The following is a 72,089-nucleotide window of genomic DNA, read 5'->3' as shown; positions in this document are numbered from 1 at the left end:
TCACGATCTATCTTAAATAGACAATAAAATTTGCTATATTTGTAAATATTTTTGTTCATTTTATTATATTTGAAAATAACTCTAGTTTTAAATTGCATAACAAAGATAAATGATAATATCTAATTTTTTTTAATACAATAAGGGTGAGACAACTCGAATCACAGACATCTTAGTCTCTAACATATACTACATGTGAACTATACTTTGATAGTACGAATAGTTTTTAAAACAAAAGATAAAGTTTAGGAGCATTTTTAATCTATAATTTTGGTCGCAAAGAGAAATGGGTTCACAAGAGAGTTTTACAATAAAATGAAATTCTTAATGCTAAAATGAACATAATTGAAGTATCATAGTGTTTTACTAGCGATCTTAAAGTCATATCGCTAAAAAAATATTAATAATAAATAAAACTCTTTGATTAGAGATAATAAAAGGTGTCACAAAGTCGTAAAGAAGGCACCATAAATAATGCAACAATAACGGGCTAAAAAGATGGTTTTAATTTGCTAAGCTATGTTGCTAATTTCTTTCAATTAACATAATATAATAATAATATGGCCATTTGTGTGTTGTTTCTGCCCTATTTTCAACGTCAACTTTAACTGCAAAGAGAGTGATTTTCGCCGTGAATTTTTCATGATTTTCAAACTTTTTATTTGATTGGACATCATAATTTCGGTGGTAATTATGGTGTTAATTATTATTTCATTATCATAATTAATTTTTATATTTGGTTGCAAATTTGACTCTTTTTTTTTTCATGTAAATTTACAATTATTGTTGGAAGTTTTATATGCAAGTTGGATTAGATTCATTTGGAGAAATAATCAAAATTTTATTTTGATAGATGTAGATGCGTATAATTATATTTTAAGCTATGAATTTTTTTAAGATATCACATATCTATCTTACTCTTGCCCTTGATAATACAAATGAGAGTTGGATTGAGTTTAATTAAATTTTAAGAGTAAAATTAAAATTTTTAAAAGATATGAAAATGAAATTGACAGAAAAAACCAAAATGAGTATAGTTCAATTATACTATTCACCTCGAGATTAAAGGTTTGATTTTCCCACTCCACATATTTAATTCAATACTTTTATTAAAAAAAAAAAAGAAAAAAGAAAAAAGAAATTGGCACACATGGGTATAAAAATATACCATTTAATAATAATTAAACTATTAATTTAAATTATGGGTATGTAGATTAGATACCCAAATTTTGTGAAAGGGAAGAGAACCTAGAGAATGGTGGGTTCATCTCACACATGTATGTGCTCCCCATGCATCTAATTGATATGACTAAAAGTATATATTATAAATTCTCTTGCATACTTGTATTTATTAATTATTATTTTTCTTGTCTAATGATGTTATTGTCCCGACCATTCGTTAATATTTTTATAATATATGTTGTTTTAATATATATTGAAAAGAAACAACATTAAGAATTAACATTCATTGATTATAGACGTGACATATCATGGTCTATAGTTGATTGGTTTTTTTTTTTTTTCTTTTGTATCGTACTTATTTTAGATGAGGAATATAACATTAGATGGCATTTATCATATAATAATATCAATTTCAAGGTTAACAAATCTACTTTAAATGTGTTTTTGTTTTTAATATTGGAAATGATGAGAAAATTATTTGGAAATTTTGGTTTTAAAGAGAATTTTTTTAATGCCGTACTTTTAAGGAAAGTATTAAGAATGATCCTAGGATTATGATGCAATAATTATATTTAAAAATAGAAAAAAATAGAGTAATTAGATGTTAAAATTTTCGACAGAGTAAAATAAATCACAAAACGAGAATGAAAATTTCATTAAGAATGAAATTAATTGGTAAATCTTAGTCTGGTCCATCTCTGAAACCATAATCAATCTTATGCATATTTGTTAGGTTTAATTTTGAAGTAAAGTACATAAATGACATTAGACAAGCTTAAAAACAATCAAACTAGAAAAAGAATAAAATCTAGACTAAAACTACATCACAAGATCCAAATGGACCCGAAAAAGGGAAGGGTTTGGGTCAAAGGCCCAAATCCCTATCGATCAAGGCCTATGCTAGCCCTCATGCAAAAATAGGATGTGTTGGCCCAATTAATTCAAATTGGTGTGTACATACTTTAAATCCATAATTATTATCACGTATTATCATGTTTCGATTTTTGCATAATAATATTATCTCCCAACTACTTTATTAATTGTCATATGTCTCTTGTCAAAATGAACATAGTTCAATTGACGTAGTGTTTGTCAAATTTAATTTTTTTCGTAAAAAAAATACTTTAACGACTTTTTTATTAATTATTTACGGAATGTATTTTGTGATTCTTACCTGGTTATCAATTCATTTATTATATTTAATATTTTATAAAATAGAAGTTTTCTGTTTAATTTTTAAAATTTTAAATTATTATTTTTTTAAAAAAAATGTTTGTGTTAGATAACAAATTTTTATTTTAGTTGTTATTATTTTTTAAAATATAAAATATATGGTTAAAAAAAAACATGACTAAGAAAATAGTAATATTTTTTAAAGTTAAAAAATTGAATATATCTTAAGTCCCGTTGGTAATCATTTTATTTTTTGTTTTTGTTTTTAAAAATTAAGCCTATGAACATTACTTCCATCTCAAAATTTCTTCTTTTATTATCTACTTTTCACCAATTGTTTAAAAAACCAAACTAAAATTTGAGAACTAAAAAAAGTAACTTTCACAATATTGTTTTCCTTTTTTAATTTGGCTAAGAATTTAACCATTATACTTAACAAAGATGCAAATCATTATAAGAAATATAAATAAAATAAGCTTAATTTTTAAAAATTAAAAACAAAAAACGAAATACTTACCAAATGAACCTTTGGTAATTAGAAATATACTTTTAACACTTTTAGTAATTTCAGGCAATAAAAGTGGTGGTCATATTATTAATTTAGATTAATAATGGATATATTTGAAACAATTACAAATTTACATGTATCCTCACATTAAAATTCAAGATATGAAAATTAGTAAATCGAATGACATTATTTGCCTAACTATTGATCCATCAATCAATGCCAACTCATCTAATCAAATTATGACACATGATAATTAAGGCCGAAGTTAAATTAGACTGAGCTTATTAAAATAGATTGAATCAAATTTAAATAAAAATTCATTAAACATATAGAAATATTTAGAGATTTAACTTAATTTACAAGTAATATTTAACAAAAGCCCTAAATTTGAATTATATTTCATAACTATATTTTTGTATAAATTTGGGACAACTTTAACCTTATGGCTCATTTTCTCTCCTACTAAATTTTCGTATTTTTGTATAATTAAATATTAATAAAAAAAATTAGATTGAACTTAATATTAATTATTTAGAGATTTGTTTTTGAATAATCATTAATTGCAATCTATTTCATAATTAATGTGGTGTTTTTCATTTGATCATTCTTATTTTATTCATTTACAAAATGGTATATATCTCTTAAATTTAGGAATATGTTAGGGTAGTTACGATTAAGGCTTCCATCCATAATGTTTAGGATTCTTTTTTTTTTTTTTTTTTTTTTTTTTCTTTTGCATCCGATCGTGGGTTCTCTATTATCCGACGTGTACTAGTTTTTTGTCTCCATTTTTTCTTGAGTTTGTTTTATTTCTTTGGTCCGTGGTTGGTTTTGTTTGTCTAGCTGTTATGCTCTATATTTTTTTTATATAATAATTTGAATATAGCTAGTTGTGTTACTTATATATTTCATATATATTAACATATATTATCTAATAGATTTAACTAAGTGAATTGTTCATGCATTAAAGAAATCTATAATATTAGAATGTATATTGTTTTTTATTTTGGTTATTTCATTAAATACTATATTTTATTCGTTATATTTTTATAAGCTTACATTACTTCATAACAGAAAATTCAAATACCTTAGTTGTATCAATTATACGATTCATTTATACTAGGATATATTGTCTAATAGATTCAACCAACAAAGTCCTTCCTACAGTTAAAAAAAACGTATATTTACTATATTATAATGCATATTGTATCTGATTTTGGCTATTTCACTATACACATGTTTTGTTCATCATATTTTTATAAATTTACACTATTTAACTTCAGGTAATTTGATGGTTATTTTAACATAATATTTTCCATATATGACGTTTTACTAATACTTTCCATATGTGGCAATTTCTAATGTTTTTCATATATAACGTTTCATATTTTCTTTTTTCGTTAAAAAAAACCGTCATAATTATGCAGGTGTGGGTGTATATGACATTTGGGTCAGATTTTTATGAAATATCCTAGCACATTAGGCTATTCATAAAAAAACAGTAGCTCTAGGTTGTTGGTATAATTGGGCCTATTTAAATAGGCTATTAATATGGAAAGCCCAAAAATATATTAGATTAAGTCTAAGCTCAAAAGTTGGGTCCAAAATCATTCTAGTCTAAGTTCATCTAGGGAGAATTGTCAATGAGAGGCCTAAGAGAGAAAGGAAACAAACAGCAAAGGTAAAGGAAATGAAAAAAGTATCTCCTAAAAAGAAGAACAAGACTAAAATGACTTCATTGATGGATAGTGCTCCAAGCTTCAGCTTAAACATCTTTCAACTAGACTCTCAAACTCAATCTCAACCTTCTCAATCTGAATCTCAACCTTCTCAAACTTAATGTTAGAACTTAGTTTTAGAATGTTATTGAAAAAGACTACAATTCTATTAATAATGAACTTTGTTATTTTGTGAATGTTAAAAGTGACAATGAACATTGATGGTATAACTACATCTATAAGAATTCTACTTTATACTAATGATGTTATCTGTGTGATTGTATCAATTTTATAAACGTTTGTATGTGTTGGATAAAATTCTATCAGGTACTTGATGAATAAACCACTATCAAATATATGTTCAATGTAATTCTATTAGGTACATCATGAATTCTATCATTGATAGAAGTCTATAAATGTCTATAAGTGATGGTCTATTAAAAAAGAACATGATTGTAAGCTCGATCTCACTTGGGGAAAGAATTGTTCACTAAGCTCTGATACCACTTGTTGTCCCAGAAGACTATGATCTTCACATTCACAATCACAAAACACTCAGATTTAACGACCAATAACAATTCAAAAGTCAATTGAGGTAGTATATTGAGGCTTGAAATTCTTCTATTGTTTATCAAATGGTAGCTCGATCGTGTAGATGAAATTCCAAGAACTAAATGATAGTTCAATTATATAAACAATTAGATGAAGCGCTAGACAATCGTGTAGATGATAGTTAACTGGAGCTAGACGATCGTGTAGATGGCAGCTTATGAGCTAAACGATCGTGTAGACGATTGATGCGATAGGAACTACGTGATCGTATAAACGATACTTTAGTAAATTCTAAACGATCATAGTGTCTATCAATGTTTAAATATATATTATATACTTTTGAAGTCTATCAATTCCATAGTTTACTGATAGACGTTGATGTATCAGTGTCTATCAACTCTCAACTCAATTACTATAGTGTTATAATGTTTCTAATAGTTAGCCAAACCATCGTATAATGGATATCTAAACGATCGCGTAATAGTTAGCTAAACGATTGCTTAGTATTCTCTAAACAATCATTTAACAAAAATTATACGATCGCATAATAGATATCTCAACGATCGTTTAGTATTCTCTATACGATCGCGTAATAGTTAGCCAAACAATTGCATAATAGATATGTAAACAATCGCGTAACATTTGCTAAACGATCGCTTAGTAATATCTATTCGATCTCTTTGTAATATCTATTTGATCGCTTAGTAATATCTATCTGATCGTTTAGTAATATCTAAATGCTCGCTTAAAGTATTCGTAGAGACGCGCTCACCGTGCGATCGCGTACATGTTGGGATAATAACTACACGATCGTGTAGATGATACTTTAGTAAATTCTAAATGATCGTAGTGTCTTCGGTATCAATATGCACGATCAGTTCATCAAGTATCTTCATTTTCAGAATAGTTGTGATATACACTGATTGAAAGATATTAATGGATATCAACACAATGGTATATCAGTGTGTACAAATGATAGACACTGATAGAAATCTATCAATGTCTATTAGTATATATCAATGTTTGTATAAATGGGTATATCACATGTTTCAGTTTAGAAAAGGAATATAAACAAAGAAATTCAAGAATTTTATTCATATAAAAATAGTGTTCCATTCATTTACAAACTCAATAATAGAACCAACAAATGACAAAAATAACTTTCATAAGTTCTAATATCAATCTATTTGACAATACAAGGGAAAAATGAACTATAATGATTACATCATTGACTAATTAGGTGAAGTTTGCAAGTCCAAATTGTGACCTTTAGAATGACAACTACATCTTAATAAACTACTTTTAGCTTCACCTGTAGATGGAATCCTTTGTTTTTTAGGTCTTCCTGCTGAACGTTTAAAAATAGGAAGTAATGCTTTAATACTATCATCTAAAACCCTCCAATCTGAATGGACTTCAACAAGTCAAACACAACCCATATATGTCCATGACAACGCGCTTGAGTCATAATAATTAGATACATAGGAATAAATATCCATGTTAAGCAGCCAAAGAACAGTAAGCGCATGAAAGCATGGAATTTCTTCAAAATCCCATACTCAACCGCTAAAGATCCAAAATTAAGATTTACTAGGAATTGTTTATCACCATCCATTACTGAGTATTCAATGTTGTCAATAAGATGAACCTAATAAATAAAAATGGAAAAATAAATCAACATATTACAAACATACCAAACATACCAAATATAAAAATAAACAAAAAGTTATAGAAATCTATCAAGGTTAGGATGATAGACTTCTATCACTGTCTACACTGTTTATCACTGATAGACTATCACTGTCTATCACACTAAATATCATTCTCCTATCAATTTTATAAAGAACACTTACCATGAAATTTCTTGATTGTTCATGTTGATTGCGTAAAATTGAGTAATTTATTAGTGGTAATGGATGGAAGAAGTTGAAAAACTTGAGAACCATTGTTTTTCTTATTGACCCTAAAGAAGGGGAAAAGTCGACTTCTTTGTAAATAACGTTAAGTTAGAATTTCAAGATATTTTTATTAAAGAAATTAATTATTAATTATATTTAATGACAATTAATAAATGTAATAAATTTATGACATTTTAAAACTGTCATGAATGATAAAAAAACCGAAAACTTCCGCTTTTCCACCAAAAAAAACGTGAATTTTCTTATGTAGGACACTTTTTCCTTTCTCACCTCTCAATTTGACTATAGTATTATATCATGGTAGTTTAATTTTGTTGTAGTGATTGCTTTAAAAAAAAGATTAATTGCAAATATTGCAATCAAACTCAAAGTAGTAGCAGATATAACACAATAAAAGAAATTGTAGACGTAGAAAAATTTAAATGGTCTATTAATGATAAGTCATAACACGTAAGAGTCTATCAATGATAGACCATATCATTGGTAAAAGTCTATTAGCGATAGAACATATAATTGATATACTTTTCTATATTTGCAATTGTTTAAAAATATTTTATACACACTTAGTCATTATTATTAAAATTGATAACCATTACAAGTACCCTAAAAAAATGCACATTGAAACATGTTGGAGCTCAAATCTCATCTAAGGCTGAAATAAAGGTTATCTTGTTGGACTGGTATGACAACTCTAGACGAGGGTAATTGGGGTTTAATCAAATTAATTAAATTCTTTTTTCTAATGTGGGCCCAATTAAGTAAAGTAACAAATTTTTTACTAACAAGTAATTTAAACAATAAGTTCATACAAATAAATTCAATTATTCACTTTATTTTTCATAATAAGATTTAATATAAATATGCAAAAATAAATTCAACCAACCTAAATAGAAAAATGTGAGCAATTTATTTCAAGGATAAATTATAGCAATTAATTTCATGCAAATAAATAATAATAATAAACTAATTGTAAAACTAAATACGAGAGGGATAGATAAACTGACAATGTAATTTTATAGTGGTTAGGCAACCGATCTAACCAACCTATATCCACTTCCAAGCTCCTTTGAGTATGTCACTATAAACTTAGGCTTTTTCTATGGTTTATAGTCAAACTGTACAACGTTCTTTTTTCAGGCTCAAAAAACAAACCCGATCATTTTCATGGTTGAGAATCAAACCATTACAACGACTCTTTTTTCGGGATCAAAAGCAACTCTTACAATGTTTAAATTTTGGAAAAATAAAGAGCATATTTGATTTACAAATTTTAACTCGCAATTTGATAAACTCTCGTAGATTTACAAATTTTAGCTCACAACAAATTAATCGCCACAATACATAAAATATCTCTCAAGAATTAGATAAAAGAATAAAACTGAAGCTTAGAAAGAATATAACAATGGTGGCTTTTAGTTATTGAAGATTGAAAAATAATGTAAAATTGCTATTTTAGTTACTGGATTGCAATAAATAGATTTAAAAGGTCCATGCACAGTAATTAAGTATTTTTTTTTATTATATTTAATATTAATATTACATTTTAATTTTTTTTTAAAAAAAACAAAAGAAATATTTTCTCTCGCCTCTTTCTTCCCATTTTGTCTCTCCTCCCTCGGTTTCTCTCCGTCTTTCTCTCTCCTTCAATCCCACCAGAAGCTTTGAGATCCAAAATCTCTAATGTTGCAATACAATTTGTTTTATTCAAGATTAAAAAATGATCCTCACCGTCCAGGATTTGAGCTCCAAACAGTTGATGGGCGGTTGTGGGTGGATTGGTGTCCATTTAAGCTCATGACTCGAGTTTTTTCAACGTGAGAGTCAACTTTCCGGTGTGGTCTCGCCGACGATATTTAGGGTTTATAATTATTTTGGAGGTGTTGGACCGTTTGGAAAATGATTTTGGTTTTTAATCGAGAGAATTTGTCTTCTTTGAATATGTGGAGAGCCAATTTACCAAGAAAATTCCCACGGAGATTAGAAGAAAATTCCCGAGGGAGGAGAGAGCATTGGAGGAAAGAGGTGAGAGAACATTTCTTTTTGTTTTTTTGTTGTTTTTTTTTAAATTTTGAGAATGTAATATTAATATTAAATATATTAAAAATAATACCTAATTACTATTGCAAGGACCTTTTAAACCTGTTTATTAAAACTCAACAACTAAAATGACCAATTTGAAATCTTAGGGATTAAATGCACCTATTCTTCAAAACTTAGAGATTAAAGAGATAATTTTCTATTTCTTTTGAAATCCTCAGCAAAAGCGAGTAATCTTGTGTCAGTGTATTACATTTTGGACAGTACTCAAAATCAGAGAAAACAAATATACAGAAGGATAAACATAAAACACGTATAAGCATGCATTAATAAATATGCAGAGAGCAAATGAAAAAGAAATGCTTACCCTTGATGAATTTCCTTCTTCATGTAATTCATTTTCGAAGATCACGAGCAATACCTTCTGAAACTTTTCCTCAACACAAGACGCCACCATTTAACAACCTTATTATTCTCTGAAATAAGGAAATGATGTGTGGGCTCTTTCTTTGTTTCTTTGATAGAAAGGAATGATAGAAAGATTAAGAAAGATTGAGAGGGAGTGAGAGAAGTCTGTAAAAGTTTTCATGTTTTTGTTCCTCTGTCTGTTCACAACAGGCATATGAAAGAAAGGGAGAGGGGAGTTCCACTTCTAAGTGCATAAAATAACTTCCTATAATGGGGAGTTAATTTATTATTGATATTAAAATTAATAATATTGATAACATATTATAAGATTTATTAATTAATCATTAATTAATGAACCATATACTATGCATCTCAATTATATTAAAATACACATCTCATAATATAACCTATAGTTTTAATATGAGTCATATTCACATTAAATTTTAACCTATAATATTTATATAAATCTTATTGATATAAATAAATAATATTTGAATGTCATTCAAATATTTATCTCTCGCATATTATATAGTTTTAAATATAAATCATATTTATAATGAACTATATATTATAATGTGTCATTATACATTATACTTTATATTAATCATACTAGTATAATTAAAGTTTAAAATTCCTTAAATAATTTGAACAATTCAAATTATTCAAAAAACAATTATTCATTGTTTTTATCCTTAGTGAGCTAATAAAGGAACCTTATGGACCTACAGTTTAGAAACTCCAATGACACAAAATTAATCAATTAAACTCTTTACTTAGATAAATCAACATTTATTAACTGTCAATCACTCCACTAAAGACCGACAACTGCACTCTTTGTATTATAGATATATTTCTGCGTCTATGGATATAACAAATCAACAGTAAGTTGACCTTTCACAAATTGCTCATAACTACAGATGAGTCAAATTGTCGTTTCACCTCTGTACTTATATCTATCTCCTTAAGTGTCATTGATCTCTCTAATAAACAATTAGTTATAGTCCAACTATAAACTAGACCCTCTATGGCCAGTGAGAGGGTGAGACACCTCATTGTTCAAGACCTGAAATCAATTCTTAAGAAAATACTTCATTTACTTACTCTTTGACTGGGAAGGAGTAAATTTCATCTTGTGTAGTTATGTTCCTAGCTCCCCACTTAGAAGAATCCCCAAAATGGTAAGCATTTTGAGTCGGCAAATCTGGGCACTCTCACCCAGAAAGATTTAAGGATCGTCCTTATAGGCAGAAGTTCACAACTCACTTAGGATTAAGGTTAAGTTACCTATGGTCATCTTAGTGAAATGTAAGTCTCTTCAAGTAATCGTGTTATAAAGAGAGACTAATAATTTCGCTATCCGATTTTATACAAACTCTTTGTATAGGATACTCTACTCACATGTCTTCAGATGAACGATTAGGATTAGATCATTTGTAACACTATACAACAATTGTAACAATTATAAAGTAGGTCACATCCGTAGTGTCACCAAGATAAGGTACCCAACCTTATCCATATACTACAGACCATTCAGATTATTACTTAAACATGATCCACTTGTATGTCACCACATAAATGTTTATGTTGTTGGGAATGGCCTAAACTTGCAGTTCGTAAATTTTGTTAACATATTCTATTTATCAATAAAAATGTTGTTGAATTTTTATTCAATAGATTACTATTGATATTGTATCCTTCTATGAAAGTCCAATAACGAATCCATGGCTATAATATGAATACTTTAACTTTATGTGGTGACATAAAATGGATCAAATTTTAGTATGTAGCCAAAATGGTCTATTAAGTATACGGATGAGATTGGGTACCTTATCTGGAGACATTATTGGATGTGACCAATTTTGTATACTAATACAAATGATGTGATCCAAAACTCATTTATGTAAAGACATGTGAGTGGGGGTATCCTATGCAATGAGTTTGCATAAGACCGGACCTCGAAATAGTCACATTTCTTTATAACAACTGTTTACTGTTAAAACTGACTATATCAAATTGAATGACCTAGGGTAACTCGATCTTAATCCTGAGCTAACTATGAACTCCTGTTTATTCGGGATTATCCTTTGATATGCATAGGTGAGAGTAGTCTAACAACACTGCTTATTAAGCCTCCCATTTTGGGGATAAGATCGGATAGATAATTGGGGACATGGTCTTGCAATATAGAATTCACTCCTACCCGATTTAGGGTCAGTAGATGAGTTGTTCTCTTAAGCATTGATGTCTTGTCTTGAACAACGGGGCTCGACCCTTTCTTGGAAGAGAGGGTTATGATTTATAAGTTGGACTATAAATCAATTGTTCAATAGAGGATCAGTGGGAGCTTAAGGAGTAAGATGTATTTGTAGGGGTAAAACGATAATCTTTGACCCAGCTGTAAATACGAACCACCTGTGAAGGATCGACTTACCGATTATGGTTAAAATGGACAGAAATATATCTATACTTAGGAGAATGCAACTATTGAGCTATAGTGGAATGTCTTGATAGTTAACGAATAGTAATTAATTCGGTTCAAAGAGTTTAACCAATTAATTACAAGTCGTTGGAGCTCATGATCTGTGGGTCCATAGGATTCCTCTACTAGCTCGTAATTTGGATTAGTAAATTGAGTAATCTTGATAAGATTTGAAATTAGGGATTAGAATTTGAAATGTTGAAATTCATTTAGGGTTTCTATTTATTGTATTCAATACAATTAAAAGTTTAATTTTATCGAAATTAAACAAAATTGGAGAAATGATTAATGTTTAAATATTATTTAAATATTAATTAAATTAATTTTATTTTGATGAAATTGGTTATTATTAACTTAATATTAGATATTAAGGGTGTGTTTGGTATGTGAGAAAAGTAGAGAGTTGAGTTAAGTTGAGTTGAGTTGAGTTGGTAATTATTATATGGAGAGTTAAATTATATGGGGAGTTTAATTGTCTGTGTTTGTTGTGCAGAGTTGAGTTGAGTTGAGTTGGAGGATCTGATGCAGCTTTTTTGTGAATGAGATTAGTTTTATTTTTTTCTGTTTGTTTTTTATTTCATTCTTTTATTTTTTTAGTTTTATGCTTTGCTATTGTTGATTAATTTTCAAATATACACGTATTTTCTCAAATCATTTATGACATAAACTGGACGATCTCAATTTTTTTCTCAATTTGTAGAACATAATAGATTATTTTTCATATATTCTTTTCAAAAACTGTAATAATTCTAATTCTCTTCAATCGGTAAAACATACCAACAAAATATATTTCATATTGCTGCTCAATTAATTGGTATATTGTATATTTTATGTATATATATTGAAGGTATATATATTTCATATTGAATGTTTGTACGTATATATATCCAAAAAAAATTCACAAAATATATATTCTTTTTTATACTTATAATATTAGTTATATTTATAAACAAAAAAATTACATATTTTCAAGTATGAAAAAGTTATCATTCTTTTCGACATGACAGTCCATTGTCCATTTGCTGTTATCCAAAAGAACTAAACAAAATATAGGGGTGTGGTCAGTCTACATGTTTCTTCCTAGTAGACGGAGGCAGTACCTCTTTCGTGCGTGTTCTGGTACTGCAAGGAAGCAATCTATCTTCTGAATGTCTGTGATAACAAGGTCAATAAGGGTGACCTGATCATCCTCATCCAGGCCATCAATGCTGTATATGGCATTTACTACTTCCTTCCGACACTCGAACTCTAGCTCATACTTCTCCTTTTGCCACGATGCAAGTCACCCATGTGTGTACTTTGCATTTCAACAGTCGATCTCATGATGTCGATCATTTCAGCTTGGAATGATGACCTCTTCCTCTTACTGCCTCGAGATGACTCGGTAAGTACACTCGCTCTGCCTGTAGATTGCTCTACTGGCTCTTCATCTATTTCATCTTGATTTAATGATGATTCTGTCTGGCGAACCTCAAGGGTGTGACAGTCCTGTGATCCAAGTCGAATCTCACCTTCAAACTCTCTTAATGCATTCTTCGCCATCACTATGGGTCCTCACTTGATTGCCCTACTGTTCTATCTTTCCCAAATACAGTGGAGTGGTCATCGTAATGTGGGAATGGCTTGTTCCACATCCCTTTTGCATTGGGATGACTCTGCATTGATACACATACACATTATTAATATTTATATTATAACCGTATCCGTACATTTTTTTTCTAGAATCTTACTCGAACCCAAAGATCGAAAATCTCCCTCTCGACCTGGACACATTTGAACTCCTCGTTCCAACTGAACCCCAACTGACTTAACATCTCTGATACTGCATTGTATTGTTTCTTCAGACTTCTCACCTTGCACTCAATGGTGTTCTGATTCAGTGCGCACCCAGGCACTTTCTCATGCAGAATTCGTTCTAAGTATTGTAGGTATCCTGGTCAAAACGTTCCATTATCGGACCTCCAACCGGTCTCCACCAAATACAATAGAGCTTCCACCAACTTAGCGTCCTCCACCTTCGACCATACGTGTTTAGATCTCTTACCATTATCTGCCATTATGCTGCATGCATACGTTTGTTGAATGAAAAGATGCTATAAATTAAACACATGCACATACAAAGGATAAACTGCTAAAATTATATGTTCCAATTTAACTTGTTCACACAGAGTCTTGGCACAAGACATTTTCACGACATACTTGGAATGTTCCATAATTAAATTCCATTCCGTAGTAAAAGAAAAGTAAGCAATGAACATTGAATAATCAGGCTCTTTGCCATTGAGTAAACATTTCGACTGCTAAGTCATCCCTGAACTTGGTCCATTCCTCTGATGATTCAACAAATTCAATATGATCCCCATCAAGACCAACTGATGCAGAATTCTCCTCATCGGGCACGTCAAGTATTGCACCGATTCCCATCTCTCTTGTGATCAAGTTGTGAATAAGGCAACATGCAGTTATTGTTCGACATTGGACTTGTATTGGGTAGAATGATTTTCCCCTAAGAATAGCCCACCGCCCCTTTAGCGACCCAAACACTTGCTCGATAACGTTCCTTGCTGAAGAATGTTTCATGTTGAAAAATTCTCTTGCAGTTGTCGGTGCGTTTCCTGCTCCACGCCAATCAGAGAGATGGTATCATTCTCCTCTGTACGGCGCCAAGAATCCTTCAGCGTTGGGGTATTCAACATCACATAGGTAATAGTATCCTGTACACGTTTCGAAATGTCATGCACATATGTTGTGGCAGGTACACATGTTTAAATAACGTATACGGTTATTATAATACTCTTTGGAACCCTCAATCCTTACGGTCGTGAAACCGCATCCCTAAGAACCCTTGAATCAGCTGCAGACCCTTCCCACCCTAGGAAAATGAAGACGAACTCCTCATTTTGATCACACACCGCAAGAACGTTTTGGCAATCTCTCCCTTTCTCGTCCTATATCGAGGTCGATTGACGACACTAACATTCACTTTAATGTATGTGCCATCTAACGCACCTAGACAATTCTGTTTCTCTCAAGTGATCAGAATGAATTTAAAAAAAAATCTATCATTGCATGCATATTTATGACGTATTTATGTAAAAAATTGAGTACTTTTTGTATCTGAAACCACTTCCATCTTCCATCAGTGCATGTATTTGTGATCGGCTCTGGTTTTCTTAACAAAACAGTGTGAAGTTGTAAGACTGTCCTAAGAACTGCATTGAAATATCTCGAAACTGTCTCACCAGACCTCGAAAAGTTTCTGCGTACCACTCGATTCTTGACATTGTGTGCAAGAATGTGTAGGAATATCACAACCATCTCTTCGACATCCATACATCTTGTTGGTTCCAAACAACCAGTCGACCGTAGCATATTACATAGAATCGTAAAGGTACGTCTATCCATTCGGGTGCTTTCATGACATGCCAAGTCACTCTCGTAAATTAGGCGAAAGAAGGTTAACTGCCTAATACAGTGCCTAGAATATGTCGGTTGTCTCTCTATCCTTCGGTAGTTGTTCCATAACGTGGTTAGTGTTATGAACAACTGTATTTGAGAGTGCGAAATAATTCTCATAATTGAAAAGAGGTCTTCAACAGTATCCATCTTTATAGGGAAAGGGATACACAAGTTATTCCTGAAAGGGTAAGGTATTTGGCGGATTATGTTTCATGATTAAGAAAGAATAGCAAACAATGTCAAGCGTCGGTATTGGGCATATTGGGTTATAGTTTAGATTTATGGTGTTATTTCCCAATGAGGATCTCGCTCTTTATAAGCGAGATCCCCCTCATGAGCGAGATCCCACTCATGAGCGAGATCCTTCTCATGAGTGAGATCCTCATTGTTTTTCACCCATTGAAATGAACTTATTATTAGATAAAAAAAATTACATAATAGTACTATTTCACCCATAATTCATAAAAAAATTTGAGATGTATCAGATTAAAAAAATATAATGTCGCCTACCATTAATAAAAAAAATTGTGAATTAGTATTTCAAAAAAATGTGACCAACAATTAACAAATAACATATTTCCATAAAAAAAAAAAAAAGTCTTAAAAAAAGGGGAGATACTCTAAACCTCAAAATAACAAACCTCCTCAAACTAATTAGGAATGATTTGTGCAATTAGTTTAGACCCCACAAGAAACACAAAATAATGATAGTTAGATTAGAAATAAAATAAAATAAATTGAACTAAGAAGTAACCAACAAAAAAAAAATTAAACTAAAAAGTAACCAACAAAAACATACCTTTTTTTAGTGGAGAAAGACAGTGGAAATATGAAACGTAGAAAAAGACAGTGGAAATATAAAACGTATGAGTGGGAAGTCATCTATAAATAAAAGAGGGAGAAAGAAGTGGTTGTTGGAGAGAATTGGGTGCATTTATTAAAGAGTGAAATTAATTTAACCTCATTAATTAAAGAGTGAAATTAATTTGAGTGTTAGTTGAAAGTAAGTAGCAGCCACGTTGGTAGTAAAGCCAAGTAAATACAAATAGTAAAGTCAAGTAAATAGAAATAACATATTTTCATAAACAAAAAAAAATGAGGATCTCGCTCATGAGGATCTTCATCAGCGAGATCTTCATTTCTAGTGAGATTTCCTTCTAGAGCGAGATCCTCATCACAAAATTAGCGAGATTCGCTCATGAGGAGTATCTCGCTCATGAGGCTGCTCTCGCTCTCTCCCACTTTCTCGCTAGTCTCGCTCTCTCCACTCTCGCTCTCTCCAACTTTCTCACTGGTCTTACTCTCTCCAATCTCGCTCTCTCCCACTTTCTCGCTCAAAATCTTACTCTTAATGATCTCACTCTCAATGATCTCGCTGATCTTACTCTCAACGATCTCGCTGATCTTACTCTCAACGATCTCGTTGATCTTACTCTCAACGATCTCGCCCTTAGTTCATACTTCTCATTTTGCCACGATGCAAGTCTACCCATGTGTGTGCTCTGCATTTCAACAGTCAACATTTCTAGCGAGATTTCCTTCTAGAGTGAGATCCTCATCACAAAATTAGCGAGATTTCACTTGTACAGGGTTGAAGTTTCGACTTATGTACAGCCCTTTATACATATTGTTTTCAAGTTTTTTTTTGTTTGTCGAGTTATTTATGTCGAAACTTCAACCTACGACAACCCTAATATACATTGTTTCCAAGTTTTTATTTATTTATCGAGTTCTCAATGTTCGACCTCTACATTAATCCAATCCTCAACCCTCGACTTCTAGCAAAACAACAATATTTCTCTAATATAAAAGGTCTAATATTTCTCTAATATAATAAGTTTTGAAAACAATCATATTAATATAAAAGGTCCTAGTTTTGAGAGGATAAAAAATGAGAGTTTTGAGTGGGTAAAAAAGGGGATTTTAATAACCCATAGGTTTTCTTTATGGGCTTAACAAACATGGGTAATAAATACCCACCCAACTCAACTCAACTCATACCCATTTATCAAACACCCCCTAAATTATTTTTAATTAAAAAGTTTAATTAATTAATTATATTTAAAAATTAATTATTTGAATTAATTTTATGAAACTAATTAAATAGATTTAATTTACAAAACTGATTTTTGAAATCATTTTGTGAAAAAACCTTTTGAAAATAGTTTTCAAAGTGGAGATTTACAAAATGTTGGAAATCTCCACTAAATCTTCAACCACCTTATTCATTTCTCCATTTTCTCAATCAAGTAGGAGTTGCCCTTCATGCAAACCATATATTTGCATGGTCTAAGCTCTATAAATTGAAGTGTTGAATTGAATTCTAATTGATACTCACTAAGAACTTCAGTTGAAATTCTGCAGAAAACACCTATCCCTCTTCATATCTTGTATACTTCTAGCTCAATTCAGTGTTTCCACTACACAATCCTTGTAAAAGAATAGTAGAGAAGATCATGGTAGTTGTCTACTTGAAGGTTGAAGCTCTTTCACGTGGATTTCAGCTGGATTTGAAGGGGATACTTCAAAGGTATTGTGTTCAACAAACTCTCTTCTGTAAATATTACTTTGAAGCATGTTTAAAATCAAATTAAGTATGATTATAGTGCTTATTGATGCTGTTTTTCCTCCACTGCATGTTAATATACTCTTACAATTGGTATCAGAGCATGATTTAAGCACTCAATCATTGTTAATTTGAGTTTAGTAGATGTTCTTCATGAACTATATGAAAATCGTGAACTGATATGGTTTTTCAGCGTTTTGGCATTTGAGTCTTTTCAATTATGTTGTAACTCTAGTAATTAGCTCTTGTTTGATGGGCCTTAATATGTGTTTAAGAGTCTATAATTCGTTTGGATCATTAGAGTTGTAATTAGGATGTAATTGAAGAAAGAAGTGAAGAAGGTAGAAGCCGCAGGAACTGAAAATTCAAATTTCTTCTAGATACTCGATGCTCGATGGGATACTCGATGGCATTCTAGATGAAATTTTATGAAATAATCGATGCACAATGCCATACTTGATGATACACAATGCATTTACTCGATGATATTTCATGAAATACTCAATGCTCGATACCGCACTCGATGGTAATCATTACACCTACTCGATGATATTTCATGAAATACTCGATACTCGATGCTAGATGCTTTACTCGATGGTCGATGGCATCTACTCGATGTTATTTTTGTGAAATTTTTATGTTCATAGATGCTCAATGTCCTACTCGATGCATATTAGCATACTTGATATTGGTTGCTTGCTGATACTCGATGAGTTTTTCCTGGTTCAAGGCAGTTTGAGCGATCCAGAAGTTTTTTAAGTTGGTTTTGTTGTTTTATGTAATAGTTATACTTTTATTTGCTTTAAAATGCCAGAACTAAAATTCATATCAGTTTTATGTTTAATTATTTATGCATTTGGTGTATGTTATAATTAGTTTCTTTTGTATATGTATAAAGTTTGCCATGTAGAATTAAAATCCCACCATAGGAAGCATATTACATGCATTAAAGTATGTTATAAAATTATTATAATATATAGAATACATGTATAGTATTTCAATAGTTTTAATATAAAGGTTATGTTAAAAGTTGAATGTCTTTGATGTATGTTATGGATTTTTAGCATGTCTAAATTTTTTATTTGTTATAAAAATGATTTAGACATTAAAATCCATAACAAAAAAAAAAAAAAAAACATACTTACTTAGGTTAACAACTTGTTTTAATAGTTAAAATAGGTCGTTATCTTATAAAATTTAGTTACAAACTCAATCAGTTCACAATCCTGTCTAAGGTTGGTACTTAAGTTGACGGTTTACGCAACACCTCCTATCTAAGAATTATAACTGAAATAATGAGCATTGATAACCAGTTTTATGAGCAAGCGTGACCGGTGTGAGGTATAAAATTAGTTTTACCCTAGATATCGTAGGTTAAATCCAGATATAAATGTTATACTGGGATGATAAACACATAAACTTAGGTTGTTTAAAAAATAGTCATAATAAACCTAAGTTAAGCAATACCCAAACCTTTTAGAATACTTCAGTGGGAGATTAAAAATATATATGATATATCGTTTTTAGCTCTCACTCCTCAAGAGTTGACACCGTGAGATCCATGCTCAACTTCGTGTTGATTTTACCTCGTTTGCTCCATCCGAAAACTGTTTGCATGGATCGATAACAAGGTGAATGAAGGAAGCAGTTCATAGTAAATGGCTGAAAGAAATGTGTCAATATATCCTACGGTCTCCTCCATTAGTTTGAACCATGAGATTCCTACATTACGACTATTGTCGTTTTTAGGTGGCACTAGCTAGTCGTTAACAGTGACGATCCCTTCTGAGGATTGTAACACAGGATTCGGAACAACCCAAGCTTCAGAAATGAATGGGGTCTTATAGTTCCGTCTTGCGCATTGTCTTCCAATTTGAGGGCATGTTCATACAATTCTATAGGATCTGAAAATGGCGGGTCACACTTACAGAATTACTAAGTGTTAGTAAGTTCTTGATCAAAGAATGATAGCTAAATGACTGTCAGAATATGATTTATTCTGGAGACAGTATTTAGTCAATAATGTCTTGCTTTAGTGAAGGAATATTTGATTGCCTCAGGTAGCACTTATTCTAAATCACTTTAGTATGGTTGCAAATAAATAAAGATTTATGGGTACTTTATTAGTTTTTGCTAAAAATTGTATTTAGGTACACTTTAATAATAGAATTTGTTCATTTTTCAGTACGTCAAACTCAATCATTCAACTTCTAGCTTCTGACAAGTTTAACGGAGAGGGTTATTCCAATTGAAAATCAAATTTAAACCTGGTATTAATAGTTGATGATTTGAGGTTTGTTAACGGAGGAATGTCCTCTTATTCCTAGTTCGACGGCAAACCGAAATGTTCGGGATGTGTATGGTAGGTGGATGAGGATTAATGAAAAGGCTAGGGCCTACATCTTAGCAAGTATATCTGATGTGCTCAACAAAAAGCATGATCCCATGCCCACAACTTGTGAAATTATGGCATCATTATAGGATATGTTCGGACACTCGTCATCTTCTGTTCGTCACGAGGCTATAAAATATGTTTATAACTTGAGGATGAAAGATGGAACCAATGTCTAAGAACATGTCCTAGACATGATGGTTCATTTTAATGTCGCTGAAGCTCACGGGACTATAATAGACGAAACTAGCTAAGTCAGTATGATATTAGAGTCTCTGAAGAGCTACCTAACTTTTCGTACGAATGTTGTTATGAATAAGATAACTTACTAATTGACTACTTTACTGAATGAACTGCAGACTTATCAGTCTATGATGAAATTATAATAGAGTGAAGCAAATATTGTTTCACGTCAAAAGAAATTTCTAAAGGGTTCTTCATCAGGAACGAAACCCATTGAAAAAAAGAAGTCTGTCCTATCTTCATCTAAAGATAAAAACGTACAGATGAAGAAAAAGTGAAAAGGGAATATACAACCCACTGTAAAGAAAAACAAGGCTCCCAAAGGAAAATATTTCCATTGTGGAGAAGACGGGCACTGAAAATGGAACTTCTCAAAGTATTTAGTTGAGAAGAAAGTGGAAAAGGAAAACCAAGATAAATCAGATTTACTTGTTTTTTTAAACATCTTTAGTGGAAAATTCTCACTTAACTTGGATATTAGATTCAGAAGTCGCTAACCATGTTTGCGCTTTTCTACAGGAAACTAGTTCTTGGAACAACTCTCAGAGTATGAAATGACTTTCAAGGTGGGAACGAGGGAAGTCATTTCAGCAGAAGTAGTGGGAGATGTCAAGTTATTTTTTGGAGATTCTTTTATCTTGTTATGCAATGTGTATTATGTACCAAAGATGAAAAGAAACTTAATTTCCATTTCATGTCTACTTGAAAATATGTATAAAGTGTCTTTTGAAATTAATGAAGTGTTCGTTTTTTCAAGAGATGTTCATATTTGCTCTGCTAAACATGAGAACAACTTGTATGTGTTAAAACCAACTGAAGTAAAATCAATTTTAAATATAGAGATGTTTAAAATGGCTGAAACTCAAAAAACGAAAGATTTCTCCTAACACTTATCTTTGGCACCTTAGACATGGTCACATGAATCTCAATAGGATTGAGAGATTAGTTAAAGAAACGGTCATCTAAATCAGTTAGAAGACAGTTCTTTACCTTTTTGTGAGTCATGTCTTGAGGGAAAATGACTAAAAGATCTTTTACTGGAAAAGGTCTTCGTGCCAAAGAATCCCTCAAACTTATACATTCAGACCTTTATGGTCCAACGAATGTAAGAGCACGAGCTGGATATAAATATTTTGTCAGTTTTATTGATGACTATTCTAGATATGACTATATTTACTTAATAAGTCACAAGTCTGAAACTCTTGAAAAGTTCAGGGTATTCAAGACGGAAATAGAAAACTTATTAGGTAAAAGAATTAAAATACTTTGATCAGATCGAGTTGGTGAGTATATAGATTTACAATTCCAAAACTATTTGATAGATCATGGTATTCAATCCCAACTCACATCACCTGGAACACCACAACAGAATGGTGTTGCAAAAAGGAGAAACCGAACCTTGTTAGACATGGTTCAATCCATGATAAGTTTTGCTCAGTTACCTTAATCCTTTTGAAGGTATGCAGTACAGACTACGATATATATTCTAAACATGGTTCCCTCAAAAAGTGTTTCTGAAATACCGTATGAGTTATGGAAAGGATGTAAAGTAGTTTACATTACTTTCGAATCTAGGGATGTCCGGCACACGTGTTGGTACAAAATCCTAAGAAATTGGAATGACGTTTGAAGTTATGCCTCTTTGTTGGATACCCAAAGGAAATAAAAGGAGGATTGTTTTATGATACCTAAGAAGATAAAGTATTTGTATCGACAAATGTTACATTCTTGGAAGAGGATCATATTAGAAGTCTTCAACCTCACAGTAAACTATTATTGAAAGAAATAACCAAAGATACTATAGATAAATCAACAAGAGTTGTTGATGAAGCTCCATAAACAACAGTTATTGCTCCATCACATTGTTCATCAACCTGAACGCTACATGGGTTTAACAAAAACCCAAGACATAATACTTGATGATGGTCTAGAGGATCCATTGACCTTTAATAGGCAATGGAAACTGTTGATAGAGAACAACAGATAAAAGCCATGGACGTAGAAATGAAGTCTATGTACTTCAATTCTTTCTGGGATCTTATAGATCAACCACATAAGGTAAACCTATAGGTTGTAAATGGAACTACAAGAGGAAAAGAGACCAAACTAGTAAGGTGCAAACCAATAAAGCCAGACTCGTCGCAAAAGGTTTTACCCAAAAGGAGGGGATTGACTATGAAGAAACCTTCTCAACTGTTGCTATGATAAAATTAATAAGAATACTCTTATCCATTGTCGCATATTATGACTATGAAATATGGCAAATGGATGTCAAGACAGTTTTTTTGAATGACCATCTTGATGAAGGTATTTTTATGTCTCAACCAAAAGGGTTCATTAAACAAGGTCAAGAACAAAAGGTTTGTAAGCTTAAGAGATCTATTTATGGGTTGAATCAAGCTTCTAGATCCTAGAATATAAGATTTAACACTATGATAAAATCTTATGGCTTTGAACAGAATATTGACGAACCTTGTGTATACAAGAAGATAGTCAACAAAACTATAGTATACTTGGTCCTTTATGTTGATGATATCTTGCTCATTGGGAATGAGACAAGTTACCTTACTGACGTAAAGAGATGGTTAGCATCACAATTTCAAATGAAAGATTTAGGAGATGCTCAATATGTTCTTAGGATTTAGATTTTTCGAAATCGAAAAAACATAACCTTAACACTATCTCAGGTATCTTATATTGATAAAATGTTGTCAAGATATAATATGTAAAATTCCAAAAAGGGTATGTTACCTTTTAGACATGGAGTTCATTTGTTAAAGGAACAGTCTCCTAAGACACCTCAAGAAGTTGAGGAAATGAAAAGAATTCCATATGCATCAGTAGTTGGAAGTCTGATATATGCTATGTTGTGTACACGTCCTGACATATGCTTTGCAGTTGGAATCGTTAGCAGGTTCCAATCTAAACCGGGCCACAATCAGTGGACGACTATTAAAAACATCCCTAAGTATCTCAGAAGAATGAAGAATTATACGCTTGTATATGGACCTAATGATTTGATCCTTATAGGGTACATTGATTATGATTTTCATATTGACGTAGATTCCAGGAAATCTACCTCAGGATCAGTTTTCACTCTTAACGGAGGAGTTATAGTGTGAAGAAGCATTAAACAAATTTGTATAGCTAACTCCACGATGGAAGCGGAATATGTAGCCGCATGCGAAGCAGCTAAAGAAACAGTATGGCTCCGCAAGTTCCTGACAGATTTGGAAGTTGTTCCAAATATGTACCTGCCTATTACTCTGTATTGTGATAATAGTGGTGCAGTTTCTAATTCCAAGGAACCTAGAAGTCACAAATGTGGATAACATATCGAAAGAAAGTACCATTTCATCAGAAAGATTGTATACCGAGGAGACGTGATAGTCACGCAGATCGCCTCAGAAAGACAACCTTGTTGATTCGTTTATGAAGAGTTTATATAAGATCGGACCACAAAATGACTAGTCTCATTATATAACACTGTTCATAATAGAGACTTACATTTCACTAGGATGACCATAGGTGACATGACTTGAATCCTGAGTGAATTGTGAACTATTGTCTATGAAGGTGATCTTTTGATTTGTATGGGTGAAAGTAGCCAGATCGCTGACTCAACAATCCTATCATTTTAAGGATTCATTTGATTGGGGAGCTGGAACACAGCTACACAAGACAGAATTCACTCCTTCCCCAAGGGTCGGGGTTAATAGATAAATTGCTCTCTTAAGGGCTGAATCCAGGGCTTAAACAATGTGGTGCCACACTCTTTCCTGGCCCAAGAGAGGTTTAGTCATAGTTGGACTATGATTTATAGTTCATTAGAGGGATCAGTGGTACTTAAGGAGTTAGATGTAACTATAGAGGAAAAATGGTAATTTTGGTCTAGTTGTACTTATGAGCAATTTGTGAAGGGTCATCGCACTGTTGACTGGTTTTGTCCAATAGACACATAAATATATCTGTACTGCGAAGATTGTAACCGTCGATCTTTAGTGGAGTGTCCGACAGTTAATGGATATTAAATAAATTAAAGAGTTTAATTAATTGTTCAAGTACTGTTGGCACTTCAAGCTATAGGTCTATGGGGTCCCCTTTGTAGCTCAACGAGGATTTATAATAATCAATTTTGGTTTAATTTAAATTGTTTAATTATTGAGGGATTAATTAATTATATATGATATAATTAATTTAATTTAATTATATATGATATAATTACTATAATGTATTTGATACATTATAATATAAATTTATTTGAAAGAAAATAAATATTTGAATATGATTCAAATATTAATTATATGAATTGGATTCATATAATTAAATTTAATATAAATGGGATTTATACTAAATGTCATTGGTGAGAGAATTGAAACTATAGGTTATATTGTGTTTGATACAATATATAAACTATAGGTTATAGGTTATTTGTGATATAACATATGGTTATGTATGTATGTATAATAAATTGGGTATTATATATATATATATATAATTAATTGAAAATAATTTAATTTATTTTAAAGTTATTTAATTTTGAAATTAAGGGAGGGAAATAACTTCCTTCCCTTATTCTCTCTCAACCCACGTATTGTGTGGGTGGTTAGAAGAGAAAGATATCCTTCTTCTTTGTTTTTTATAGAGGGAGTGTTACAGAAAAGTTCTGAGATCCCAATTTTCCAATTTACTTTCTTCCCATCTCTAATTCTCATTCTCTTTCCAAAAACACAGAACCCACAAAACTCTTGGATTCTCATCTCAGAAAATACAGAAAAAACTAATTGATGGTAGCCATTTGGGTTAAATTAGGATTTGAAGTTTGTGGCCATTTTGCAGAGGATAATTCTTATGAGAAGAAAAGTTCTTCGAGGGTTTGTCTTTCCATCTCCTTATACCGTTTTCTCTTTTCTCTTTTGATTATAGCATGTTGTAAAATTTATTTTCGAATGCATAATTTTCTGTACTTTTTTGTAAATTTTTTGAACCTATAAAATTTGAGATTTGGGTTCGATCCCGTTTTCGCTCAAGGACCTTAACCGTTTACTTCATATATGGTAATTTTCCTTCTTACTCTCACCTGAAAGTCTTTGGTTGTGTTTGTTTTGTCTTACTCCAGCCACATGAGCACACCAAACTTGAATCACTTGCTCGCCTATGCTACTTTCTCGGCCATGGCATTGAACATAATGGTTTTCGCTATTGGAATCCCATCTCGAAACAATTATGCATCTCTCGTCATGTTACCTTTTAGGAACATAGTATGTTTTCCAATCTATCCTCTTTTTATACCTCTCTCACTAGCTCCCAACTATTCTTCACTGATCCCTTTAGTGATTTATTTCCTATGTCTGACACCCCATTAGTTTCCGAGTCTGATCATTCATCCCTTGACTTTGTTCTTCGAGACTCAACATTGCCCTCTAATAATATTCCTCAATCTATTGATCTTCCATATATGCCTGAGCTTGACCAATCAACTTCTATCTCTACTCTCCCATAATCAACATCTATCTCTAGTGTTGAACCTGAACCTAAAACTATTTGTTGCTCTACTCGGGTAAGGGAACCTTCCCATCATCTCCAGGATTACCATTGTTTTTCCACTATTATGTATCTAATTGAACCTACATCTTATCTTGAAGCAAGAACTGACCCTCTTTGGCAGCAAGCAATGGATGAAGAATTTCATGCTTTAGAAAAGACTTGTACTTAGGACCACGTGAATTTGCCTCCTGGGAAAAGAACTATTGGTTGTAAGTGGATTTATAAAATTAAAACACACTCTGATCGGTCTATTGAATGATATAAAGCTCGTCTTGTTACAAAAGGTTATTCTCAAGAATAGGGTGTTGATTATAAAGAGATATTCACTACAAGAAATAGAAGTTATCATAGCTTTGATAGATAGCCTTTCAGAAAATAGGCTACGAATCACACACAAAAAAAGGCGCTCAATTGTTAAAACTGAAATTTGGGAAGGTTCAAAATTTTGGAAACAACGTGCGCAAAGCTCAATTAATATGTACAAGAGTTTCTTTTTCCCTTCTCATCTTCCTTTTCCTTTCCTTATCTCTTCACACAAAAACCAAACCCTTCTTCCTCTAAAAACCCAAACTTTCATTGTTAGAAACCCGACCATGTGACACCCTTACCTTATTAAGGTTACTTAAGATATAGGAAGTAGCTTAAAGTGTAAGCTTGAAGGGAGAAGATTTGCTAAACTATACTTTGAAAAATGATAATTAAGTATAGTAGTAGATTGGCTAAGTATAAAGTAGACATGTGTTGGCTGGGTTCAAGGCAGAAGGCGCAAGTGCTGTTCAGGCTGTGCAGGCAAACAACAACACCAAGTTCAAACGAGGAGTTCTCTCAAACTACTCGTGTAAATCAGGTGATTCTTGAGCCAAAATCTCTTAATTTGAATGTAGCTTCTGTATGAGGGCTGCTATAAGGAAATTCTAAGTGAAGTGCTGTCAAAATTGAAGAAAACCAAGAGGTGGTCATAGAATAAGGGACAACCGGGCCAGGAGGAGAAATCTTGAGACTCAGAACTCTCGCGTTAGAGTTTCAAGGCCAAATTTTAAGGTAAATAAATTAGTTTATTTCTAAATATATTTGTAGAAGGAAGTGTCTCGAAATAAGGTATGGAATAATGAGGAATCTGAGCTCCAAAATGAATCTGAAATAGGGTTCGAAAGGAAGCCAGTGGAAACCAGGTAAACTTAGGAAGAGAGAATAGTCCCAACAAATCACGGTGAGTGATTTTTTATTTAAGTATTTTAGCATATTTTAAATTATATGCTATTAAGGAATGGATGATTAATACCATGAGAAGAACATGTGGTCGGGATGGTCAAGGGGTCAATGGACCTAGCTCTTGAGCTCGAGATAGTATCTCACGGGATGGTCAGGGGATCGAGAGACCTAGTTGCTGAGCTGTGGGAGAAACCTTGCATGGGATGGTCAGAGGGCTGACGGGCCTAGCTTCTGAGCCCATAAGAGGGGGATCTATGTGTACATAGGGAAATAAGTAGTTATAATGAGTAATTGTTTTGACTATCTACTGTGTGTGTAGGTAGGGTTGAGAACAGATTCATTCAAGATGGAGGTTTGTGTAGTAACCTTGTGTTGTGATTTGTTTACATGTTTACGAGTTGAAAGAGACTTATAAAACTGTTACCACTCACTGGGCTTAAGGCCCACGTTTTTCTCTCATGTCTTCCTTGCAAGTAGCAGAGGAGTCCAAGTTGCTGCGAGAAATTGAGGTCTGCCATGAGTTAAATTGTTGATCGATTATTAGATTGTTGCTCGATTAAGTTTGTAGTTGGGATGGGACTACTGCTGTAAAAGTTTATTTAAAAGTATATAAACTAGTTTTCAAAATGAGTTACATTTCCATTTGTTTTCTTAAATTTCCACTGTAAGTTTATTTGTTAAAAACGAGCTAGTAGAATTGGGCAATAGATGTCATGATAAAGTGGTATCTGTTGTCCTCACCCATTCTTTTGGATTACAGAGGTAAGCTCTGAAGGGGGTGTGATAGGCCCAACTCCGTCGCTCCCAAATTTCCTGGCGAAATCGCAGAAGAAGAAGTGCAAAGCGACGATGACACCATCATCATCACCTTGATCTTTAAGAAACCTCGATTCAAATCTCACTAAAGGCAAAGGTCGATGGCTCATTTTCTACAATACGATTGATTAGGGTTTTTTTTTATATATATATAAATAAGATATTTATGTCTTAAATGCTCTGTTCTTTGTTTGATTTTTGTATATTATTCATGGAACTATACCTCTAGATTCATAGGCATGGTGGCTATTTTAGTTGGACATCTTTAGAACTTTTCAAATTGCGGTAAAACTTAATTTTCAATTAGTTTAAGAGGAAAATTTCTTCCACTTCTCCTAGTTCATTTCTTTCTTTTGATGGTGTTAAACATAACAAGAGTTTTGGGTTCTTGTGATAGAATGTTTTGAGGGTTGCAATAGAATGTCTTCATTTTAATAAATTTTTATCGAGATTGAAGCTCAAGGGTGGGATGAGCTATAAAGTGAACTACAATGATGGAGAGAATGAGCTCTGCATACCATAAAATTTTATGCTAGAACTCGATCCTCAATCTAGTCCAAAACTCGATCCTCGATCCTGATTGTGAAGAACTCGCCCCCACTATGAAGAACTTAATCCGGTCCAGAACTCGATCCTCGATCTGGACCAAAACTCGATCCTCGAGCCCAACTATGAAAAATTCGTCCCCACCGTGAAGAACTCAATCCAAGTCTTGATCCGATCCTCGATTTGGCCCAGAGGTCCCCCACTATGAAGAACTCAATGCTTGCCCACATATGCAGCAAAAAAAAAACCCACTCGATGCTCGTCCGATTTGAACAAAAGAGACTTTTAAAGTAGGTAATAATGTACAAATGCTCAAATTTTAGTTTAAAACATTTTTTAGAACATTTTGAATCATCGCTTTGTTATTCTTTTGATAACAGTTTGCCTTTTTTTTTTTCCTGTCTATACTATTTCTCTTCTTGCCTTCAATTGTTTATTACTCTATTTTTACCTTGACTATAGACAAAATTGGAATATTTTTGTCAATGAACTGCGGGTAGGAAAGTATTATTTTAGCATGTTTGTCATGCTTATTTTTTGCTTTTTTTCTTAATGGGTAAACAAGTTACACTTTACTTTATTGTTGATTTCAATCTATTATTAGAATTGTAAAACATCACCATATTTTACTTATTGTTCTGAATTTGTTTTTAACATATTTATTCATTGTGTCTTTGTTTCTATTTTACTACTATTTTTATATGTTTAGAGTTCATGACCGTTGCTTGTATTATTATTACCTAATTATTGGTATTTATTATTTCAATGATGTATGAAGTTTAATGTCAACTTATCCTTCCTGACCAATACTTATATATATTCATTACATTGAGAATAGCTAAAATGAATGACAGACTCATGAATTTAGAGGTAATTAAAAGTTTAATAATTGTGTTTACGTAACTTTGTCGATTATTAATGAACCACATATTTTTAGGTTGTTTTGAGAGTCAAAATGACAATTATGTACTTTTTATATAGTTTTGACATTCAATTGTAGTTTTGGGAACCAATCTGATGCTAATTCAATTTTTATGTAGGTAGATGAAGATCAAAGATGGAAGCTCAATTCCATGATGCTATATTCCTCAAAACTTGATGAATTTTGTATTTTGTGAACCTTGTATGGTTGAAAATTACATTTGATGTATTTTTTGTATTATTGGATAATTTCTTTAGTTTCTATTGTAAATTGATTACTAAATTTCAATAATGAAAGGAAGTCATTGTATTTAATATATACATTATGAATTATTTCATGTCTATTTAACTTAAAACAAGTGTTTGTAATGTAAATGGACATAATTTCAATGTTGTTTGTTATAATATAAGATTAAAGTTATATATATGATATAATAGCCTTAAAAAAAGGTTATCATATGTCAAATAAAGCATTAAGAAAAGGCTATTATATAATGAAGATAGCATTGGGAGCAAGCTATTATATCCTAAATATAGCTTTAATGACTAATGCTATTGAATATTTTCGTAGTCATGTATACATGCTATATCTCTATACTCGATTATAGCATCCATTATAGCTCTACAAAAAGGCTATAAAAAGTCCCAAACTTTTAATAACATGGGCTGTCAGGATCTTCAAAAAAGACTATGAAAGGTCTTTTATAGCCTTTTTCTTAGCTATTGTATTCATTATTTCTTGTAGTGATTTGCTCGTGTAGCTCGAATGACATCTAGTTGTAATCTCTTAGTTGTTGCAGCTGCCAAAACAGTGGCTTCTTCTGCAAATAGATATTAAAAATACATTTCTCAATGACACTTTATTTGAGGTGTATATGAAACCTCCTCTTAGAACTTTTCCTCCATCCCAGAAAGTCTGCCTTATTCGTCAAGCCTTATATGATCTGAAATAAGCTCCACGAGTCTGGTTTGCACATTCAATTCCACTATCACTCAGCTTGGGTTTACTTCCAGTCCCCACCATACAACTTTTTTCAAACGTCAGATTCCTTAGAGTATTGTTCTTTTCCTCCTTTATGTTGATGATATGAGAATTACAAGTGATGATTCTCAATCTATATTTGATTTCCAAAACTATCTGGAAAAACACTTTGAGATGAAAGATTTAGGAGCACTTAGTTACTTCCTTGGCCTTGAGGTGACATCTTGCTCTGGTGGGGTACTACTTGTCTCAAGTAAAACATATTGAGATCTTTTGGCCCCATTTGGTATTATTGACTCTGCTACGTCATCAACAACACTAGATTCAAATGTTCACTGGACTTCGTTCGATGGTGTTTCTCTCGAAAATGTCACTCTATATCAGTAATTAGTTGACAGTCTTATTTATCTCACTGACCTGCCTAGGTATTGCATATGCTGTTCATTATCAAATTCATCAATAAAATATCGAAACATTAATACCTCCAATAAAGGCCCAAGCCTAAAAGTTCGAAACTTATCACACGAAAGGGATAATAAGTAAAGCTAACTGTTTTCGTCGTCTGACTACCTTGACATGTCCACCTCTAATATTGTCATCTAGACACAAATCTCAAGTGAATGACAACTAAAGAGCTATACGAATAGTTAAGTTCTGACACTCAGGAAGGTAAGCAAGTGGTTAGTGCTTTAGTCCTATTAAATACTTGACTTGGTTAACTTAGGGATTAGAATAGTACATCTTGTCCAAGTAAGCTCGACTACAAGACGACCAAATAAGAAACCAACCTAACGAGATTTGTGCATCAAAGAAACATAAAAGAAAGAAAGAAAAAGAAAAAAAAGGAGGGCGTTACCTAGCCGACACAAAAGTATTTCAATGGTGAAGACACTAGCAACTAATCCTACATCATGAAGATTATATTGGATTCACTAATTTTGCAGCGATTTTTATAAGGCGTGGCGAATGCACACAAATGACATTGATACCGTTAAAGCCAGTGTGAACCGCCAACTGCCAAGACCGTTATGCATTTTTCGCGTGCCAATACGACGGCCCCTATAAAATCCATTTCTCCGTTGTCTCAGGAGCCATCACGCTATTACATTCTTCATTTCTCCGGCCCCCGTTTTCTCCCAACAAACGCTAACAACTGAGATTCACCGGCAAAAATGGCGGACCTCGATGTTTCTCAGAATGGGGCTTTTCTCACTGTTACTCATAATCAATCGGCTCTGATCTTCTTAGGAACTGGCTGTTCCAGCGCCGTCCCCAATGCAATGTGCTTGATCCAGTCCTCTGATCCCCCTTGCCGCATCTGTTCCCAGGCCCTCTCCATTCCACCTGAGAAAAACCCTAATTACAGGTGATTTCCCTGGGTTTTGCCATGTTTAAGTGCAATTCAAACCTACTTCTGTGTCTAGATCGTGCATTCCTTCTTTTCGTCTAGAATTTTGTTTCCGTCCTTTGCTTGGTTGCTTTTGATTATGGGATTCGAGGAATGGAGTTTGGTCATGGCATGTTATTTGTGGATTGGTTCATAATTATCACGATTTTAGATCTGGAGCTAATATTTTCAGGCTTATGGAAAGCGTATTGGTATATTCTTGACTCTGGTGTTGCGATGAAGTTAGGTTGAATTGATGTTTTGAATGTAATGATTTAGGAATTTGTTTCTTTCCTGTTTCCACTTTCTCTTTCTGTCTCAATTTCCTTTCTTCCTAACGTCAGTAAATGAACAGATCTATAGCACCCTGGGGAAAGCATGTGATTTTAATTCTTTGTTTGATTTATGGTTTATTGATTTGCAGGTGCAATACGTCTCTTCTCATTGACTATTGCCAACCGGATGGCAGCCATCGTTATATTTTAATTGATGTAGGGAAAACATTTAGGGAGCAAGTACTACGATGGTTTACCTACCATAGGATTCCTAGAGTGGATTCAGTAAGTTGTCTTTGTGCATATGTTCTTATTCGTTTAAAATCTACTATGATAGCGTGGAATAATTTTCCTGAGATTTGGTAATGACTCATTTTAGGAATTCTCATGGCTAAATGTAAGAATTGAACATTACTATAGATGTCTTTGAATTTGTGGATTTATGCTATAGTGTCTACCAACCTAAGATATGAATGTCATTCAAATTTCTCAAGATCAAATGTTGGTTAGGTGGTTATATCATCGATATATGTATGAACCGGTCTAGTTTGATGTTTGTCTATATTTTTCTTTTCCAATTATTATTATTATGCATAACGTGGACACCTACTAATGATCCCATTAAGCTATGATTTTACTTGGCACCATATGAATACAAGAATCCCACAGGCTATTTGTTACTGTTTTATGCCCAAGGGAATTTCTTTCAAGAGAGCGCTCTGCAACTTTTATAAAGCGCTTGATTTCTCTGTGAGTGGGACTTGAGGCCTTCATACTCTATAAGACAAGCAACTTTCTCTAATACACTCTATACCCTTATGTCACCAATTTAATTTGATATTATAAAATTTTCCAAAGCCATGTCTGAAATTAATTTAACTGCAAGATTATGTAGAGGTGCTGCGTGCTTGCATCACTTTATGTCCTATATGCATTCAGCAGTGAGAATCCAGAATTCGAGTAGTGTTTTTGGTTTGTAGATGATCAATTCAAAACAGCAAACTTTTTCTATGATTATCAATTACTTGTCTTGTATGGTAATGCATTACAAGGATATGAGTGGCAACTCACTGAAAGAAGTAATTTGTTTATCTTTGTGTCCCCTTATTTTTTTTTTAATCTTTATTTACTTGATTGTGTGCTATGAAACAAAATTTTTTATTTTTAAAATTCAGAAATATTACTTTAGTTGGAGATGGGGTACTTGAAATAAGATTATATTTCTGCAGATTATTTTGACTCATGAACATGCTGATGCGATTCTTGGGCTGGATGATATACGTGCAGTGCAACCTTTTAGCCCTGTAAATGATATTGATCCCACACCAATTTACCTCAGTCAGCATTCAATGGAAAGGTTATTCTAACTGTCCTTGTATTGTTTTAATTTTCTCTTACAAGATAGTACATACCTTGATTACTACACCCAAGGATTTTCTGTGCCTTCATTTTGGACCATCAACATGTGTGTTACCCTCCGATGCCTGGTTTAGTCTTGCTTGATGTTTCAACTCCTGGAGATTCTCTGTAATCACTGTTTCATGTAATCTATTACTTAACTAGCCGGTACAACCTTGCTCTTCCATCCATCTATCTATAGACCTTTATTTTTTAGACCATAAACCCTTCTGACACTTGAGTATAGACTTCTTGATGCTTCATTCTTTGATTTTCCATGTAATGCATTTAACTCTTTTAGGCAGTGTGAACTTAACTTGGTTCCATTGTCATGCCTGCTATTTGAACTTTTTAAAGAAAAATGGCTCAACATTGCTCTGAAGGCATAGAAAATGATTACATATGGATACATGAAAACTGAAAGATATATAAATATTAACCTGTGTGGATTATAGTGGTCTATATATATTTGACTTCCGGGTTTCTAAGTATAGAGACATCTGAAATGTAGAAGGAAATTGAGTATTGTTGTTCTGCTCGTTTGAACATCTTAGCCATATGTGGGAAGCGAATGACTGCGAGTGCTTGTTTTTTTAATACATGATTAAGGGACTAGTTTGTGAGAACATACTGGATCGGAATGCCTATGCCAAAGCTTCTCTCAATTTCCAATATTACATGTACCTGAGTTGCTATCTAATTTGTAATTTTTTGAAAATTGGTTTTGCTTGAATCAGCATTTCAGTGAAGTTTCCTTACCTAGTCCAGAAAAAGCTTAAAGAAGGCCAAGAAGTAAGACGTGTGGCACAGCTTGACTGGAAGATAATTGAGGATCATCATGAGAAACCTTTTGTTGCATCAGGCTTACAATTTACTCCTTTGCCTGTCAGTTTTACATACTTAATTGGCACAAGTCTCTTGTTCATCCCATCTCTTTTTACATTTAACTTGTAATTTTCTATATGTAGGTTATGCATGGAGAAGATTATATATGTCTGGGGTTTCTATTTGGTGAAAAATATAGAGTAGCTTATATTTCTGACGTTTCACGAATTCCTGCAAATACGGAACATGGTATGGGTCTTGTCACCTTTGTTTTCTATACACATTCATTCTTTACTTCTTTTGTAAAAGTTTCTCATTGAAAGCTTCTAGAGGAGTCATTTAATATGAGGCATCTAATCTTCACAAACCCTAAGAATTGATTCTTTGGATATCTCGATTCTTGGATTTAACCTAGAGTTTGTGTGTTCAATATTTTATTTCATGAGTTTGTTGCTATCGAAGTGCTGAATGGATGTATTTAGTGACACCAGAATGATATTGGTAATTAAGATTACGTTAAGAGTTCTAGAACATTTAATATGAGAAGATTTCCTATTATGTTAGAGATTTCAAGATAAAATACACAAGCTACCCTTATGCTTTACCTGTTTTGCATTTTTATCAGATTTTTTTTTTTAATATATATTTAGCTCTATGTTGCACCTTTGTGAATGTTCAATCATTCTATTCTGGTTCAGAGTCTTCTAAGTTTTTGCATAAAACTAGATTAAGACCAAACCTAAATTTGATGAAAATGTTTTGGGTTTTTTACTATGGGTATAAAGAATGAACTAGAGACTATTTGTTACTTGCATGGGCAAGGACAACACACGACACAACGTGTGATAATTATAATAAGACATACCTCTTGGACTAAAATATTCAAAACATCGGTACAAAGACTTGAAAAAACTTGTATTAGGGGCCTAATGCATAACTGCCTAAAACCAAGAATCTTCTTGTTGTTTTAATAAAAAGATCTTATTGTTCTTCAGGTGGAAGCGAAGAAACTGTTTTTGGTGGTCATAACTTCCAATGATAAAAGAAAGTTCTTTTAATTTGTGGGGAAGTTTGAATTGCAATGAATAGGAGGTTTTCTAACGAATGGAGGGGTTTCTTTTTCTTTTCTTTTCTTTTCTTTTCTTTTTTCTTTTTTGTAATTATTTTTTCAATTTTGGATAGCCTTTTTTTTAAAACTCCTCGAGCCTCTATTTATGTCATTCATTTTATTCATGTTGTTTTGTTTCCCACTTTTTTAAAAAGCAAAAAACTTGTATGGCAGCTATCATTAAACTTCTATTCTTCTATTTGATTTTTTGTATTGGGTTCGTAGTTATTTCAAAAAATGGAGCTGGACAATTGGATCTTCTTATCTTGGACACATTGTATAAGGTCAGTAAACTGAATAAACTCTTTACTCTTGATTTTACTATGTACATTTCAAGTGTACTGGCTTAAGTTCAGGATTTAGACTAGGATGTAGAATCTAGATATGACACTTCACTATCCTAGTCCTAGCATTCTCCTACATCCTGTATGACTCGGGTGGCCATGCCCCACCTGCTGGACTTGAGACAGGAATAGATGAAATATCAAGGCTAGGGCTGTCATGTGTTAGGTTCAAGTCGCAAGTGATGCAAAGGAATGCCAAGGTTATTATGTATCAAATTCATATTTCAAATCTTAATCTGAATCCTAGATCTAGGGCATTTCCCATGAAGCCTAGAATTCAGGATAATTTGGTGTTTATGCTGTAATAACAAGGAATTTTGAAACCGGAGTAGCAAGCTGGAGGCTGGGGTTCTCTTGGCAAGTGTATATATTTAAAAAGATGATAGTTAAAATTCACTTTAAGACTTTATATAATATTATTATTTTTAAACAATCTTTGCACATCCAAAAATACAATTCTTCTGCAACTGGAATTCTTTTTTGAATATGCTCATAATAATAATAATAATAATAATTATTATTTGTTTCACCTGTAAGTAATTTGCGACTCGATAATATTTTCATTTAAATGCTATATGAGACACTAACTTTGCCAAAGAAATGCTATACATTACTTTGTGGGTTTTTATTGATTGCAGAATGGATCCCACAACACTCACTTTTGCTTCCCACAGGTTTGTCATTAATTATTGTGAAATTTGTTGTTATTTCTTGCACGCTTGATACACTGACGAGAGCTTTTGCAGACCCTGGATGCTGTGAGGAGGCTAAATCCAAAACGAGCCATGTTAATTGGAATGACGCATGAATTTGATCACCATAAGGACAACGACTTCCTGCTTGACTGGTCCAAAAGGTAACAGAACTAACTCTTGGTCTTTGTCATACTTGATTGCAATTCACAAACATGGAGGTATTAGTGAGAATGTGAGATACAGCTTTTATACTAGTTATGTTAAATACAGAAAAAAAATGTACTTGAAGTCATAAATTAAAATCATAGAGGTATTAACATTGCTTACTAATTTAAGACGCCAATTATTATTATTATTTTTTAATTTTATTCAGGGAAGGAATTCCAGTGCAGCTTGCACACGACGGTTTAAGAATTCCTGTAGGCCTCTAAACAGGTAATGTATTCCCCTTGAAACTCCTAAGTCTCCTTAAAAATGCTTATTACCGTGTCTCTTAACGACCCCCAAATATATATACACATATATATAATAAAAGAAGAAAGATGACAAATTTAAAAAGGAAAAATAAAACAGAAAACGGCATGCGTAGGCACATAAATAATTAATGCGCTCCAGATGTCATTTGAAAAAAGGGGGACAATAGTCACTAAGGTAACGAGGTTTAAACCAGGGGAGAGACTCATCTAGGAGTTCGGAAGAAGAAAGAAACTCTGAAGCCCGTTGGTAATTTAGTTTTTTAAAATTAAGTCTATTTCATCTTAATCGTTAATAATAGTTTGTGTCTTTCTTAAGTAAAAGAATCCAATTTCTAACCAAATTCCAAAAACAATAACAAGTTTGTAAAAGCTATTATTTTTAGTTTTCAAAACTTGGATTGGTTTTTAAAAACATTAGTAAAAAGTAGATACCAAAGCAAGAAATTTAGAGGTGGAAGAAGTGTTTATAAGTTTAATTTTAAAAAACTAAAAACTAAAAACCAAATGGATACCAAACAGGATCTAAGATTTTAATTTATGCCATCACTCTTTCCTTCAGAAAATACTGTCATCCCTCCATGACACAACTCCCAAAATCGTTGCAGCCATTGCCAACATTAAACCGAACTATTTTAACATTTTCAAACTAAAATACCCCTCAGAATTTGAATGATATTATCAATAAGGTTATTCAGAACATCTCCTATGAAATCAAACATCCACCAGAAATGGCGCAAAATGGAGTAAAGAAGAGGTGCTAGAAAAATTACTAGTTATTTATTGTATACGATATTCTAACATCGTGGTTTGAAACATAAATAATGTTGTGTTGCATGTCAACTGTTAAGATGAGTCTTTATACACAATAAACACTCCATAATTGTTCTAAATTGATCCCGAGCAGTCGAAAGCACCCATGGTTGAAGTGCCTTGGCTTTCAATGTTATAAACACTTGAATATTCTGTGGCAGGTCTATACAAATCATGAGTCAATACCTGATTGATATAAAAGATTACATCCCATGTGTTTTGGGAGGATACAATACATTCTTTCTGAAACTTAACCGCAAATTTGACGGCTATAGCTATAGGGGTAAAGAAACTTTTACACACTTTATTATTGAGAGTGATGGGATCAGAATGGCAAGGCGATTAAGAAGGTTACTATTTTTTTCAATACCTCACCGGTCGTATTATTTTGTGCATTATCAGCAATTCAGCATCAGATGATTTTTATGCCTTTTTCCTTTTTGTAGAAGTTAGGTGAGGCAGAAAGCGAGCAGTTCGTTGTGGAATTAGAATTGTAAACGTTCAATGAATACTTCAAAACCTGTACAAATTTTAGTGGCGATGTATATCTGGTTGAACGCAGTTTCTTCCATGCTTTGCTTGTTCTTTGTTTAAGAATTTGGGATCCTTGAGTTTTGAATGCAAAAAGACATGAAACAAGACCTATATTACTCAATCCACTTAGCTGTGAGAAATTTGTTACTTTTTCTAAAAGTTCTCTAAATTTCTTTGGGACTGAGGCCCAACTCTGGAACAACCATTATTGAATGAGGTCACTTAGAAGTACATTTGTGCAATAGTACTTCCGATCTAATACAAAAGGATCTCATGTTCCTAAACCGATCTTATATGGAATTACAAATCTCAAGTTTGTCTATGAAGAGTAGATCTAATTATATTAGTGTCTATTAACTAATTTCTTCTGCGTAATACTAATCGACAGAGCCTCATTGATAAGTATCACAAGGTAGTTGCTTCATATTAATGTTTGGATGAGTCTATATTTCCTAATATCTAAATCCTTAGATATATGTTCAGGAGACTTGCAGTTTCTCTCATAAACCAAACGGTGCAAAACTGTTTGTTAAATTGTAGTGGTTTTATCAAATAAATCTCGCAAGTTTGACTTAGTGAAGGCACTCCCAATTATTCTATAATGTTAATGAAGTAGGCATATTCAAAATAGTGGTAACTGAAAGATGCAGAAATACGTTTTCCAATTTGAATGGATGGGTTCAGTTTTAAAATGTTGGGAAATTCATTTTAAAAATAGACAACTGATAAATACGTTCACGTCCATATTCAATTGATATACAAATTCAATCATAATTCGTGCCAATGTGAAAAGAACAATAATTTAATTTGACTGAAATTTTAAGTCGTACAAAAAGGCAACTTACATCAGCATTTCAAGCCCAAATGTTGAATTTCAAACATTCATTTTCCATAAAATAGATAAAAATTCCAAGCCTTTACTATATATATTTTTCTTTTTTTAAAAAAAAAGTTCTAAAATTTTATAATATATATATTTTTGACATTTCTTCCAGAAGCTGACTAAGACAAAAGGAAGAAGACCAAGCAAGTAGGAAGTCCTCAATTACCTAAAAAACTAAACTTTGTTAAAACCCATTTTCTTAGTGCTTTCCTTCAACTTTATTCAATTGAATTTCTCCTCAAAAGCTGAAACTTTGAAGATAAGAAAACAGCAAAATTTAGGAAAACAGAGAAAGAGAGAGATGGAGTGGTGTGTGGGTTTTAATGATAAAGAAGCTTATATAAGCTTTGTTGTATTCAAGCCAATGGTATTGGTTATAGATGATTTTGTTGAAGCTCTCAAACAATTCTCCTTCTCCACCAATAATCTTGGTTGTATTCAGAGTTCTGTTCTGAAGAGTATCCATGGAAATATGGTAAATACTTCTCCTTTCTCTTATCATACATTCATACAACACACAACATCTTACTTTTTCTTTTTCTAACTTAGATTTTTATCATCACTATAACATTAATTAAGTTTAAAATGAGCTATCTATCTACGAATCTAGATACCCGTGTAGTACTTGTCACCTTCAATGCCTAAATCAGTACAAGGTTTTCAACTGTAGCAAAATTTAGAGATGAGAATATACATACTTCTTCTGTAATCAATTATGATGTATTTATAGGAACAGTTTGACCTAGAGCATCAAGATCAATGTTTTAGATTCAGATTATTGATTATCTAGTCAAATGGGTCTTTGTTCGTTAAATGGGTAGGCTGGGCCTCAGCTAGGGTCGAGGCTGAGGAGGTTATTTTGGGATTTTGACCCAAGCTCTCATCTTCCCTAGGCCCAAATGGGTTGCATTCCTATTCATCAAATAGGGAGGTTCGGTCTCAACCAATCAGTTTGGATCTTTCCCTCTTCTCATGCTCAATTGGGTCTTGAAGTGTAATTTTCTTACTCAAGTTTTGTTTGTTTCTTGATTAGATAATTTGTAAAATCGCATAGAGTCTAATTGATCTCTAAATCAAATCTACTCATAATAATTATCATGGTTTTTCTTATCCCCACTAATCGGTTATGAATTTCTTTGAGATCTCCACTAACTAAGGCTTAACCCATTTCAGATCATATGGTGTGGAATTTGGGCAAAGAGATCAATTCAAAACACACAATTATTATCTGAAACACTTGTAAGTTTACAACTTAATATTGATCACCATTTCTAATCATTCATTTACATTTGTTAATATACATTAATTTTGACAATCTTCCAGCTTCAAATCTTGAGAAAAACATCAAATATGGCAACCTTAATCGATCTTAGTTTCTTCGAAGCTTATGGCGGAGAGTCCATGGATGGTTCTAATGTTATAAAATTTACAAGTAAAAGCATCATATCAATGATTTCAATAGCTGCAAAATGTGGTGATATAAACGATTTGTCTTACGCTTGCTTGGCAATATTCAAATCTCGATTTCGAAAGATTGAGGGAGTAAGCTCTGGAATTTGCTTAAAATCTCAAAATGGGGCAACAGTTGTTTCACTCTATGTTTGGAATTCTCCTTTTTATTGTTACTCATGGATCTTGAATTCGGATCATTTGAATTCAATGTTACCTTATCTTGATCGTTTCTCTCTTTGTATTAAATATGATATATATCAAGTGGTGAATGTAAGTGATGAAAATGTGCCTAATTTTAAGGATTTGGATGTGAAATAAAGAAAAGAAGGCAGAGGGGGAAAAGTACAAATCTTGTGATGTGAAATAAAGAAAAGATACTCCAAAGTAGATTGTTTTTGTTGTGATCTCTCTTTTTTTCCTTCTTGGCTATAGGTAGCTATAGTTAGGATCTATGGTTCAATGGCATGCCATCTTCTTTTTCAAGCTGCTTCAAAAATGACATATCTTTTCTCTTATGACATGACGCAACTTAGATTTTTTTTTTTTTTTTTTTTTAAAAAAAATTTCTTTGTGAAGAAAAAAGAATATAAAGGCTTCTTAAAAAATCTCTGAGTGAAATCAAACACTATCCACTTATTTGGTAGACTAAAATGTAATCGATTGTAATCCAAGTTAGATTGAGTATGTTGGGCCCACTTTGTTATCCCTGTTGCATTCTCTTCCCATCGTTTTTAGTCCAATCCTCTCTTTTACTGTTTTCATGCTTCAAGATCCTATTCCAACACCGGTTTTAACATTTCATTTGTTGAGTACAATGAGAGAATAAAAGGTATAAATACAATAAACTAGGACATCAAGTATTGTTGGGTTGTATATCCTAAAACTTTCCGTTTGTAAAGTTAAAACTATTCTATTATCAATAAAGATGTTATTCGACATTACTTTAATAAAGTTGTTATTGAAATCTACAAATTGCTCTTATACAGTCTAAATCCAATAAACTGAGATCCATGACTATTATATGAATACTTGAACTTTATGTGGAGACATAAAAGTGGATCAAGTTCGAGTAACTAGTCAAAATAATCTATAGTATACAAATAAGTTTGGGTGCCTTATTCTGGTAACACTGTCGGATGCGACCCACATTACAGTTGTTACAAGTTGTTGTAAAGATGCTACAAACGAAGTGATCCTGATTCGTTCATGTATTGATATGAGAATTGAGAGCGTCCTATGCAATGAGTTTGGTAAGATCAGACCAAGAAATAAGTCACTCTTACTTTATAACGTTGTTTACTATTTAAGACTGACTATTTCGCTTAGATGACTTAGGTAACTTGATCTTAATCCTAAGCTAACTATGAACTCATGTTTATTCGGGATTATCCTTAGATTTGCATAGGTGAGGGTTGGCTCAATAGCGTCAGCTTAATAAGCTTCCCATTTTAGGGGTAAGACCGGGTAGATAGCTGGGGATATATGTTGCAATAAGGAATTAACGCCTACCCGATTTAGGAATAGAAGAAAGGTTGTTCTCTTAAGTACTATATCCAGGTCTTGAACAGGGGGCCCTACCCTCTTATTGGCTCGAGACGGATCCGATTTAGTGATTGGATCACAAACCAATTGTTCATTAGAGGATCATTAGAAATTAAGGAGCAAGATGTAATATCGAGGGTAAAACAACATATTAACCCAGCCGTTATTACGAATAACCTGTGAAGGATCGACTTACTGATTATGGTTAAATCAAGTGGACATAAATATATCTACAGTGAAGAGAGTGTAACTACTGAGCTATAGTGGTGTGACTTGATAGTTAACGAATACTGATTAATTGGCTAGATTAATTTGGTCTAAAGAGTTTTAGCTAATTAATCTTAAATCGTTGGAGCTCATGATCTGTAGGTCCATAAGGTCTCTCTACTAGCTCGTAAAACATGAACACATTGAATCTATAAATTGAGTGAATTTGGAATGATATCAATTTGAGTTGTTCAAATTGAACTTCAACTTGAAAATGTTCAAATTGAAATTAGGGTTTGAATTTGAATAAGTTCAGATTTGAATTAGGGTTTGTATAATTATATTTGATATAATTAACGTTTAATTTATTGAAATTAAATGAAATTGGAGAGTTTATAATATTTAAATAATGATTTAAATATTAATTACCTGAATAAGATTCATGATTAAAATTAGGCGTGTGATTAATTTAATATTTGATTTAATAAAAAAATCAAATTAATTTTCAATTTCAATTCAATTTAAGAAATTGAGTTTTGATGTTTTAGATTTAATTAATTATAAATTAATTAAATTAAATTTTAGTTAATTTTGGTATTATTTAAAATTTTAAATTGAAAATACAAACATATGAAAACTTGGTTTGAGTGGGTTTTTCCCACATGTACACGAAGTAGGAGGTGTTTCTCCCAAATTTACACACAAATCCCAGTTCTTCATGAAGTTGCTGCTGGCATTGAGCTGAGTTGGAAATTGGAGATGAAATTACGTGAAGAGTAGCTTGGATTTGGGAGAATTCATCACAGGTATGTTCATAAGAAACCCTCTTTTGATTTTCTATCAAAGTATGCTTTTAGAACTCAAATTAAATGTAATTAGAGTACTTATTGATTCTGTTTACTTCTGTTGCATACTAGTATATCCCAACATCATCGTAATCCAGATTCCCAGATTTACCTTTCATCCTCTAAAACAGGCTCTATACTTGTAAATATTTTATATGTTATTACATCACTTATGAACAATTGATACATGTCTATCACTAATATATAAAATTTACATCTATTAGTGATAAAGTATCTTTATGTTTATTAGTGATAGATATTGATCATTGACAAGCTTTATCATTTTTATAACTATCACTAATAAATTGATATAACACTTAATAGATTTATCAATGTTAATATATTTGTGTAATTTCATGTAATTTTATTTAGTGTATTTGGTGGGTTGTTGGTTAGGATTTTGTGTCTATTATTAGGTATTCTCGTGTGTAAATTTACTTTTTGTATTTACTCATATATGATGGAATACAAAAATACAGTAATATTTGGACTTGGTATTGATGACGGGAAATTAGAAGTAAATTTTACTCGAAAATTAAAATCCCTTGGACGCAGTATGCGATGCATGTTCTTAAGATATACGTTGTTAGTCATGCGTTGATGGTCATGCGTTGGAATGAATATGCGCCAAAAAATGTATGCGATGACCATGCGTTCTGTCACAAGTTTTCTTGCGTTCACGCCAAGTATAACATGAACGCAAGTTTCTTGGGTAATCCGAGGTCGAACATAGGGACTTGTAGCTATATGTATGCGGTGATGTGCATGCGGCGGTTAAATAAAATAATGTTGGAGGGGTTGCTAAGTTATTCCTACTTCTACTCCTATCTAACAGACAATGCAATGAGAATATACATAAGAGGTAGACAACACTTGTCATGAAATAAATGAATGGGAAAATAGATAAAATGCGGAGATGTTTTCATTGCAACCCTTAAGAATGACCACAAGGACAACCTTAGTCAACGCAAACCATGCAATCATGCTACACACACGTGATCCTAACTCTAGGACGTATGCGGTGTATCTGCGATATTGCCGAGAAGCCTATGCCTGCCTAGACCTCCATAACCAGCTCACTAGCTCTCGCCGCATAAGCATGGCTGCCGCATAACCCCTTATCCTACTTCCTGGACGCATGCAAATCCAATCCATAGGGTGCATATGCTGTGTGAAGCAAACAGAGCTTATCTCTAAGATACCCATTCTTGCCTATGCGTTCCAATCCGTTCTCTCGAGTCTTAGATTTGGGTTTTAGACTACTTTCCTGAGTATGCCTAAATGAATGATGCGCTCATAGGATAAGGTAACCGCATGAACTTGGTTGACGCAAGATTATTCCTATCTCTAGTGAACAATGCATACATTGCTTAATGCGACCAACCATTTACCCTCTCGGGCAGTTGGTTGTTGCTGACTTTACTCATAGACAAGCAATGCATTAGTCTATAGACAGGCGTTGCCACAGCTTCATACTAAGTAAATAAGGTTACTCACACACTCATGCAATGCACACCTCTCGGTGGGTTGCTACATGCTTCATATCCCTAATCCACATGACTAAGTATGCAATACCCAAGCAATCCCACTAAGTGTTACAATGAAAGTAAAGATGTTAAGCAAAGAAGATGGAGATGGAGATGGAGTCGAAGGAAACAGAGAAATGCATTGAAAAATAAATTGTATTAATTCCTTAATCACAAAATGTCATACAATACAATATAAAAAAAGAAAGAAAATGAAATGACTGGTTGGAAGCAAAGACTTGCTTCCAGCGGATGTGCGTCAAGGCTGTCGGTGGTACCATGGATGGGCGGTGGAGCTGACTCTCTGGAGATCTAGCTCTGGTCGAAGGCTCCGGTCGTCACTCGGAATGGATGAAGGAGGTGAAGAACTCTCAACGTCTTTTCATGCATTTGTCTGGATCACAAGGATCCGCCCTAGGCCAACCTCAGACGAAAACCTTGAATAACTTGAATTTTAGCTCATCGGCTTCTATTTATAGAGTTTAGGTCATCGATAGCATTAATTGGACTGCTCTGAGTCTGACGTTCGGCGCGTTAGTCCTTTCTGAACCTCTGCCACTAACGGTGTGGTAAGTGAAATGTCAGCATCATCTTTTGGTTTTTCTCGAGGTAGATGCGTTGATGCATTCATTCCACCAACCTTGCGTTGATCCCATTAGAATGTGTTGTCGCATAGCTGCAATCATTTAATGACCGTATTCGCTTAATACCACGACTCTATACGATGACCGCAATTGCTAGGCGAGCGCAACTCCCATGCGATGGACGCATATGGTTGATTACCGCAACATCTATATGTTGATCGATGCGTTCGGCCTTGCGATGGAGTGTTTCTCTGCATGGGTCATCTATGTGGTGGTTTAGTTTTCACGTTTGCGTCCATTTCCTGTTTTAGCTACAAAAATAAAACATTGAACACTTAATAATGCAAAATAACAGGTTAGCAAAGATTCAACATGCTGATCGACGCAAGCTCATTTTCTCGTGAATTTCTAACATGATTGACGCATATTCTGCCTAACAACCTTCATAATTATAAGTAAAAGACCTAAGATGACATGCATTTCGGCATGTCATCATACACCCAAACTTAAAATCATGCTTGTCCTCAAGCATGCGTTATACTCAAGAAATTCTAACTCACCTTCATGCTTTCCTTTGCAATGATCAGCTTCTCAGAATATAATTTACACACACCTCTTACCATCGCCGCAATGTTCTCCTCCACTTAGGCTGCTTCTTCAAAAAGATCTTTTCTAAGTTTAGATCCGACAAGCCTTTGCTCAAAAACTTTTTATTCATTCACTGCAATTTTGTGTTTAGCTTTTGAGAATGCGTTCGTTCAAAATAGTTCAAAAATTTGCCATGGCTTATTCAAATGCGGCGTTGAACCTGGTTACGCCCTTCGTTTTGGCTTACCCCCACGTGTGTCATGCGGGCATCTAACTTCGGATGCGTTCCATATTCAACTCAACTCTTGTCTCGTTTGATTTGGCTTGCGCCGGACAGAGGAGTTGCGCTAATGCGCTGATCCTGGCGACTTGCCTTCGTTTTGGCTTGCCCTCACGTATGTCATGCAGACATCTAACTTCGAGTAAGTGCCTTTCACAACTTAACTCTTATCAACATGGGTTTCCTCATTGCATTGATGTGGAGTTATTATTCTCAAAAGCTTGCTTCACTTTTTTTTTTTCAAATGATCGCAATGCAATGAATGTAATTCTCCGAGACCGCTACCATCCCCAAACTTAGAGGTTGGTAACGTTCTCACCGCAAAGCTAAAAATAAAATTACAAGAATGCAATAATAAATGTTTGAACAAAGGTTTGCACAAAATAAAACTTAATAATTTCAAAATTTGAAGAAGCTAATAAAAGTAAAGAATGCCTTGCATTGATTAGTTAGAAGATGCGATGAACTATACGTACCATCATATAAACATCGCAAAACAACGCAATCGGGAAAGACAGAATTTCAAAAGGATAAGGCATACAAGATAACAGGAAAAGACCTTAGGCGGAATAATGCATGCGATCATGCGTTGGAATTCACGCGATTGAAGCCATACATTGAAGGGTGAAAGGAATTCTTCCTTTGAACTACGAACCGAGGAGACTTATTGTTGCACCTACAAGAGCAAACGTACCACAACCAAGGAAGCAACCATATATCCAAAATAACAATGAAAATAAAAATAACCTATACTAAGAAAGCAAAGTAAAGATAGAGTAGAAGACGTCCCTGGAAAAATAAGAGTGTTATCATAGCAAGGAGTCTTTTATGCAGGAGATGGTTCTCAACTGCTTGGGTCAAGTTGCCCAGACCATTGGAACTTCTGGCAATTGTTGGGCGCATGTTGGCCACCATTAGCTTAGAACTGCCTTTAGCTCTTTTGCGACTGATTGCCCTTCTACCTTGGGGTCAACATTGGCTTTCAGTGCATCACTTACACTTCAATATTGTTTGCAACCTGGTCGCACAAGTTGCAATACTCCCAAGATAAAAAGTTTGCTCACAGAGACACAAAACATAACAAACATTTAGCTGCCAAGTCCCCGGCAACGACGCCAAAAACTTGATGATGGAAAATTAGAAGTCAATTTTACTCGACAATTAAAATCCCTTGGACGCGGTATGCGATGTATGTTCTTAAGATATGCATTGTTAGTCATGCGTCGATGGTCATGCATTGGAATGAATATGCATCAACAAATGTATGCGATGACTGATAATGGGCAGAAATGCACGTTATCATAGTACTGAATCCTTAAACAATGTCAGATTGCGTTGATGAAATATGTTAAATTGCGTCTATTAAGCATAAATTCTATAATATTGTGGTCGCATGTGTCTAATGCATTAGAGTACTTGATCTTTATATTTTTGTGCATAATAATGCGTTAACACAATGCAAAAAATGCGATAATAGGAATACATTGGTCGAGCGCAACTTCACCGCAAGACTTTGTGTTGATCGTGCTCGCAAACATTCACCCAAGAAGAATCACTGCAACACGGTGGGCGCATCCGGACGAAAGGAAAATTAAGATCGATGGGACAGAAAGCTGATAGTAGTCGTATCCAAATTAAGTTGACAGCCGATAATGGTCACAAAGTACATCCAACTTTATCGATGACAATTATCCGGCGCATCAGTCAGGAATTAAAGCTGTCCCATCTGTACAACCAGGAGAGAAAAGCCACCTTTTACCTTTGATGCCCTATAAATACCAAGTGCATTCTTCAGAGAAGGGGTTAAGCAGTCGATTATTTCATCATTTTACAAGTTCGCGTCTCTGTCCATAGTCTTCTTTTATTTTAAGGCGGAAGCGAGGAAGAAGGTGTGCCGATAGATCGTTCCAACAAGCTGGAGAAAGCACCGGAAGCTTCAAGACAGAGAAAGGGCCGACGCCCGCAAAAGCAGGAATATTTGTAGATCAGAATAGAGATTCAGTGTAAAACGCCTCAGTCAGCAAGGAATTGCTACCAGGCTCTCTACCTTTAATTTCCATTATCATTTTGTACTCAATTCAGTTATAAGAATGGAACGTCTTTCTCTATATCTGTTCACTCTCTGTAATTCACGCATGAGTAGCTAAAACAGTTGAATGGGTTGAGAAGCATTTAACTAGCACAACTAGGGAATCTTCATTCTTTGTAATTATCTTGTTTATGTATGCTTCATTCGTTTATTAGAGATACTCGAGAGAGTAGTCTAAGGACAGGATCTAGACTTGGGAAGGTCAGGTCAGAATCTAGATTTGGAAGAATCAGATTAGAACACATAAACGAGAGATAGACGCTTAGGAATGAGCACTATTTGCTATCAACACATCGCATGCATCTTAGCAATAAGATATGATTGTATGCGGTCACCTTGCTTTCATGCATTTTGCATTCAACATATGGGTCTTAGACTTAGGAGCATCGCATTTACATTGGGAAATGACTTGCTGTGCATGGTTGTAATATGATCGCAAGGTTTGATGCATTCCCAAGTAACGCTAGCTAAAGATCTTCTTAACCTGTTCATCGCATACTCATTGCATCTATCAATGCAACTCTCTTTCTCAAATCCACCGCCTTTATTTACACTTTTTTTTATCAACGCAACAACACACCCACACTTTATTTATTTACTTGGTTACCACAAAGTTTTCATAAACATTATCAATGCAACTATTTTCACAAGTCCCTGTGTTCGATCTTGGACTTACTAGGAAACTCAGAGGAATTTACACTTGGACTCTTTTGGGGAAACTTGAGTGCACAATGCAATCCACTAACATATATCTTCCATAATTTTTACTTCATAAAATTCAAGCATCAAGTTTTTGGCGCTGTTGCCAGGGACTTCGGCAAAATAGTTGTTAATATTAATTTTTGTGATTTCTTTGTAGAACTCTCAATCTCTGGCGAACTACGACCCGGAGATTGAGAGAACATTTCGAAGGAGACTAAGTGACCACCAACAGCAACCACAATTCGATAAAGAAGAGATGGCAGAGCAGCCTAGGAATGAAGCACCAAACAACAACAATGTCATGGAAAATCCGATTATGTTGACAAACGATCGCAATAGGCCCATTAGAGACTATGCATTGCCAAACCTTTATGATTTCTCTCCGAGAATTATGAGGCTTGCCTTAGATGGAAGTAGATTTGAAATGAAACCGGTGGTACTGTAGATGATCCAAGCTGCAGGTCAATTCGGAGGAAGGCGTGGCAAGGATTCGCACGCCCATCTCTGAAGTTTTATTGAAATCTGCAATACTTTTGTGTTCCCGAACATCTCCGCTGAAGAAGTTCGACTAACATTGTTCCCACTTTCTCTCTGTGATCAGGCTAGGAAATGGGCTTATTCGCTCGAACCAGGAGAAATCATTTCTTGGAAGCAGGTGGTGGAGAAGTTTATGAAGAAGTATTTTCCACCTACCGAAAATGCAAGACGAAGAAACCTTATTACTAATTTTGAACAAGATATGGACGAATCGCTCAATGATGCTTGGGCAAGGTTTAAAAGGTTAGTCCGAGATTGTCCACATAATGGGCTACCAGATTGCCTGCAAATGGAAATTTTCTACCATGGTTTGAATCTTGCTTTGTAGACCGTTGCCAATGCGGTAGCAGTTGGTGGTCAGCTTGACAAGACTTATGTTGAGGTGAAGAATATCCTGGACCATATCTCTAAGAATCATGAAGACTGAAGGAAGAGGGACCAGAGATTAAGACTCAAGGATTCTGACACAAATAGCGGTGTTATTGTCTCATTGCAAAACCAAATGACCGTAATAATGAATTTGATTCAAGGAATGGCGATCAATAGCCCAATACTGCAAGGTGGGCAAATCAACGCAATAAGTCAAAACACCGCAAGGTGTGCGACTTGCGGTGATGGGCACATGATGGAGGATTGCCCGCAAAATCCACAGTCTGTATATTTTGTAAAGAATAACCCCTTTTCAAACACCTACAACCCCGGGTGGAAAAACCATTCCAATTTTGCTTGGAAGAATCAACAAAAAAATTTTAAATCTGTGGCACAAAAAGAAGGGCCACAAGGATTTTTTCAACGCAGTAATGGTCAGCAGAGCAACCAAGCAAGTAGCTCGCAACAACTAATGCAATCTTCTTCTCTAAAGAGCCTATTAAAGCAATATATAGAGAAAAATGAGACAGTGCTTCAAAGTCAGGCTATGTCCATCCGCAACCTTGAATTGCAAATGGGCCAGATCGCGAGTGAGTTGAAAAGTAGACCGCGAGGGGCGTTGCCAAGTTCATCAAATTTCCATGCAACCCAGGGGGATAGGTAAGGAGCAATGTCAGGTTGTGACATTGCGCAGTGGAAAGACCGTGGAGGGAGGAAGAAAGGACCAGAGTAGAACAACTTCCATCGTAGCTGAGCCTGAGATTGCGATAACGCAAGAAAAAGAAAGAGAGAATGAAGTAGTGGAACCTAAGGCTACGTTGACCTCAAAGTCAAATGAAACAGGAACTGTGAAAGTCTAGCTACCACCTTTCCCTTAGAGGTTACGAAAGAAGAAAAACGAAGAGGAACGGTATCAACACTTCTTTCTATGTTAAAACAATTACATGTTAACATTCTTTTCAGTGAAGCGATTGAGGAAATGCCTGCCTATGCTAAGTTTCTGAAGGACATGGTAACTAAGAAAAGAGGTGTTGAAAAATTTGCCACGGTAGCATTAACGCAAAGTTCCAAATCTATTATCCCACCAAAGATAAGCGATCCTGGGAGCTTCACTATTCCTTGCTCCATAGGAGGAATCTATATTGGGCAAGCCCTGTGTGACTTGGAGGCCAACATAAATTTGATGCCACTGTCGATCCTTCGACAATTAAATGTGGGGAAACTTGTGCCCACCTCCGTGACTCTCCAATTGGCAGATAGATCTCTGGTTCATCCAGAAGTGAGGTGCAGGATGTGTTGATCACGATTGATAAATTTATTTTGCCAGTTGACTTCATCATCCTAGACTATGAGGCCGACAAAGATGTGCCCATCATTTTGGGGCGACCTTTCCTTTCAACGGGTCGTGCTCAAATTGATGTGCATAAGGGAGAAATCACTTTGAGCATAAACGAACAGAAGCTCAAGTTTAATATAATTCGTGCCACAAAATTTCCTGATGAGGAAGACCTGCAAGATTCAGATGATGACCTGAATTTGATTGAAGAAGAAAAGTCTGATGAAGAGTGTGAAGAAGAGGATGCCAACGCATCTGTAGTTGCTTGCAATGCGATCGTAGCAAAAATAAACAAAGAAAAAGGATCGATCGCAATGCATGAAGAAGAGCCAAAAGAAAAAAGAAAAATAACGCAACCTTCTCTTGTGGAACCACCAACCCTTGAACTAAAAACCCTACCAACACATTTGAAGTATGCATTTCTGGGGCAGGATGAGAAGCTGCCAGTGATTATTTCCTCTGCGCTCAATGCAGATCAAGAGAATGCGTTGATGAGCATTCTCAAGAAACATGTGCGAGCAATTGGCTGGACGCTCGCTGACATCAGAGGAATTAGCCTCGCGTACTGTATGCACCACATTCGTCTTGAGGATGACCACAAAGAAAATATTGAAAATCAACGCAGACTTAACCCTGCAATGAAGGAAGTCGTCAAAAAGGAGATTATCAAGTGGCTGGATGTGGGCATTATCTATCCAATTGCAGATAACACGTGGGTCAGCCTCGTGCAATGTGTGCCGAAGAAGGGTGGAATGACGGTAGTCCCCAATGAGAACAATGAATTAATACCACAAAGAATCATCACTGGATGGTGCATCTGCATGGACTACTGCAAATTGAATGCAGCCACAAAGAAAGATTACTTCCCTCTGCCATTCATTGATCAAATACTAGACAGACTAGCAGGGAATGACTTTTATTGCTTTTTGGATGGATATGCCGGGTAAATCAAATCATGATATCTCTTGAAGACCAAGGCAAGACCACATTTACTTGCCCATATGGGACATTCACTTTTTGCCGTATGCCGTTTGGCCTCTGTAATGCACCAAGTAGGTTTCAAAGATGCATGATGGCGATCTTTTCAGATTATTTTGAGGACTTAATATAAATATTTATGGATACTTTTCCGTTTATGGGAACACTTATGAAATCTGCTTGGCCAATTTGGAGAAAATTCTGAAAAGATGTGAAGAGACGAATCTGGTGCTTAACTGGGAAAAATGTCACTTCATGGTGAAAGAGGATATAGTGTTGGGACACAAAGTCTCCCGAGAAGGGTTGGAGGTGGAAAAAGCAAAGATCGACGCAATTGAAAAACTTCCACCTCCAACCAGCAATGAAGGCCGTGTGGATCTTCTTGGGGCACGCTGGATTTTATAGACGATTTTTCAAGGACTTTTCTAAAATAGCACGACCAGAGGCAGACAGGAAGTTTGAATTTAACAAGAATTGCCTCAATGCATTCCAAGATTTAAAAGATGCGCTGATTACCACGCTCGTCTTGATTGCGTCGGATTGGACACTGCTATTCGAGATCATTGCGATGCAAGCGGGTATGCGATGGGAGCCGCATTAGTGCAAAAGAAGAAAACTATTTTGCACCCCATCGCATATGCGAGTAAAACTCTGAACCCTGCTTAACTTAATTATACCACCACTGAAAAAGAGCTCCTGGCTGTGATTTTTGCGTTGAAAAAATTTCAGGCATATCTATTGGGAACTAAGGTACTCATTCACACTGATCACTCGACAATCAAATATTTGATAACAAAGAAGGATGCAAAGCAGAGGTTGATCAGATGGGTTCTCTTCCTTCAAGAATTTGATATCAAAATAATTGATCGAAAGAGGATAGAGAATAAAGTCGCGGATCACTTGTCCAGATTAGAAAATCCTAAGGTTGACCGCAATGAATCTGAAGTGAGTGCCATGTTCCCGGATGAGCAGTTGTTTCGCATAGAAGAACTGCCCTGGCATGCGAATGCTGATATATTTTAGGAATGGGTTTTGTTTTATTTTATTTATTGTTAAGGACGAATGGGTTGAACATAAAATGATGCGTTAGAGAAGGCTTATGCGTTTGCACCCATTCATCTGAGGTCATGCGTCGGAATGATGATGCGTTAATCTTAGCATGCAATAATCGTGCGTTCCTATCACAAGTTTTCTTACGCTTGCGCCAAGTATAACACAAACGAAAATTTCTCGGGTAATCCAAGGTCGAACACGGGGACTTGTCATTCAATAATATTTTTGAAGTGATGCGTTTGAAGTGAGGAATAAAAATAAAGCGAAGAAAGTTTAAATGACTTATACACTACTTCTACTCCTAACTAAACAAATTGAGCAATAGAAGATTTAAAATAAGAATAAGTATAAACATAACAACCAATAACACATAGTAATGTTTACTATCTTAAATCGCTCGAGTAATCCCAACTCATTGCACTGACGCATCACACCTCTCGGTGGTCAGCCACATGACTATATCTCTATAGTGTGTGGTTGCGTTGAGCATAAGATTTTGCCTATCTCTAGGAACAATGCGAACCTTGCTTAGTGCGTTCCATCTCTTACCTTCTCAGGAAGTTAGATGCGGCTATTTAACTTATAGACAAGCAATGCAACATCCCATAGATAGGTGTTGTCACAGCCTTTCACCAAGCAAAGAGGATTAACTCACTTATACTTGCACAATGCACACCTCTCGGTGGGTTGCTACATGCGTCCTATCTCTAGGCTACACGATTAAATATGCGATTGACTTTGATAAATAAACATTGAAGAAAAACTATGATAGAGATGAAGATGATGAAGAAGACGATAATGAAGGAGTTAAGATTTGCATTGATCACAAAATATCTTAATATCTCAAGCTAAAATGTAATACAATACAGAGATTAGAAGGGAGATGAAGGACTCTGTGTCAAGGCTACCGGTGGTGCCATGGTTGAATGGTGGAGATGTCTCTCTCGAGCTCTATCTCCGGCGAAGGCTTCGGTCATCACTCAATTTGGTCTATGGAGGTGAAGAACTCTCACTGAAAATCTCATTCAAGCTCTCATCTATGATCACAAACTTCTGCCTTGAGGCAGAAGCTCGAATGTCTCAAAATGAAGGTCTCAAGGGCTATTTATAGAATTTGGACGCCGACAGATGTAATGATGGAGGTATGGCTCACTGCTGCTTTAGTCGCGGTATGGGCATTGTCACATCGCCTTATCTTGTTAATACTCCCAAGGTATGCGTCCGAGATGAATTTAGCTAAAGTTATCAATGCGTTCTACCCATCTTGTGATCTTTTATTATGGTTGTCACTCCGTGGCCGCAATCTTTATTTGTTCACTGCGTTCAACTTCCATGCGTTGGATGCATGGGGTTACCGTCTGCGTTCATCTTTTGTGGTCTCCTGGCTTCAGCGCATGTGTTTGTTTGTGGTTGCTTCTTACAAACACATGCGTTTGATTCCTGTGATAGCTATAAAAGTAGATACTTTTGGAATATCACATAATATTGGGCCAGTGAGGATTTAGGTGCTAATCGATGCAGAACTCAACTTTTCGCAAATTCCAAGTATTATCACTGCATTTTCTACTTATTAGCCCCCATAATTCTAAATAAAAGGCTTATAATAACTGGCATTTCTGCCAGTTATCACCCTCCCAAACTTATGCATGCGTTACACTCAAGAAATTCTTAACTCACCTTCCGGCATTCATTTGCGATGACCAACTTTTCAAAATATAATTAACTCGTATCTCTAACCATGGCTGCAATGCTCTCCTCTACTTTGGCTGCTTCTTCAAAGAGATCTTTTCTAAGTTGAAATTTGGCAAGCCCTTGCTTAAAAACTTTTTATACATTCTCTGCAATTTTGCGTTCAGCTCATGAGAATGCGTTCGTTTAAAACATTTCAAGCTTATGCGTTTACTTATTCGAATGCGACATTGAACCTGGTTATGCTCTTCATTTTGGCTTACCCCCATGTATGTCATGCGGGCATTCAACTTCGGTTGCATTCCATATTCAAGTCAACTCATGTTTTGCTTAATTTGGCTTACGCCAGACAGAGGAGTTGTGCTAATGCGTCAATCCTGGCGATTTACCTTCACTTTGGCTTGCCCCCACGGGTGCCATGCGGACATCCAACTACGGGTAAATGCCTTTCACAACTTAACTCTTATCAATATGGATTTCCCCATTACATTGACAGTGAAGTTGTTATTTTCAAAAGTTTTTCTTTGAAGAAAATGACCGCAATGTGATGAACACAATTCTCCGAGACCGCTGCCACCCCCCAAACTTAGAGGGTGGCAGCGTTCTCACTGCAAATTGAAAACAAACTTAATAGGAATGTGATAACAAATGTTTGAGCAAGGGTTTGCACACAATACAACTATAGACTTTCACAATTTGAAGAAACTATTAAAAATATGGTGTGCCTTGCGATACTAGTTAGAGAACGCGGTGAATTATTTGTACAATTATAGACGCATCACAAAGAACCGCAGTCAAATAAGAGAATTCCAAAAGGATAATGCATAAAAGATAATAAGAAAAGAACCTTAAGTAGAAGAACGCATTCGACAATGCATTGGAGTTCATGCGATTGAAGCCATGCATTTGAAGGATGTGGAGGATTCTTCTGTTGTAACTGCGCACTGAGGAGAGTTATTATTGCACCTACAAGGGGCAAACGCACCACAACCAAGGAAGTAGCCGCATATTCAAAATAACAATAAATAAAAATAATAAACTAAACTAAGAAAGCACTGTAAAAGATAGAGTAGAAGACGTCCCTAGAGAATTTGGAATGTTGTCACCGTAAAAAGTCTCCCACGCAGGAGGTGGCTCTCAACTGCTTGGGTCAAGGGCTTGCCTTGACCATTGGAGCTTCCAGCAATTATTGGACCCATGATAGTTGCCATGCGTCTAAGACTACTTTCAGCTCATGTGACAGATAGCCTTTCTAACTCGGGGTCAATATTTGACCTTCGACGCATCGCCTATACTTCAAATATTGTTTGCAGCTTGGTCGCATCACCTACAATACGCCTAAGATTGAAAGGGTGCCTGTAAAAACACAAAACCTCACAAAACATTATCTGCAAAGTCCCCGACAACGGCACCAAAAATTGTTGATATATTTTAGGAACGGGTTTTGTTTTATTTTATTTATTGTTAAGGATGGATGGGGTTGAACATGAAATCATGCGTTAGAGAAGGCTTATGCGTTTGCACCCATGCGTCTGAGGTCATGCGTCGGAATGATGATGCGTTAATCTTAGCATGCAATAATCGCTCATTCCTATCACAAGTTTTCTTACGCTTGCGCCAAGTATAACACAAACGCAAGTTTCTCGAGTAATCTAAGGTCAAACACGGGGACTTGTCACTCAATAATATTTGTGAAGTGATGCGTTTGAAGTGAGGAATAAAAATGAAGCGAAGAAAGTTTAAATGACTTATACACTACTTCTACTCCTAACTAAATAGATTGAGCAATTGGAGATTTACAATAAGAATAAGTACAAACACAGCAACCAATAACGCATAGTAATGTTTACTATCTTAAATTGCTCGAGTAATGCCAACTCATTGCACTGAGCATCACACTTTGATAAATAAATGCTGAAGAAAAACTATGATAGAGATGAAGATGATGAAGAAGACGGTAATGAAGGAGTTAAGATTTGCATTGATCACAAAATGTCTTAATATCTCAAGCTAAAATGTAATACAATATAGAGATTAAAAGGGAGATGAAGGACTCTGCGTCAAGGCTGCCGGTGGTGCCATGGTTGAATGGTGGAGATGTCTCTCTTGAGCTCTACCTCCGGCGAAGGCTCCGGTCATCCTCGGTCTGGTCTATGGAGGTGAAGAACTCTCATTGAAAATCTCGTTCAAGCTCTCATTTGTGATCACAAACTTCTGCCTTGAGGCAGAAGCTCGGATGTCTCAAAATGAAGGTCTCAAGGGCTATTTATAGAATTTGGACGCCGATAGCTATAATGATGGAGGTATGGCTCATTGCTGCTTTTGTCGCGGTATGGGCATTGTCACATCGCCTTATCTTGTTGATACTCCCAAGGTATGCGTTTGAGCTGAATTTAGCTAAAGTTATCAATGCGTTCTACCCATCTTGCGATCTTTTATTATGGCTGTCACTCCGTGGCCGCAATCTTTATTTGTTCACTGCGTTCTCCATGCGTTGGACGCATACGTTTACCGTAACTTCCATGTGTTGGATGCTTGGGGTTGCCGTATGTGTTCGTCTTTTGTGGTCTTCTGGCTTCAGCGCATGTGTTTGTCTGTGGTTGCTTCTTACAAACACATGTGTTTGATTCCTGTGATAGCTATAAAAATAGATACTTTGGCATGAAATAACGCATAATATTGGGTCAGTGAGGATTTAGGTGCTAATCGATGCATAACTTAACTTTTCGCAAATTCCAAGTATTATCACCACATTTTCTACTTATTAGCCCCCATAATTCTAAATAAAATGCTTATAATAATTGGCATTTCTGCCAGTTATTAGCGAACATCGTTAATTATTTGGTTTGTGAACAATTTCCTGAAGATTACACCTACTATCAACAGAATAAGCTCAAGAATGAATGCAGACACTATTATTGGGATGAGCCGAATCTGTACAAAAGAGGTGCAGATCAAATCATTCGATTATGCATCCCAGATGCTGCTCAACAACGCATATTATTGTAGTGCCACGATTCTCCATATGGAGGGCATTTTGGATGACAATGTACTGCAGCCAAAGTTTAACAAAGTGGATTCTTCTGGCCTTCATTATTTAAGGATGCTGTTGACTACACAATAAAATGTGATCAGTGTCAACGCACCAGCAACATTTCATGGAAGAACGCAATGCCAATGAATACTATCTTGGAGCTGGAACTATTTGACGTATGGGAGATTGATTTCGTGGGACCATTCCCTCCTTCAAACAATAAGCACTATATTTTATTAGCCGTTGACTATGTCTCCAAGTGGGTAGAGGCAATTGCATGCATCGCAAGTGATGTGGCAGTAGTCTTCCAGTTTCTAAAGAAAAATATTTTCACGCGTTTTGGCACTCCCCGTGCCATCATAAGTGATGAAGGATCAAACTTTATCAACCACAATATAAAGGAGCTGCTGCACAAGTACAATATCCTCCACAAGGTGGCCATCGCATGTCACCCGCAAACAAATGGCCAAGCTGAAGTGTCCAATTGTGAAATTAAATTGATACTTGAAAAGGTAGTAAAACCTTCGTAGAAGGATTGGGCAATGAAGCTTGATGATGCATTGTGGGCATACCGGACCGCATTTAAAAATACCAATAGGTATGTCTCCCTATGCGTTGGTATTTGGCAAGGCGTGTCATCTGCCTTTGGAGTTGGAGTATAAAGCATTGTGAGCGGTTAAGAAACTGAATTTCAATTTAAAGAAAGTAGAAGAAGCGCGAAAATTGCAGCTGGTCGAGCTAGAAGAATGGAGGATCAACGCATATGAGAATGCAAGGATTTATAAAGAGTGCACCAAGCGTTGGAATGATAAACGCATATGCGCTAGAAACCTTCAAATCGGGCAGAAGGTCTTACTCTTCAATTCAAGATTGCGACTCTTCCTAGGAAAATTAAAATCACGCTGGTCCGGTCATTTCATCATCAAAAAAGTATTTCCACATGGTGCGGTGGAACTAATCACCGAGGATGGCAGTCGAACATTTAAAGTTAATGGACAACGGATCAAAGCATATTGTAGAGGAGATTTTCAGCCAGAAACGGCCTTCGCAAAGTTGAAAAACCCAGACTATCCCTTACTCAACCCTTGAACATTTAACTCTTCATCACGTTACTACTAGCTGTATTTTACTTATTTTTCTCTCTAAAAAAAAAACCTATTTTTTTGTTTTGAAATCATTTGACCCTCTCTTTGTCTGTTTACAAGGATTAAGGCACAGGATTGCGGAGATACTGCAAGACGAAGCAAATATTCTGATTCCATCACCGCAATCCACAGAAGCAATGATCGTCGCAAGGATGGATGCATCAATACTCAATGCGGGCAACAGCGCAAAATTTGGGGGTGTACTCTTATCTTTATTTCAAATTTTGTGCTATCACATTGCATGTTATTTTTCAAAGTTTTATCACCACATCCTCTCTGATTACCGCAATCATTTACCGAGTAGATAAATTTAGTAGTTTACCGCATGTTGTTCTTCACCAAGTATGATTTCAATGATGAAAAATATGCTTCTATCTCTTTCGTCTATACTAGAGTCAACTTGAATCTTAAGATAGTCACCTCATGAAATATTTCTAGAAGTTAAGGGTTTGCTAGTCTTCTTTCAAACTCTCTTTACAATGCATTCTATGACCATCACATGACTTATTTTAATTTCTTTTGGCAATGAGGACATTGCCGTATTTTAATTTTAGGGGTGAGGTATTTATTTTCGACCTGCTATAATTTTTTTTTTTGAAAATAAAAACTCCACTGTCAACGCAATGGGGAACCCATGTTGATAAGAGTTAAGTTGTGAAAGGTACTTATTCGTAGTTAGATGTCCGCATGACACACATGGGGGCAAGCCAAAACAAAAGTAAGTCACCAGGATCAACGCATAAATAAATGACCGCCACTGCCAAGTTAGTATGAGTTTAATCTGAGAAAGAGTGCATTGCTCGTAGTTGGATGTCCGCATGATACCCGTGGACGCAAGCCAAAACGAAGGCAAGGCACTCAGATCGGTGCAAGGTAAAAAAAAATAGCAATAAAGAAAATTTTTGTCCAAGGAGAAATCATTTGACACCCTGGTGGAAAATTTTCTTTTTGAAATAAATCATACGATGTTCCAGAATTCAATAAAGTCCTTTTGAAAGTTAAGCTTGCAATCCCCAAGTCTTAGAAGTATTTTAGGAAGAGATTTGAATAAGACTTAAGGAAATTCTGGCGTATAGGATTTGAACAAAGTATCCTTGAGAAATCTAGGGAAAGAACTTTGCGGTTAACTTGCTAAAGGAATCTTTAGCTTATGCTTGAGGACAAGCATTGTTTAAATTTGAGGGTGTGATAACGGGCAGAAATGCACGTTATCATAGTGCTGAATCCTTAAACAATGTCGGATTGCGTTGATGAAATATGTTAAATTGCGTCCATTAAGCATAAATTCTATAATATTGCGGTCGTATACGTCCAATGCATTAGAGTAGTTGATCTTTATATTTTTGTGCAGAATAATGCGTTAACGCAATGCAAAGAATGCGATCATAGTAATACATTGGTCGAGTGCAACTTCACCGCAAGACTTTGTGTTGATTGTGCTCGCAAACATTCACCCAAGAAGAATCACTGCAACACGGTGGGCGCATCCAGACGAAAGGACAATTAAGATCGATGGGACAGAAAGCTGATAGTAGTCGGATCCAAATTAAGTTGACAGCCGATAATGGTCACAAAGTACATCCAACTTTATCGATGACAATTATCCGGCGCATCAGTCAAGAATTAAAGCTGTCCCATCTGTACAACCAGGAGAGAAAAGCCACCTTTTACCTTTGATGCCCTATAAATACCAAGTGCATTCTTCAGAGAAGGGGTTAAGCAGTCGATTATTTCATCATTTTACAAGTTCGCGTCTCTGTCCATAGTTTTCTTTTATTTTAAGGCAGAAGCGAGGAAGAAGGTGTGCCGATAGATCGTTCCAACAAGCTGGGGAAAGCACCAGAAGCTCCAAGACAGAGAGAGGGCCGACGCCTGCAAAAGCACGAATATTTATAGATCAGAATAGAGATTCAGTGTAAAAAGCCTCGGTCAGCAAGGAATTGCTACCAGACTCTCAACCTTTAATTTCTATTATCATTTTGTTCTCAATTCAGTTATAAGAATGGAACGTCTTCCTTTATATTTGTTCACTCTCTATAATTCACGCATGAGTAGCTAAATCATTTGAATGGGTTGAGAAGCATTTAGCTAGCACAACTAGGGAATCTTCATTCTTTGTGATTATCTTGTTTATGTATGCTTCATTCATCTATTAGAGATTCTCGGGAAGGTAGTCTAAGGACAGGATCTAGACTTGGGAAGGTCAGGTTAGAATCTAGGTTTGGAAGAACCAGATTAGAACACATAAATGAGAGATAGACACTTAGAAATGAGCACTATTTGCTATCAACGCATCACATACATCTTAGCAATAAGATATGATTGTATGTGGTCACCTTGCTTTCATGCATTTTGCATCAACACATAGGACAAGAGTAGAGACTTAGGTATAAGCTCTATGAAAATTTTGCATTCAACACATGCGTCTTAGACTTAGAAGCATCGCATTTACATTGGGAAATGACTTGTTGTGCATGGTTGTAACATGATCGCAAGGTTTGACGCATTCCCGAGTAATGCTAGCTAAAGATCTTCTCAACCCATTCATCGCATACTCATTGCATCTATCAATGCAACTCTCTTTCTCAAATCTGCCGCCTTTATTTACACTTTTTTTTATTAACGCAACAACACACTCACACTTTATTTATTTACTTGCTTACCACAAACTTTTCATAAACATTATCAACGCAACTGTTTTCACAAGTCCCTGTGTTCGACCCTGGACTTACCAAGAAACTCAAAGAAATTTACCCTTGGATTCCTCTGGGGAAACTTGAGTGCACAACGTAATCCACCAACACATATCATCCATAATTTCCATTTCATAAAATTAAAGCATCAATGAGCATGCATCCTGTCACAAGTTTTCTTACGTTCATGCCAAGTATAACATGAACACGAGTTTCTCGGGTAATCCATGGTCAAACACAGGGACTTGTAGCTATACGTATGCGGTGATGTGTATGCGGCGGTTAAATAAAAGAATGTTGAAAGGGTTGCTAAGTTATTCCTACTTCTACTCCTATCTAATAGACCACGCAATGAGAATATGCTATCACTTGACATGAAATAAATGAATGGAAAAATAGATAAAATGCGGAGATGTTTTCATTACAACCCTTAAGAATGACTGCAAGGACAACCTTAGTCAATGCAAACCATGCAATCATGCTACACATACATGAACCTAACTCTAGGACATATGCGGTGTATCTACAATATTGCCAAAAAGCCTATGCCTGCCTAGACCTCCATAACCAACTCACTAGCTCTCGCCGCATGAGTGTGGCTGCCGCATAACCCCTTATCCTACTTCCTGGAGGCATGCAAATCCAATCTGTAGGGTGCATACGTTATGTGAAGCAAACAGAGGTTATCTCTAAGATCTTCATTCTTGCCTATACATTCCAATCTGCTCTCTCAAGTCTTAGATTTGGGTTTTAGACTACTCTCCCGAGTATGCCTAAATGATGAATGATGTGCTCATAGGACAAGGTAACCGCATGAACTTGGTTGACGCAAGATTATTCCTATCTCTAGTGAACAGTGCATACATTGCTTAACGCGACCAACCACTTACCCTCTCGGGCAGTTGGTTGTTGCTGACTTTACTCATAGACAAGCAATGCGTTAGCCTATAGACAGGCATTGCCACAACTTCACACTAAGCAAATAAGGTTACTCACACACTCACGCAACACACACCTCATGGTGGGTTGCTACATGCTTCATATCCTTAATCCACATGACTAAGTATGCAATACCCAAGCAATCCCACTAAGTGTTGCAATGAAAGTAAAGATGCTAAACAAAGAAGATGGAGATGGAGTCGAAGGAAATAGAGAAATGCATTGAAAAACAAATTGTATTAATTCCTTAATCACAAAATATTATACAATACAATATAAGAAAAGAAAGGAAATGAAATGACCGGTTGGAAGCAAAGACTTACTTCTAGCGGATGTGCATCAAGGCTGCCAGTGGTGCCATGGATGGACGATAGAGCTGACTCTCTCGAGATCCAGCTCCGGTCGTCACTCAGAATGGGTGAAGGAGGTGAAGAACTCTCAACGTCTTCTCACGCATTTTTCTGGATCACAAGGATCCGCCCTAGGCGAACCTCAGGCGAAAACCTTGGATAACTTGAATTTCAGCTCATTGGCTTCTATTTATAGAGCTTGGGTCACCACAACATTAATTAGACTTCTCTGAGTCTGACGTTCGACGTGTTAGTCCTTTCTGAACCTCTGCCACTAAAGGCGTGGTAGGTGAAATGTTAGCATCATCTTTTGGTTTTTCTCGAGGTAGATGCGTTGTGCGTCCATTCCATCAACCTTGCATTGATCCCATTAGAATGTGTTGTCGCGTAGCTGCAATCATTTAATGACCGCATTCGCTTAATACTGCAACTCTACACGATGACCGCAATCGCTACGCGAGCACAACTCCCATGCGATGGATGCATACGGTTGATTACCCCAACATCCATGCATTGATCGATGCGTTCGGCCTTGCGGTGGAGTGTTTCTTCGCATGCAGTGGTCTGGTTTCCGCATTTGCATCCATTTCCTGTTTTAGCTACAAAAATAAAACATTGAACGCATAATAACGCAAAATAACGAGTTAGCTGAGATTTAACATGCTGATCGACACAAGCTCATTTTCTCGTGAATTTCTAACATGATTGACCATATTCTGCCTAACAACCTTCATAATTCTAAGTAAAGACCTAAGATGACATGCATTTATGCATGTCATCAGGTATCAGAGACCAAAATTAAGGTTAGTTTCTTCCATCATACCATCATTAGCCTCGAGATTCGTGCACCGTCAAACTCTACCATCGTGGTTCATGCACTACTTTCCATTCATGGCGCCATTGAGCCGTCAACCTTTGCCATCGTGTTTGTGCACCATTTCTGCTTGTGCCACTGTCTCTATTGTGCATCATCTCCATTCGTAGGTTCGTATGCTGTCGCTAGCCTCTACCGTCGAGGGTTCATGCACCATTTACGTTTGTGCCGCCATTGCGTCATTTCGATTCGTGACCGTCGTCTCCAAATATTTTGTCTGTTTCTTCGCCCAGTCCCATTTCCATCTTCTGTCTGATTCATTCGAACAACCACAATTGTGTCCCCAAATCCGTCTAAATCCGGAGCCACCCACATCTGGAGTCGCCCACATCCCTATCCCCTCTCCCCATCCAAGAATCGTGCTGAACCACCACATAATTCCACATATTTGCTTTGTTTTAGCCCAAATCCGACAAGGGCCATGACTGTCTCTAATCGTTCATGGGTTTTTGGTTGCACCAGTCTTCAGGGTTACAATATAGTGGTTTGAAAAGGTTACAAAACATTGTATCTCACTTTCCCTCTTTGTCTACTATCTTTTGTAATGGAAAAAAATTGATGTTTTTCATCCTATTAGTAGTATGATTGATGGCACCAACTACATCACTTGGGTTTATCAAATGAAGAGTTTTTTATTGGTTGCAAGCTATGGTGGATTGTTATCGAAGATATCGTCCAACCTGTCAAATGAGCTACTGAAGCAGATAGTAAGTTTATTGAACGGCTAGAGGATTGGGATAGTAGAAATCACCCGATAATCACTGGGTTGGGTAACACATCCATCCCTACTATACATACGAATTTGATACATTCAACACTACTAAAGAGTTTTGGGATTTTTTGGCTACATGGTTCCAAAGTTTTGGTGTAGCTCACTACTACCAATTATGCACTACTCTAGTCAGCACCAATCAGGAGGTCGAGCAACCTGTGAATGAGTACTTTGCTATTTTCCAACCTATTTGGACTCAGTTAGACCAAGCTAAGATCAGTTGAGATCATCTGTGACTCATAAAAGTTCTTATGGTACTCCATCTAGAATATGAATTTGTTTGTGCAGCCTTATAACATCGCAGTCCTTTGCCATCTCTCAATGCTGCAATCCAGGAAAGTATCTTTAAGGAGTAAAGACTTGGGCTAATCTCTTTTCCTCTATCATCTAATGTTGCTCTCGCAACCACTCATCCACATTCTCCAACTGAGTCATCTTTCTGCAAACATCGTAAGCTGCACCGTCATAAGTTTGCTAATTGTCTTACCATTGAATGTAGGTATTGCCACAAGTGTGGTCATATTTTGGACAATTGTCCTACTCGGCCACCTCACCCCCTGGGTTACACCATTAAGTCAAAGAGTTCTTCTAAAACTGGCTCTCCATCTGTTATTGTTGTTGCCACCTCTTCTGATGCCACATCTTACATCCCTCCAAGTCTCTAGATTAGTGACCTTTAGGATTTACTCGAGCAGTTGCTATATTCCAATTCCTCTACTCTGGCCATCACACTAGTTACATCTTGGCTCCTTGATTCAGCGTGTTGTAATCATGTGACCTCAAATATAGCATTGTTGTCTTCCTCCATCCCTATCAAATCTCTTCCCCCTATTCATTCGGCTGATGGTAACCACCTGTTTCTTATATTGGTACTATTTATACACCAACCATAAATCTTTTTGATACTTATCATGTCCCCGATTTGACATTTGACCTTGCCTCTATTGATCAACTGTGTGACTTAAGACTAACCATTTCCTTTTCTCCTCATGGTTATCAAATTTAGAATCAGTGTATAGATCAGAGGATTGGCACGGTTTGTAGGATGGTTGAGCTCATGTTTTTTTAACCACTTGCTCTCCTTTCTATTTCTATTGTCATCACTGATATCAATACATATCAGTGGCATCTTCTGAAAAACTTAAACTTTTGTTGGTATTTTGAATAATGTTTATCATTTTAGTTCATTTAATTGTTTTCATTGCAAACTTGCAAAGAAACTTGTTTTATATTTTTCTACTTCAGTGCCATTATGTGATACACTATTTGGTCTAATTCATTATGATATTTGAGGTCCTGCCCCTACTTTTACAGTAAATGGTTATCGATATTTTGTGTTATTTATTGATGACTACTCTCATTTTACCTGGATATACTTTCTTAGGAATCGTTCTTCCTTACCTCAAATTTACATTGACTTTGCCAAAATGGTTCATACTCAGTTTTCTTGAACCAATAACGTTCTTTGCACAGATAATGTAATGGAGTATAAGGACTTTCAACTTCTTTCTTTCCTCACATAATAGGGTACTCTTATCTAACATTTATGTCCTTATACCTCTCAGCAAAATGGTTGAGCCAAAATGGTTTAGCCAAGCGAAAACATTGTCATATTCTTGATTCTGTCTGAACTCAGCTTCTCTCTGCGTCTTGCCCCGAGAAGCTTTAGGGAGAGGCTGCGCTTACATCTACTTATGTCATCAATCGTCTTCTTGCCACTACTATCCACAACTTATCTTTTTCTGAATGGTTTTATGGTAATTCTCCCTCTTTACTCTCATCTTAAAGTCTTTGGATGTGCATGTTTTGTTCTATTGAATCCTCAAGAACATACCAAACGTGAACCCTGAGCTTGCCTATGTTGTTATCTTGGTTATGAAACTAAACATAAAGGACTTTAACGTTAGGACCCTATTTCTAAATAGTTATCTATCTCCCATCATGTCACTTTTTGGGAACATCATAGGTTTTCTAGTCTTTCTTCATTTCATGCTTCCCTAACTAGCCCCCATCCATTCTTCATTAATCCCTTCTTTGATCTATTTCCTCCTGTGATCCTTTGCCTGACCTTGATTCCTCGACGTTGCCCTTCTTAGAGCTCGATCAGTCTTCTCCTATCGTTGCATTCCCGAATCGACCGTCTGCTCCAAATGTGTAACCTAAACCTAATTCTCCTAGGTAAGAGAACTTTCCCACCATCTCAAAGACTATCATTGTTTTTCCACTGTCATGTCTTTAGTTGAACCTTCATCTTGTCCTGTACTAACCCTTTTTACCAATAAGAAATGGACGAGTTACCTTTTGGCAAGAAACCTATCAAATATAAGTGGATCTATCAAATCAAGTCCCACTCCAATTATTCAGTTGAACATTATAAGGCTCGCTTAGTGGCCAAAGAATATTCTCAAGAGTATGGTATTGATTATGAGGAAACCTTTGCTCCAGTTGCCTGAATGACATCTATTCAGAGTCTTTTGGTTGTAGTAGTTGTTAAATAGTGGTATCTTCTTCAAAAGTGTTTTCCTCAATGAGACTCTATCTAAAGAGGTATATATGAGCCACCACCTAGTACCTTTCCTCCGCCTTAGAAAATTTTCCTTATTTTTCGTGCACTATATGGGCTAAAACAAGCTCTCTACGTTTGGTTTACAACATTTAGTTCTACTATCACCCAACCTAGGTTTACCTCCAACTCTTATGACTTAACTCTCTTTACTCATAAGACCCCTCATGGTATTGTTCTCCTACTTTTATATGTGGATTAGGATTGAAAATGAGGCAGGGCGGGGATGGGGAGGTGGGGCTGGGGATGCACTCCCCATCCCTATCCCTATGGGGATTTTTAATCTCTGTCCCCGCCCCATTCTTTGTTTTGGGAGTCGAGGTCGGGATCGGGGAATCCCCATGGGAAAATATTCACCATCTTCTATTTTTAAAATTTTTTATTTATATTAAAATTGTAAATATTTAAGATAACAAGCCAATTTTATTATTGTTTTTATTTATTTAAATAAATAATAATGAAACATTTTAACATTTCTTTATTTTAAATTTAATAAAATATTAAAGTTAATTAAATTATGAAAGAAAACTAAAAAAGTAAAAAGAAATAAAAGAAAAGAAACAGTAGCTAAAGCTATATTTGAAAAAGAAAACATATGAAAAAGAAACAGTAGCTAAAGCTACTATTTGAAAAAGAAAACATATGAAATAAAATTAAAAAATAAAAGAAATAATATATATATATATATATTAAAAATAACAAAAAAGTATTCGGGGTGGGGTGGGGATACCCTCCTTGTCCCCACCCCGTCTCTGGTTTGGGGACCCTTTTTGTGTCCCCGATTTGACCCCATCCTCGGTCAAATTGGGGATTCCCTGCCCTAATCGGGGCAGGTACCTGTAGGGATTTTTGCCAACCCTAATGTGGATGACATGATTATTACTGGTGATAATCCTCAATCCATATCATATCTACAACACTACCTGGGAGAACACTTCAAGATGACTTAGTTATTTTCTTGGTCTTCAAGTCTTGTCTTGCCCCAATGGATACTACTTATCTCAAACAAAATATGTGTATGATCTTTTGGCCCGTTCTAGTACCACTGATGCTGTCACTTCACTGACACTGTTGCATTCAAATGTTCGTTTGATTACTTTTGATGGTGTTCCTCTTTAGAATCCAACCTTGTATCGACAACTTATTGGTAGCCTTATCTATTTAATCGTGATGCGTCTAGACATTGCCTATGCGGTCCATATTGTTAGTCAATTTATGTTAGAGTGCTTTGTGTTCTGCTTTATGTTAAAGGCACATTAGGGCATGGTCTCCAGTTCTCCTTTCAGTCTTCCTTGGTTCTCTTTGGATATTTTGATGGTAATTGGGTAGGTAAACCTACTGATAGATGATCCACCATAGGTTATTGTTTTTATTTAGGTGATTTTCTCATCTTTTGGCGTAGTAAAAAACAAATTGTTGTTTCTCAGTCGAGCACGTGTGCTTGCTGATGCTACTTCAGAGCTATTATGGCTTCATTGGCTCCTAGAAGACATGAGGGCTCCCAAGACTCTGCAATTATTCATCATTGTGAAAATCATAGTGTTATTCAGATTGCTCATAATGATGTTTTCTATGAATGGATAAAGCACATTGAGAATTATTGCCACTTTATCTGCCACCATATTCAAAGTTCCACCGTATGGCTTCAAGCCATATCTCAAGCCGGGCAGCTAGAAGACATCTTCACCAAGGAGCTTTCTCCTGTATGCTTCAGCCAGTTACACTGCAAAATCAAGTTGGTCTCTACTCTACCACCTTGAGTTTGAGGGAGGATGTTAATATATTTGTCTAATTTCATATATTTTTATTTAGTGTATTTGATGGGGTTGCTGGCTAGGATTTTGTGACTACTATTAGGTATTCTCAACTTTGTATTTACTCATTATATGATGGAATACAAAAATACAGTAATATGTTTATGGGCCTTTAAACCAAGTATTGCAGAATTGGTGTACATAAGGATGGAAAATGGAGGGGATCAGAAAGAAGATAAGGAGAATGTGAGAGAGAAAAAAGGGAATGAGGGTGGATGGAGAAGACAAAGAAGATATATTTTTCCTAATTAAAATGTCATGATAATATTTAAAATAGTTTTAAAAATTACTCAAAATATAATGTCAAAGACTTTTTAAAATTTATTCCTAAAAATTAGGAGACTAAATAGTTATATTTTGAAACCTCAAGGATCAAACACACCTATTTCTTAAAACTAGACCAAAGACTAAATGGTAATTTTTCTTATTTTTTAATATTTATTTACTAAAAAATATTTTTTTTAGTTACCCACTCAATTGATTTGCCTTCTCTCATCCATCGACTTCCTACTAACGCCTCCCATCGACTTCTATAGGAAGTCCTTTCAATTCTCTCTCTCATTCGCATTTCTGATAAGTGACATATTTAAGCTACTTTAAGACTTGAGTTTTAGCTACTTTTTATATACAAATAAATATGCTTTCGCATGTTACTTGTTTGAATTTCAGGTTTTTGAACTATTTAGAGCACAATGGAGGAATGCATGATCAAAATGAAGCTTAAAAGAGTAAAAATTGAAAATTCCAACTTTGAAGAAGAAGCAATGCAACATCATAACAATACAAAGGCGCATTGTGATACTCCAAAACATAAGCTAAAGAAGGTTGGACAAATCGATAGCGTTGCGATTTTACAACATTTGATGGAAGATGGGGCCACATGCCTACCTTGAAAAATTCAAGTGAAATATCATCTTTTTGTCTCCCAATTTGAATAAGAAAGTTAGTTGAAGTCAAAATAGAATTCTTAAAGTGTTTAAATGGGACTAAATAGATTACGAATAGGATTATTCATCCCCTCTATAAATAGAACATTCACTTCATTCTAAAGGGAGGTCAATTGGAGAGAAAACTTTCTTAGTATTTTTTGCACGTTCAAAGAGGAGTTGAGTGACATTTGGAGAGCTAAAAAGAAATTCAAAGCTTGATATCATGAAGTTGCAATGACAATGAATGTGAAAGGCATCATGAATTCTTTCTCTTCATTTTTTTTTTTTGTAGATTTTTATTAGGATATTATTTCTAAAGTTCTTGTTTTAATTGGTGATTTTAAGTTGTAAACTTTAATGACTCATGTTTTGGTTTTAATAATTGGTTTTAATAAATATTCTTTCACATTATAATTATACTACATGTGTTGGAATTGGTGTCCTAAATCTCGTGGTTCTCGTACTATGTAAATTTTGTATACGAATTATTTATTTAATAAAACAATGAGTTATTTTATTTGATATTTGCATTGCATTAACTCAAGCTAATAAGCTAAGGTTTGAGGTTATTTTATGTAATTTAAACATGTATGTGGTTAACATATAGATGAATCATGTTTAAGTAATAACTTAAATGGTCTGTAATATATGGATAAAGTTGAGTGCCTTATCCTGGTGACATTACGGATACGATCCACTTTGTAATTGTTGCAAGAGTTATAAAGTTACAAACAATGTGATTCTAATCATTCATGTGGAGACATGCGAGTTGAGGTATCATATACAAAAAGTTTGTATAAGATCAGACTGCAAAGTGATTAGTCTCTCTTTATAACATCGTTAATTGAAGAGATTAACATTTCATAGGATGACCATAGGTGACTTAACTTTAATCCTAAGTGAGTTATAAACTTCTATCTATGAAGGTAGTCTTTTAATCTGTATGGGTGAGAGTGGTCAGATTCTTTAACTCAATAAGCCTACCATTTTGGGTATTTTTTCGAGTAGTGAGCTGGGAACATAGCTACACAAGATGGAATTCACTATTTCTCATCTTTAAAGTAAATAGATGAATCACTCCCTTAAGGATTGATTCCAAGTCTTGCGCATTGAGGCTTCACCCTCTCATTGGCCTAAGAGGGACTAGTTATAGTTGGTTGATAAACTGATTGTTTATTAGAGGGATCAATGATACTTAAGGAGTTAGATGTAACTACAGGGATAAAACGATAATTTGACTCAGCTGTAGTTACTGGAAATTTGTGAATGGTTGACTTATTATTGATTGGTTATATCCATTTTTCGGGATTTATGTCCTAAACCTCGTGGTTTGTAAATAAGTAAACTTATTATGTTATCAACAAAGATATTATTGAGGTTTATTCAACAAAGTTGTTATTGAATGTATGAATTGCTCAATTCATTTTAGAAAGAACCTAAATCCAATAAACTAAGATCCATGGCTATTACATGAGTACTTGAACTTTATGTGGAGACATAAGAGTGGATTAAGTTCGAATAGATAGCCAAAACGGTCTAAAACATAAGGATAAGGCTAGGTACCTTATTCTGGAGACACTATTGGATGCGGTCCACTTTGTATTTAGTATAAACGATGTGATCCTCAAAATTACAGTATGCTTTATACACGATCAAGGGAAGAATTCACATACCTATGAAGACTCATCTTCAAAATCCCTTTATCATGAACGCTCGATCACAACAATAAAACAACACAAAAATGTTCATACAACACGACTGTTACACTGCATGATCACAAAAAACTCGAACAAAGTGATCACCAAGT

General features: G+C 35.0%; 2 protein-coding genes, 1 non-coding gene and 1 pseudogene across 6 annotated transcripts; 2 read left to right on the top strand and 2 right to left on the bottom strand.

Moving 5' to 3' along the window:
- Positions 1-14,238: 14,238 nt before the first annotated feature.
- On the bottom strand, positions 14,239-15,579 carry LOC150034754 (uncharacterized; annotated as a pseudogene).
- Positions 15,580-31,409: 15,830 nt separating this feature from the next.
- Positions 31,410-38,630, top strand: LOC120082542 (putative hydrolase C777.06c). 4 transcript variants are annotated; one of them, XR_005483210.2, is made up of 11 exons: positions 31,410-32,023; positions 32,469-32,604; positions 33,549-33,676; positions 34,455-34,602; positions 34,686-34,791; positions 35,876-35,934; positions 36,633-36,668; positions 36,741-36,850; positions 37,063-37,124; positions 38,137-38,325; positions 38,422-38,630. XR_005483210.2 is itself a non-coding variant. In XM_039037753.2 (10 exons), exons 1-9 carry the CDS (start codon positions 31,830-31,832, stop codon positions 37,118-37,120), a joined length of 975 nt encoding a protein of 324 aa, XP_038893681.1. In that variant the 5' UTR covers positions 31,451-31,829; the 3' UTR covers positions 37,121-37,124; positions 38,425-38,630. The 4 variants fall into 4 exon arrangements, 2 of the variants coding, with proteins under 2 accessions (XP_038893681.1, XP_038893680.1); XR_005483211.2 differs by having other exon boundaries at positions 31,451-32,023; positions 38,425-38,630; XM_039037753.2 differs by lacking the exon at positions 38,137-38,325 and having other exon boundaries at positions 31,451-32,023; positions 38,425-38,630.
- Positions 38,631-39,569: 939 nt separating this feature from the next.
- LOC120083436 (uncharacterized) lies at positions 39,570-41,240 on the top strand. Its single transcript, XM_039039197.2, has 3 exons — positions 39,570-39,867; positions 40,566-40,631; positions 40,716-41,240. The coding sequence occupies exons 1-3, from the start codon at positions 39,694-39,696 to the stop codon at positions 41,160-41,162; spliced, it is 687 nt and encodes a 228-aa protein (XP_038895125.1). The 5' UTR covers positions 39,570-39,693; the 3' UTR covers positions 41,163-41,240.
- An 8,670-nt stretch (positions 41,241-49,910) lies between these two features.
- LOC120084277 (small nucleolar RNA R71) lies at positions 49,911-50,017 on the bottom strand. Its single transcript, XR_005483642.1, has one exon. It is a non-coding gene; the product is annotated as a small nucleolar RNA R71 (small nucleolar RNA).
- Positions 50,018-72,089: the final 22,072 nt, after the last annotated feature.

The sequence above is a fragment of the Benincasa hispida genome, chromosome 8, assembly GCF_027475165.1.
Source record: "Benincasa hispida cultivar pf3 chromosome 8, pf3_genome.v1.1, whole genome shotgun sequence".
Taxonomy (NCBI): Eukaryota; Viridiplantae; Streptophyta; class Magnoliopsida; order Cucurbitales; family Cucurbitaceae; genus Benincasa; species Benincasa hispida.
The sequence above is the reverse complement of the archived record's forward strand: the minus strand, read 5'-3'. Positions and strand labels throughout refer to the sequence as shown.

Coding starts and splice junctions, on each gene's coding strand:
- LOC120082542 (XM_039037753.2), top strand. CDS start 31,830: ATGGCGGACCTCGATGTTTCTCAGAATGGGGCTTTTCTCACTGTTACT. Junction 35,935..36,632: donor TCTTGGACACATTGTATAAG/GTCAGTAAACTG, acceptor TATTGATTGCAG/AATGGATCCCACAACACTCA. Junction 36,669..36,740: donor CTCACTTTTGCTTCCCACAG/GTTTGTCATTAA, acceptor GAGCTTTTGCAG/ACCCTGGATGCTGTGAGGAG.
- LOC120083436 (XM_039039197.2), top strand. CDS start 39,694: ATGGAGTGGTGTGTGGGTTTTAATGATAAAGAAGCTTATATAAGCTTT. Junction 39,868..40,565: donor AGAGTATCCATGGAAATATG/GTAAATACTTCT, acceptor AACCCATTTCAG/ATCATATGGTGTGGAATTTG. Junction 40,632..40,715: donor AATTATTATCTGAAACACTT/GTAAGTTTACAA, acceptor ACAATCTTCCAG/CTTCAAATCTTGAGAAAAAC.